Here is a 72,089-nt window from a genome sequence, read left to right as displayed (position 1 = left end):
TGCATAATAACATTGTAATAAGTACACATGTATTTACTATGGTAAGTAACTACTATGCAAATGCACAATAATTAGAGACACTATGTTAAGTATAACACTCTTTGGTACCAATTTGTGCAAACACCCTGCGGCTGGCCACTGCCTTGCTAAATTCACCAGCTTGTTTTCTGGTGGTCCTTGCTGATTCCATCCTCTTGTTTTCTGGTGGTCCTTGCTGATTCCATCCTCTTGTTTTCTGGTGGTCCTTGCTGATTCCATCCTCTTGTTTTCTGGTAGTCCTTGCTGATTCCATCCTCTTGTTTTCTGGTAGTCCTTGCTGATTCCATCCTCTTGTTTTCTGGTGGTCCTTGCTGATTCCATCCTCTTGTTTTCTGGTGGTCCTTGCTGATTCCATCCTCTTGTTTTCTGGTGGTCCTTGCTGATTCCATCCTCTTGTTTTCTGGTAGTCCTTGCTGATTCCATCCTCTTGTTTTCTGGTGGTCCGTGCTGATTCCATCCTCTTGTTGTTTGGCGGTCCTTGCTGATTCCATCCTCTTGTTGTTTGGCGGTCCTTGCTGATTCCATCCTCTTGTTTTCTGGTGGTCCTTGCTGATTCCATCCTCTTGTTTTCTGGTGGTCCTTGCTGATTCCATCCTCTTGTTGTTTGGCGGTCCTTGCTGATTCCATCCTCTTGTTTTCTGGTGGTCCGTGCTGATTCCATCCTCTTGTTTTCTGGTGGTCCGTGCTGATTCCATCCTCTTGTTTTCTGGTGGTCCTTGCTGATTCCATCCTCTTGTTTTCTGGTGGTCCTTGCTGATTCCATCCTCTTGTTTTCTGGTGGTCCTTGCTGATTCCATCCTCTTGTTTTCTGGTGGTCCTTGCTGATTCCATCCTCTTGTTGTTTGGCGGTCCTTGCTGATTCCATCCTCTTGTTTTCTGGTGGTCCTTGCTGATTCCATCCTCTTGTTTTCTGGTGGTCCTTGCTGATTCCATCCTCTTGTTTTCTGGTGGTCCTTGCTGATTCCATCCTCTTGTTTTCTGGTGGTCCTTGCTGATTCCATCCTCTTGTTTTCTGGTGGTCCTTGCTGATTCCATCCTCTTGTTGTTTGGCGGTCCTTGCTGATTCCATCCTCTTGTTTTCTGGTGGTCCTTGCTGATTCCATCCTCTTGTTTTCTGGTGGTCCGTGCTGATTCCATCCTCTTGTTTTCTGGTGGTCCTTGCTGATTCCATCCTCTTGTTTTCTGGTGGTCCTTGCTGATTCCATCCTCTTGTTTTCTGGTGGTCCTTGCTGATTCCATCCTCTTGTTTTCTGGTGGTCCTTGCTGATTCCATCCTCTTGTTGTTTGGCGGTCCTTGCTGATTCCATCCTCTTGTTTTCTGGTGGTCCGTGCTGATTCCATCCTCTTGTTTTCTGGTGGTCCTGCTGATTCCATCCTCTTGTTTTCTGGTGGTCCTTGCTGATTCCATCCTCTTGTTTTCTGGTCGTCCTTGCTGATTCCATCCTCTTGTTTTCTGGTGGTCCTTGCTGATTCCATCCTCTTGTTTTCTGGTGGTCCTTGCTGATTCCATCCTCTTGTTTTCTGGTGGTCCTTGCTGATTCCATCCTCTTGTTTTCTGGTGGTCCTTGCTGATTCCATCCTCTTGTTTTCTGGTGGTCCTTGCTGATTCCATCCTCTTGTTTTCTGGTGGTCCTTGCTGATTCCATCCTCTTGTTTTCTGGTGGTCCTTGCTGATTCCATCCTCTTGTTTTCTGGTGGTCCTTGCTGATTCCATCCTCTTGTTGTTTGGCGGTCCTTGGTTCTTCTAAGAGCGTTTGCCTATCAGTTGTTTCTTAGGATACAAAGTCATGTGACCTGGTGCTTACTCAGGGTCAAAGGGAAATGATAAATATCTTTTGTACTGAGAAAGTGAAAGGAAGTTACTGCAGAAGGCATAGTTCTTGAATACAGCAGACATGTTTGTTTGTTTACTCTGAGCTGTAAATATCTGGAAGACAACATTTATTTTGTAATGCACACAATTTTCCATTGAATGCCATCCAGGTCCTTTAGTCTACCATCACACAATCATTTCTAAGGCTTTGCATACTTGCTTCATCTACTCCAGCACGTTCACCAAGCTTATTTCCAGCTGGTTTTTCTTGTGTTATTTAAACAAATTTTTCCATGCTTTACTATACTACCATGCTATTACCATGACATGGTCAACATTTACGTGAGGGACCATCCAGCACCTTTTCAGCACACAAAAGAAATAAAAATAAAACAAGCACGTGGGTCAGTACTTAATTTTCCTCTAAAAGCTTCAAAATGTTAAGAAAGACAATTTGGTTTGAGACATTGTAACAAGATTATAAACAGGTGCAGGGATGCTATGAGCAAGGGAATTGCTAAACAGATTCCTCTGACTTTGAAAATGAAGTTCTGAATGACTGGTAGGTTCAATAATTCTTCACAAAGTCTCCAGGCTTATTAAAACCTGTTTTTGCAGGTCCAGGGGCTAAAAAACAAGATTTTCAATCTTGCACTCATATATTCTCACATAACAATGACCTGATGGCAAAGGCAGCAATACTGTACTGTACTGTACATCCTGATTTCAACAGAAGCTGACCGGATGCATCTGATATCTTTTCATAAAACCCTGTTTTCTGAGCTGTATCTATATTCACCCATGGCTGCGTCGACCATAGGAAACACACTCTGAATTCATAATGCAAATACGTGAAAATATGGTGACACAAATCCCCATTTCTGAAAACGCTGTCTGCCTGTCGCCTTTATTTCTCACTAATGATGACAGACAGCTATTAGTTCCATGTTTTATTTCTGTATTATTTTATGTCAGCTTTGCTGCAGTCTGGGTCGACTGCTTGCTTGAACAGTAGGGAAGGCAACAGATCCGACAAGGCTGATTAACTTTAATTTGGATTTGATTGAATGATGATGTCTGTTCTCTGTAAATAAGAACCAGGAGAGCCCGAGTGGCTTCTGAGACCTGGTCATGAATAAACCATCACAACTCCTGCAGTTCAACCAAGTGGTCACTAGACAAAATAACAAGTGGAAAAAGCAACACTGCTGTGCGATGTACTGCCACTGTGGATTCTGATGAGGGTAAAAGCTCTATAACCATGCATGCAAATGCCATTAAGATAAACTTGCGGTTTGAAATAAAATGTTATTTTGCAACCAACAGAACGGTTATAAAGCCACACCATATACAATACAGACGATGACACCTGGCAAATATAGTCCTGTTCCTGTAAAAACCATTCACTTGGACGACTGCATAAACAGTTTTGTGCTGAATCGCAGTTGCTTGTGTTTGGGAACTTTTCAGTGAAGTTTTACCACTTGTTTTCATACCAATAGGTTAATCTAGCACATACCATCTGGATCCGACTCAGCTTTGATCACTTTCAAAACCTGGCATCCCCACAGCTATGCAGGAAAGAAACTTCATTAGTCCCTTTGATTACCCTGCACCCTCTATGCTATGGCACTCTATCAGTCATCACAAGCAGCACTGATAAGGTTTGACATCAAGGTGAAGCATTCACCCACACACTGCAATTCTGACTAATCACAGGACAAACAAAGGACGGGAAGCACTGGCTGTACGATCGCTATCCTACAGTAAGGGAGGGGTTGTCCATATGGTGCATGGCAACACTTCTAACGATGCTGGATGTCTAACATTGCTGTCCTCAATTCACAAAACCCAGCGCTATAATCAGAACAACAGCTCGGTGGCAGGCTTCTGTTTTGGGGTTGAATTGGTTTTGTCACACGATTAGTAACAGTATTTAACACCTGCTCTTTATGAAGTTCTGACAGCTGGGGTCAACCTCATCCGCTAAACCAGTTGTAACCACAGGCAATAAAAGCACACCCTTGTAAAAGTTTGCCATAGTAAAAGCATAGCAAAGTGTAATACAGCATAGTGAAAGCATTGCAAAGTGTAATACAGCATAGTGAAAGCATTGCAAAGCGTAGGCAAGTATTGTAAAGCCCGGAGTAGTATGGTAAAGCATATTAAAAAACCAGGGTAAACACGCTTCAGTACAGCCTTAATAATGGTTAGCATGGGTCCCCGCAGCTCCCCTGGTAAAAGCCCGGCTGCGCGCTGTGCAGGGTGCAGTCATGCAGTCAGGAGAGCATAGCTTTGCGTCCCGGCTGTGCGAAGTCGCCGGTCTTCGCTGGGGATTCTGGAGGGAGCATCATATTGGCCTTGGTGCTCCAGCAGGTCAAGCTGTCAGCTTCTCCTCATCGTGATGCAGCGGACCCTATCGGCACAGATAGACATCTGCAGGGCTGACCTTTGTCCTGCAGAGGCCAGTAGCTTGCTGGCCTCCGCTCTTGAGTTCCTGGGTGTAGAAGAGGAAGCTGGCTCGTGGGATCTGAGGACGCTCATTGAACCTTCAGGGAATGAGAGGAAATAATAATTAGAAATTTTAAATTGGAAAGAAATTTGGGGGTAAAACAACTGGGCACTCTAAATTAAATAAATAAATACACAATAATAATGGTTAACCCTCCGCTCACCGTACCCTAAGATTCCCCACCATATGAATTATATACAGTATGGCACCAACCTCTGAAACGACACTTCCTGAGACCTTTCTGCAGTGGAATTTCTGATCATTGAGGTTGAGATCTGGAGGAATGAGAGCAGTGGCTTAGCATTTTTTTTCTTTTTTTTTTTTTTTTTTTTTAGTAATTTACGTTTTTGATGATTTATTTCTGTGTATGTTAATTTATTTGATCTCATTCTGTGACTGAAACCATTCATACACGAGTTAGAATACTGTCTTGTTTTATTGCAAATGATGAATTAGTGTTTACTCTAATGTCCTGAAGGTGGTATAGTAGCGCATCAATGATTGATGTAGCAGAATGTATTCCAGCTGTCTCTCGGGACGCTCCTGCAAATGAAATGTGACATCATGCCGTGTATAATTTAAAGTAAAACAATCAATAATTGTGCAAATTGGAAACAACGTAAATTGGATTTAAGCACAGCATTGCATTATCTATAACGTATAAAAACGCAGTCCCTGTGAGTGGTGTTGAATACCCTGGGGCTGGACTGATGCTCTTTGCTTTTAACTACTTCCTACCACATTCTCTATATTTCTCAATAAACAATATGATGACAAAGACATGCAATGAGTTCCAGTTAACTTACAGAGCATGTGCAGTAGTGGACTTAAATAAAATCATCTCCCATTGCACTGCCAGAACCTTCCAACATATTATCACCACTCTAAAAAAGTAGACCTGTCTTGCCCATTGTGACTGAAACTGACTTGACAGAGGCTGGGCGCGACCCAGCGACCCTGCGCACCACAAGCGAGCGTCTTAACCACTGTGCAAAAGAGCCGGGCTCATGTTCATTCGTGGTGTTAGAGCTGTAACAGGACAATGTGTAACACAATGTATCATGGCACACTGCCCGTTACAATGGCCACACTGTAAAACACTGTTTAACTTTACTCAGCTCTGGGTGTATGGTTTTAGCGTCCTGTGTATTTATTGTACGAATAAACACATGTGAATATGCCTGTAGTCCTCTGGGACACCCTTGAAAAACGAGATGTTCAAGGGTCTATCCTGGGCTGAACATTTTGAATAACTAAAGAAATACATTTTGGAAATGTATTTTGTTTTCAAGACTGAAGTTGTCATGATTGCACAAGAGGGTTAAACAAGGAAAGGAAAAATGGCAGACCTTGAATCGAATCCCGAGAACAGCTTCATCTTTCATTAGAAGAAGGATATTTGATTCCCCAGCCTGCTCTGACATACCTTTTAGGCTCTTATATATACTTGTGAGCAAACATGGGACAACAAGCTTCACTCTCTAAGGGTTTCTATACGTTTCACCTTGATGGGCACTTTAGAAAATTGCATGATGGAAAATGAAATTAAATTGTAGAACTGCTGCTTTCCTGACTGCACCTTTTCATACTATGCACCAGTAACACCAAGAAAAACTTAATTTATTTTCCAAAAAGACCTTGAAAGAGCTAACAGTATGCAGTATAGAGAGCACATGTGGCAGCACATATTATACTGTATTTAAAGAGATACTTTTCTTAGTATTACTATAAATAATACCTTACTTATATGTTAATAATCTATGGCAACACTCTACATTGGGTCTCTAATTAATGCTTAAGATTTTAAGCACCTGTCAGGCTACAAGTCCACCATGAAGATGACCCTTAAGTTGTCATTGGAAAGTATATATTTTTTAGTGCTCCATTAACATCATTTAGAATATACACAGTGCATGCTCCATTGCTGTACTGTTCATGAGAGCTAAACATGTTGTTGATTTCAGTAGGATTTTGCTGAGCTGAAAGTCAGTGTATAATAAGAGAATGCTATGTGTGGTACTGCTGGAACACAAGCTCAGTGTAAAGAGGATGCATTCTGTGTTCTTAGCCCGTGATTGCTTCTTCATTCCATTACTGGAGACGTCAGGGCTAGTGTTGGTGTTGTTGAAGAAGTCAGTACGAAAAGCAAAGGAAGTGAAAGGAAGTTAATCGGAAGTGAAAGTGTTAGAAATAACTACACAAAACCATGCCCCCCCCCCCCCCCCCATCAAGGGGACTGTCTGCAAATAAAGTAGAGGTGTATGGGGGGGGGGCTGGTTTAAATAATTTAGTGAGGAGGGATTGATAGGTGGGGTAAGCACCTCTCCCTCCAAGATCTTTACCTAGGCTTATAAATATTACACTGCTGAAGATGTTTGTAATACAGCTCATGGGACAAAACCTCCCTACACCAGCATTGAGTCAGTATATAAAATTCATCAGCCTAACAGTGCTGCTATCAATGCCTCCAGCAGCAGAATACCTCCACAGTGTTCCACAGCAATGTTCCAGCACTGCAGCACTGAGACCAAACTAACTAACTGCCCCCCACCCCCGCAGGTCCATCCTTGTCAGTCTTTCTCATTGAGGGCCCCTGGCTCAGTCTCAGCAATGAATTCCACGAAAAAAAACAATCCTGTAGCATCCAATGAGGTAAGCTCAGGTCTACCAGCCCCTCCGTCCAGTCATCTGGAGCACGATCTGAGATTCTTGGGAGAAAATCTGTAGGAGAGCAAATGAATTGAGGTTATATTTAGACAGCAGGCAGGTCATTATGTGCGGTCTGCAGTGAGCTGTTCTCCTAACCTCCCCACAGCGTTGCCACTCACTGTGCTTGTGAACCACGGTGTTCGGCTGAAATAAAGAGAATTTCATTCAACTCCTGGCCAGCCCCTAGTGTTTGTTTTGATACACTAGTGATTGGTGATTAGTGTTTATTAGATTCAGTGAAGCAGATTTTACAAAAGGAAAATGATGACTTAAGGCAGTTAAGTGAAGCTGAATTGCAGCTTGATTCTTTCTAGGTGTCCCATGGGTGCAACTGGCAATTAGCTGCCAGAACAATCCTCATTGCTGCAGGTTACATTTTCACTTCTTGCATTTTCAAATCGGTAAAGGATTCCAGGGTGAGATGGATGTGGCACAACTTCAACATGCACCAAGAAAAACATGTTTTGTTGCAAAGCGAGTGACTAAGAAGATTAAATTGAATAAATTCCCAATGTGTTTCAGTGAATATATAAAAAAACAACTTGTTTTTAGTGCTATTGAAGAATGCAAATGTAATGTTCTTTGCAAAACGTTTGCTTTTAAATCAAAGTGCAATGATAATTTAAAACAAGGACAGCCTCAAGAGAAGAAACAGCAGAGAAAAAAAGATAAATGAAAACGCTTTGGGGTGATGACTTCCATTTGGAATATATTTATATATTTATATATATATATATATATATATATATATATATATATATATATATATATATTACCTAATTTTGATCTGCATGGGTATTCTCAACAAACTATAGACCTGTTTCTTATAAAGATGTGCTCAGCTGCAGTTCAAAAAGGAACTTGCATGTGAAGGATCTTCTAATAACAAAGTTTGTATTGATATCTTCTCTTAAATAAGTGCTGCAGAGGACACTGCAATGTTTACAGAAAACACATTGGTTTACCTTTGCTGTATCCTGTTTGCAGTATTTTGCAGTAATAAACTGTTATCCATACTCAGGATCATTTTGATATATTTATTAATGCAGAAATGTGTCACCCAGGCAATCAATGACCCATAATTAGAGCCTTATTTTATTCTCACTGTAAAAATTGTCTTATTTTACATCATTTCACAGTGTAAAAATAGGTATTTAAGATATTCACACTTATCGAGAAGAAAATGCTGTTCCGTTGGATGTCAATGGCTGTCAATTCAAATAGTTGCACCACTGCACAAATTAAAACAGTGTTCCCTGGCAGAATACTCTAGGAGCTTTCATCATGTTCATCATGTTTCAAGATAAGGGATCTGGATCAGTGCCCCAGGCTGCATGGGCAGTAACCAGCAACACTGTCCTGGTACAGATGACTGCTCAAACACAGACCTAAAGCCCCACGCAATCCAGCCGCCTCGAGAGTGGAACAGAGTGGAGCTGTTATTTTATTCCACTTGTGCTGCTCTGCTCAGCGTGATTGCTGTTTAATTTTCAAGAAGCCACAAAACCAGGACGAAACTCTCTCCAGCCGAGAAAGGAATCGTTTTTAAAGTGACTGAGACAGTTAGTTGATTTCGGGATGCGGTTGTTTATTTTTGTCACAGCTTGCGAATGGCAGATCCTTATCTATTTTTAATGTGTCTGGACGTCCCGCCTGCCAGTTTTGTGGAAGATCTTCCAAACACCTGCTGGCTATCTGGTCTATTCCATACACTACACCCCCTTACCTACAGCCTGAGGGCAGCCCAGCATGCTTGTCACCAGCTCCTGCTCTAGCATAACAAAACAAATATTTCCAATTTGATTAAAAATGTTCTGCTTATCAATATAAAATGCCAAGGTTTTCATTAACCAGATGCCTGAAAGGTTTTTAAAAATACAATGAATAATTTATCAAATATAAGGAGAAAATGTGACATTCGCGACACAAGTCACAGAATGCGTTCATTTTGCACTGCTGTTTGGGAGGTTTGCATAGACTATGTCTTACCCAATTAGTTAGCTATTGCACAGTAATAGATGCTTACACTCTCTGTGTTTAAGATTTTGTTTACATATTAATTGGCAGGTAGTCTAATCAATTAATTTTTGTAAATTATCATAACATTGAGTGAGCTACTGTGCTGCATATAAACATTGTTAAGCATGACTGTCAAGTAAAGACAAAAGATCACATTTCTTTTGTGAAACCAATGTAGATAATAATAGCTGGTGAAGCAGATATAGTATGAAAGTGACGCCTCATAAAACGTCCAGGCGTGGAGACATGTTAATTAAGCTGATGGAATGTAGATTCTCGTTAGTGCTTTGGGTTGCCTTGCTTGCCTAAGACACAAGTTTCATCAACCAGATGTAGATTTTTTTTTTGCTTTACTATACAATATATTACTACAACCAAAAGGTAAAATAAGGGTGAAAACAAACAGCTCTTGGATCATGCAAAAAAATGAACGCATTATAAGTACATTGTAACTATGCATAATAACATTGTAACTATGCATAATAACATTGTAACTATGCATAATAACATTGTAATTATGCGTAAGTACACATGTATTTAATAAGCAATTTCTATGTAAATACACAGTAATTAGAGACGCTTAATGTAAATTGTTACCTTCAATTGTACTGCCAAAAATACATACAGTGCTATTTTGCAGTAGGGAACAGTAAAATATATTTACAACAGTAAAATATTGATATGGGGGCTTATGAGGCTTAACACCTGTATACAACAAGCAGAGGACATTGCATGTTTTCAGTTGGATATGAAACCCAAGGTGAGATACCTGATATCCCAAGTCACTCCTCAAATAATTGCTTAACTAAGATTTCCAGATTGCACTGAACTTCTTGTTTGGCAAAATTCTTCTTGAGCGCAATAATATTTACAAATCAAGATAAATGTTATGTAAAAGAAAAACAAAACAAAACACTGTTTTGCTAAATAGGAAAAATAAATTGGAAGCCGTTTACAAAGATAGAAAGAAAGGTAGAAAAACATCCCCTGAATGTACAGTCTCGCTGTGAAAGCATGTAGATGTTCTGAACTACTAATCACAGGAGGGTTCAGCAGTTCAAAGGGCTGCACATCACACACTCTGTGTCTAAACATACTGCACTTTGTATTCAGCTCAGGCTCAGTGAGTTCTGATCTGTTAGGGACACTGACATGTTGTTGGGACTACCTGCTTCTGATTTGGGACTTTTGGCTTTTGTTCCCGAATGCTACCCCTGCGCTTTATGTATCCTATCAAAAGGTTGCAGTCAGCACTGTGAGATAAAGGGAAGACTATGATAGAAGAGTGTCTTTTCAAAGTGGTGAGCATTCAACAGTATGTGCTTTTACTCAAGAGACATGATGAAACATTTTCATTGCCATCCCAAGGCATTAGGACGAATGCCTCTTGCCCACTAATACAAAACAACAGCCCTTTTATTTGTGTTTATGTACCGTTATACCGATCACAGAGATTGCTTTGGAAGTGGTTGTTTTTTGACGATCTCATCAAAGCTGAATGAGCCAAGTGAATCCTTCCATTCTTTAGTTTTTTGCACCTGACCCCATTCATACAGTATATAAATCATCCCATGCCTGAATCTGCAGCACCTTACATTGTACTGTGCTTTTACCAGGGTATACCTCACCTAACCCAGATTCACACCGCCCCACAAAATCTGGAAGGACTCAAGTGCTCGATTATGAATGCGTTTTCTCCCTAGCTAGCTCCTGTTCAAGTGACTCTCTATGCGCTCCATGCAGCACTGCCTCTGCAAGCTGAGTAATTTGGTGGTAGTTCTTGCTCTGGTGGTTACAAATCAAGCACCTGCTTCATCTCGTTCTATAGGTCTAGTAGCTAATCTCATCAGAGTCCCAACACAAAGCTTGCTCTGGTGCCTGCATTGTCTGTGCTTCTCAAAGTGAAATTTTTGTAAATGCATTGCCTGCTGTGCTACAGTTCAGTAGGTTTTAAAGCAGTGTAACAGTCTGTGCTGATAAAAACAAAGCAAATGCATGTAGCCACAAAACAATCTAATACAAGAATCCATTAAAATCCTAAGTCAGTAAACATGTCAAGATTCAATGAGTTTTGATTCTGTTTTGATCACACACCGTTTCTCCTCTTTCTCAGATCTGCACTCTTATTAGATCCTGGTGACAGGCTTTAGCCCAGTGAACCCTGCTATAAAACCAGGGCAGTGCATTTATATGGGCAGTGGTGAATGCATTACAAGTGTGTTAGCTAAAGAGAGCCTTGAGGTTCTTGTCATGGATCCCAATAAATGGGGCTGCTCTGTACAGATTTATTCCACACAGATAAACACACCAATCAGGGGGCATTGCAGAGCTTCCAGGAGCCAGACAGCCCAGTTGGAATAGAAAGAGCACAGGCTGTGTTTTTAATCAATAGCGTTTCCACCAGGGAGAACACAATTGGTGGAAAAGGCATGTGAGTGTGTACATGGGTGGGTGTACATAGGAATATAATTTAAAGAGGTTAGCAGTAATTGACATTTCGGTTATACAGTCTACTGTTGACTCTGGTTTCTGGCTGGTCCAATAGTTGACAAGGCAGTGTTTGATTTTATAATGACAACATTGAGCTACTGTATTACTATTGATTACTAGTGGCTCAAAATCTCAATCCTATGGGACCTGCGAGTGGCTGATCTGGTAAAAGCATGGCCGCAGGTTAGGGGGCCAAATCAGCAGGGACTGTATTTCCTCATTGCACTACAGCAGACCCTACTGGCCAGGTGCCTGGTAAACTCAGATGGACACCTGCAGGGCTGGCCTTTATCCTCCAGAGGCCAGTAGCTCACTGACACCTGCTCTCGGGTTTCTGGGTGTGAAAGAGGAAATTGGCTTGGCCGTGAGATTGGAGGACTCTCACTGAATCTTCATTTCTCCTGAGTTGTGTGGGGAATTGCTACAGTGATGGAACAGAATTCGACATTTGAAATTGGGGGGACAATTCTGGGTAAAAATTGGACAATCTAAATTAACAAAGAGCAACAGTCTTCATCGTTTTTTGAAATGAGCACCAAATCACTTCGTCTTGAAAAGGCAAGATTGTGTTGAAAGATTAAAAAGGCTGTAGATCCACTTGCAGTTGCACCAGTCCAATCCTCGCTATCAAATATTAAGCAGCTAGGACATTAATACAGTGAGCTAATAAGTCCTCTGACATATGCCTGGGATGCATTTCACAAAGTGGTTGTAACTGCAGTGGTTGTAACTGCAGTGTTGTGGGTTGGTGGGTTGAGGCTGGGACAGGGTTATTTGGTGCAAGCAGAACATATGGAAGCTGAGCTGAGGACAGCCCTTGCTGTAATGCTTTGGCAGCCTTTCCAATACACACGTTATTGGTTGATTGATGCTCAAGGGTTCTAAACGATTCATTGCAGACACAGCAGACCCCGATTCGCTGCAGTATTTTAGATGCTCACAGATTTGACAGGTAAAACAACCTGCATTAAAGACCAGAGAAGAAGAAGCACTGGTCTATAGCTATGCTCCCTAGAGCAGCAATTATAAAAAGATATTTGCCTGTGCTGAATGTAAGGATAACCTTTTGAAGAAAAACTATTTCTTGCAATATGCAGTGTTTCTGACATTCCCAGTTTATTGTGACTTTGGATGCATTCCAAAAAATGAAAGGTTTAATGTAGCTTCTGACACTTTTGGAAGGATTTATTTTTATGAATTGTTACATTCATAGTGGCAAAACTTCCCAATCTCTCTTGGGAAACTACGTGTCCAGCTGATTTATTTTCTCTCTGATCTTTTTGTTTAAACTATTAGTTACACAGCACACTGTGCTGTAGATTTAATCCAAATGGATTTGGACTTGCAAAAAATAAACACAAAATTTCTAATACTGACATATGCTAATGTATACATTATATAAGGCAACGAAAACATATTCATACTAGAAAGTCAAAGTTGCAAAAGTTGTGCGCTGACTCATAAAATGTTCATCAATGCCATTATAGCAGCGCTTTTACCACACTCACTTCTAAATGGATTTCTTTATAGGAGTTGTAATGGGCTCTTCCATTCTATTAGTTTGAATTGAATCTGCACCTTGTTTATCTCAGTCTCATTCACAGCTAATGTATTACTAATATGAACAGAGACATGGAGAAACCCAAGAATGATAAACTAAGTAGCTGTCTCTGCAAATATCTTTAAGAGAGTTGATGAGAAAAATTACAATAGTTTTTTGCTTTTGTTTACTGACGTTCCTGGAATACAAATAAGAGGGCAGATGTGCTGGAGATGTGTTTTGTTTTGCAGTAATGTAAACTACATAAGCCAGCGTTCCATTGCAAATACATTATTGATACGCATCAATGAACTTTACTAGCTAATGTGACTGAGTGGACATTTTCTTTTATAATGCAAGAGAGACAGACAGAGAGAAAAAGCAAGAGAGCAATGTATCATTTGTACCAGTCTTGCATGTTGCTGTCAGTTGATGGTTTCCCATGCATGGAACAGCCTTGCAGTACCTGACTCACTAGAAGTTTGAGAGTGCTTTGTCTGTAGTGCATTGTTGCACTGGTTAAGCTCACTTACTTTTGTGCATGGTTGTTTCACACCAGTTTAGAATGCTCAAATATGTTCCATCATGACAGCAACTCCCCACAGCAGCTCAGGAGAAGTAAAGGTCAGCATGTCATCAATCCCAGGCCTCCTCTGATTCCATTCAGTTCACTGGACTGAGATACGATTTCACTACAGTAGCACCCTATGGGAAGAATCCTGACTGCTGCGGTTAAAAGCATCTATGCAGGCTAGCGTGGCACGTGATTCAATTCAGTGTGTTGAGATTCCAATTCATTACATTTGTCGGTGAACAAAGACAAGTCTTGCAAGTGTGCTTATCGGGCGCCTGGCCAGAAGGGGCTATTATAGGGTAGGAAACTTCGACAACTTACACTCCCCTGACTGTATGACATGCCCTGTAAACCTGGCCAATTCCTATGGATTGCTGATCACAAGTTCTGCAGGATGCTGACTCTGTAAGGCCCAGACTTTCTGACCTGACATCAGCATTCTGTCTTAAAAAAAAATCATTAAAATCACATCTGAAGGTTGAACACCCCCACCAGAAACACAGAAGAGTTTGCATTACAAACACATAGCATTAAACGCATGTGTATTGAAATACACCTTGACCCATCCCGGGCCCAACAGGAACGACATGGATTTAATACAGTCAAGGATAATCAACTTGTCTTGACCTGTTCAGAAAGCTGAAGAATCCCTATTCAAATATAAGCGTTGCTGCACAGCACGCCATAGCACCACAATGCATGTTAAAATCAATAACTGAGTGTATTATTGTGTGAGCTAGATTCATTAAGGAATCAATGCACCTTTACTCTGTTAAACCATAAACAGCAAGCTCTCTGATCTGGACTGAGACTGTCACCACTGCTGTATCAAGTTGTTATCCAATCAAGCATCATTGCACACTCCAGTGAATTACAGAACACTCTAAATAACACATTAACCCATTTACCACTCAACGTGCATTATGTTGTAAAGACACATGTGAAGTGTGAACTTTAAGCCCTGCTTCGTGACTTGCTGTTTATCAGCCAGCCAGGCATGTTATTAAACATGGACAACAAAATGCCATTGTATTGGGGAGCAGCGACACCGCCACTGATATCGAACACATGTGGGTGAGATTGGGTTATAGGTCAAGTCAGGTAATAAACACACATTAAATCAGCTCACAAACAAACACATACATGAATGCATGGATACACAAACATTGCACTACCATATCGAGATATTCATAAAACAAATACATAATGATAGAACACGTATACCAAATAAAGAAACTAATGAATACATTGAAAAAAAAAAAAAAACCCTGTGCCTGATTTTCCACCTTGGACAAATTGCCCGTGTTATACATTTACCATGGAGAGGCCTGCGATAAGCTCCCGTCACCATGTGCAGAGCGCTGGAAATTTGGACAGCTCCCTGCAAGTGAAATGGGTTGTTATATTTACAAAAAAATAATATAATCATTCACGCCATCCATAAGTAAAATGTTGGGTTTAACGGATTGCTGGCCTGAAGTAAAAAAATTAAGTCATAGGGTCCATTAGGGCATAGGATTAATTCATTATATGCTAGAGAAACTCAGTTAAAAGCATTCATGTTTAAACAGAAGGGTCAGTATATATAAAACTGAATTGGCTGAAAACGGCAAAGAACAGCCGTTATCTGCACAAGCAGGTTTACATCAAATATTCTGTCCTCAATATTTTTTTCCCTTTTCTTAATCCTGTTTTATACTTAGAGGGGGGGGGGGGGGCATTACTGTGCAGACAGTACAGCAAAAATATATACACTGATTACGCTAAGCGGCTAAGAAGCAGCCTGCTGTGTGAGGCAGCTATCCGGTGAGTCTTCGAGTCTGTTAACATCTTCAGACAACAGTCAGGTTATGCTGGAGAAGCAGGGCGCTTAACAATGCCTCGGAGGTTGTCGTCGTAAAAAAAACCCAAAAAACCAGAAGACATAAAATCTCCAAGGTATGGTTTAACTATTACGTGTAAACATTTCTAGGGGGTGGGGGGGTGTGGGGGGGGGGGGGGGGGGGGGGGGGGTCCGGGTCAACACAAAACACGTCCTCTGAATTGGACAGAGTGCATGACGTAGAAAAAAGGTTTCACAGCTTCAGCGCTGATATACATCTGGAATGTTGCAGCGGGCTCCATCCGTGACAGCTCGGTTCAATTAAAGAAGCGTGGAGACATTAAGAATCCGCAACTAAAAATGTCCAAGAGTCTTAATTAAAAACATCTCGCTGATTTAAGAAGGTCTCTCGGAGAAAACAGGTGGAGAGAAGTTCATTCAATGTCTGTCACATACACTCACAAACACGCACGCACACACACACACACACACACACACACACACACACACACACACACACACACACTGGCATGATATCTCTGTCTATTCTACAATGAACAGAATGGATGTCTATTTCCTTTTGAGAGTGGCTGGATACATCGGAGGCTTCTGGTAGGTCTATTAAATATTTGTTCTGAGAATGCTCTTTTATGTTTTTAATGTCATAAACACTATCAGACGCTATGCATTTTATACAAATGTCAAAATAAAGAGGAGATGTACTTCCATCCAGCTGAAGAAATTCTTTCTTACGGTTATCATCTGTCTGTAAAATATCCTTTTTATAGAGTAAAACGTTTAATTGTGTTAAACATATTGTATTCGGTAATAATGCAAGACAATTGAATTTATTTCAAACTATAACAACTTGTTGCCAGCGGTTCCATATTATACTTTCCTTTATTCTATTCTGTCTCGTACTGTTTTGACACCTAATTAGATTATACATATTTATATAATAATAGTAAACAAAAAAAAACAAAAATCAATTTTGGTTGAAAGTTTAAATGCTGGGATAATTGCTTCAATTTGAAAGCAATCGAATTGAAATTAAAAAGGATCGGGAATACACATTTAACAATATTCTAAAATAATCTGTTTCAGCAGATAGAAAAGTAAAAGCTTGTAAACTTGCCAAACAAATCTGATCATTTAAATTGCATAACTTGATGCTTTCAACATAATTGTAATACCAGTCGTTCAGAGGGTAGAGTGTCCTTTCTGTGGTGTGTTTGCATTGGTTGCATAGCAGTTCAGTTCACATGGCGCGTTTAACAGGGGGCTCTCTGTCGTGTCCAGTCACCTTTATTTGAGAGATGACTAGTCGAAACAGTTGCAGTATAGGAATTGCTAACAGTATGATCTGGTTCCAGATTGCTAATTTATTATATAGTATGGACGTGTCTGTTCACATTTGCCTGTCAAATAATAATAATTATAATTAAAAAACAGAATGGTGAATGTTATGGAAAGCGACTTTCTGCATGTTCGCCTCTGTTTATCGCAGTGCTATAAAAGCACTAATTTGGGTTTGACACAAGGAGGGCAAGCTTGATAATAGCAAGAGCCCAGCTGGTAACTGCCCACATGGAAATATTCAAAGATGGGTTTCACATTGGTGGCAACTTTAAAGTGCTCAACTTTGGTTTTTAACAATGTCTGTTAAAGTAAAATGCTAACCAATGCACTGACTGTCAGTGACAGGGCTGGATTCTATTGTTCACATGAAGATATATTATAAGACGCATGATCTGTTGGATTAAGCTATTGTAACTGAAGAGTTGAAAAAAGAAATACCTGTGCCTCAAAATGGTACCTGGGCAAAAAAACAAAAACAAAAACAAAAAACAACAAAGATAAATGATATAAATACCTGACACATGTCCTAATGATAATTGATGTCTAGGCTTGAAAGAGGACTTTTGTTGTGTAGTGTGGTGTGAAATGGAATTCACCCTTATCACAGAACTGACAGGAATCCCATCCTTTGACTTCAGGCAGAAAACCAAGCAAAATCCATATACTCCTGAAAAAAAAAAGAATGTTTCCTAAATCGCACAGAATGATATTCATGGATTGCAGTTTAACAGAATTTTTCTTAGGTCAATTGAAAATGTAATTTACAGTGAAAATTATGAGGACATATATTATGCATTAATATCATTATTAAATGTGAGCTTTCTTGATATTCTCGCCACCTGGTTTAAAATATAATACCAGATATTAAAATACACTAGGACTCTCTGGAGAACCCCTTTTCAACTGTAATCTGTCTGGCCGTACACCCCTCTCTACATCACAATAACAATTTTGCATCTATCTGCAGAATGCTTATCCAATTATCATGAAACATGATATTAACATTTTTTTTTGGTTTAAGATATTGAAAATATCAGATTCTAGAGATACAGTATAGGGGATGTCTGCCTCTCTGAACATCCGTGCATCTGTATGTCACACATTTTGCGTACTGAATATATTATCAAATTGCAACTAAACATTTCATTGCTATTTCTGATTCTGTACAATTTGTTACATACTGTTGACTTATGTCATGATCATCCACTTCATCGTAGTGAGAGCTGGGAGTTTGAATTCTGGATGTGACTGACGTACTTGCGTATAGATTAGAACATGGCACAGAGAAGACATCTGCATTCATGCAAAGCCAATGTTGTTATGGTCTTCAGCTAGCTCATAGACCACATGCATTGGCTATTATACAGTAGCAGAGCCACAAACCACAACCCACACGACTTGAAGATGAATGTCTTTCTAAGCTTTATAGTGGAGAGGCAGGCTGATGTCAGTGTTATTAACTCATGAGCTGCTAGGAGGAGATTCATTACAGGTTCATTAAGGATACTAGCAATGCAAATTATAAACGATGGGAAGACCGGTTACTGGACATTATGTTTGTAAGGTAAGGAAAGGAACCATTCTACCATTTAACTGCTTTCCCTTCAATTATGGAAATGGGCCTCCAGCAGAGCGATATCTCATGTTAGATTTAGAAATGTCACATTCTTCAAATTTTGTCAGTTTTTCATTACTTATATAGAAAACTACAAAACGCTATGCTATTCAACATACTAACATAACATTATTCAGCAGGTTTCATTCAACTTCACGATGCAAAGTCAGTAATTCTATAGGGTGATGCAAAACATTTCCCCATAGCCGTACTCTAATTTTGTTAACCGCAAAAGATAAGCCTAAAAGTAATCCCCCAAATTACATACATTCAGCTTGTGTTCTGATTTTTTTTTTTTTTTTAAAGAAAATGAATTTGGTACTTCATGGGTTAATAGAAATGATGGTGTTTTAGTAGGTTGGCAGGTAGACAGGTAAAAGGTGTTCATTTTCCCATGTGCTGGGATGCACATACAGTAATCTCTCCAAGAATAGTTCCAAACTGTGGTCAGAATAAATATTGGATTTCCTAGATTGAAAAAGGGAGATGATTAAAAACTAAAACACAGCGATCTTTCAGAGAAAGCACTGTCAATATCAGTAGCCTCTGGGATAATTCAAAGAAAATGGGCTGGATTCTCAAAGCTCTTCGCTCCAAATTGTTATTTACGTGATTTTTATGTGAAAAGAATAATAAAAAAAAACAAAACAACAAAAAACAAAACACTGCTATGATTCTAAAACGAAAAAGAAACAACTTAGGACTAATTTTAAGTTCCCGAGTTAAAAAGCCTTAGTTGTTTATATCTGGTTTGGTAGCTTTATTGGGGGTGCTAATGATAATTTGGCGTAACTGGTTTTGAGAATCCAGCGCTGTGTGTTTTAATGCTCACGTGAAAGAGATTTTACAGGGGTAAAATGTTGCTGATTTTTTCTATGTGGAATTCAGTGCTAAGCGCACTAATTCCCCTAATCAGAAATTCACAAGCACAGTACGTTTCACTCACATGCAGAAGACGCTGCAGCGCGTATTTAATTGCCTGGGATTGTAACAGGGACCTGCTCGTCGCGTGGAGGATTACAAGAATATTTGCTAGCAGTAAGACTTACACTAGGATTGAGAAAGTTTCATTTGCTGTACAAGAAGTGGTTTTATTATCAGACATCCTTAGAGACAGCACCGCACTGTCACTGAGTTACATTGCATTCAGCTGCTAGTTATTTTTTATGCTAATGTGTTTCTGTGGAACTGAGGAAGAGGCTATATTTGCTTAGCTGTGTGCTACATTAAGCTGAAAATGAGATCTTTAAAAATACAAACTGTGATTCCTCACTGTGCTCCCCCTGGCAAAGTCTTCCTTGTAACACCCCTTGGCTTCATTTTGCCTTCATATAATCCACTAAGGGATATTTTCCATTAAAATTGTACTCCCCACCCCCCCAGTTTTGGTTCTTTGTTATTCTATTATGAAACCATTACATTGTGCCAACCATTGAGCTTCATTGCTGCAGAATAACAATTCCAGCTGGGTGATACATGTAGGGAAATCACAGCTGAATGCTTCTCTGGTCTTCACTATGCACCACTACACCTTGAAACATCTGCTGCTGTTCCATTCATGGGAATGCTATTAGCTACATGGAAGAGAATGGGTGAATCATCATTTAGATTTGGTTTAGTTGTACCTTTTGTTTATTTAAAGAGACAGCGTAGCTTTGTGGTTAAATCTAAAGACTTACAATTGAGGCATCTGACTTCTAGAAGTGAAGTTCTTTCCCATCGAAGTAGTGTAGAGGCAGTGATCATTAACCAGTCACTGCTATGACTAAAAGAGAGAGTTATTTTGCATATTTTTACACAAATAAATGTGCAAGCTTCACCTGTGATCTTCATTTGTTTAGAAAGTACAGAGTGAGCAGATTATTGTGATCAATGCCTGACACTGTGCCAGCTGGCTCTGGCTTTGAAAGTTATGTCCAGTTCTGTTTTTCCTTCTCCATTGTAAGGAGCTGTATGCTGCGTTGTGTGTAGATTATCTGAATAAAAGCATGCTAATGTCAGCTGTCTGTATTTCACAGGTCCAGTTGGCAAAAAGGTTGTTCAATTCTGATAAAACTTGCTAATGACCTTCTTAGCACAGATTATTGGATTGATTATCTGTGGGTGTCAGTCTGTCACCTCTACCTATACAGTATCAAGACTTTGTTAGGAATTCAGTCAAATGCCTCCAGGCATAGTGTGCATGTCACCCTCTAGAACTTTCAACTTCAAAGACAGACGATATATAGTTGCAACTAAATATCAGCCCCTGAAGCACACACTGTATCGGTGCCATTGAACAGAATTAGTAAAGGTAATGCAGTTCTTTGGTACACCATGCCTGCTTGAAAGTAAAACATATGCACTCAACCGTACTCAATAACCCAGTTTCTCCCGCTTCATCTTCACAGCTCCGGGCTCTTTGATAGCTATTAGTCCCTGTCGCATCAATTTGTTATATCCTGTCCCCCCCACCACCCCCCCACCCCCCTTGAGAAGCCACAATGGAGAGCCTAAGTGAGCTTCAGAACCCGCTCCTGGACAAAACCAGCAACCACGTCAAGGGCGATTACAGCTACCAGGGAGACTTCCCCAGCAGTCAGTACCAGGAAAACATTTTCAACTACTTTGTGAGCGGCTCTAACAAAGCCAAGGCACAGCAGCTACTGGACGCCACGTCCTTGCACCTCGCTGTGGAGGCCTTGTACCGGCCGAACTTCATTCTGTACAAGGAGGACGCCAACGGCAAAAACAAGGATTACAAGAGCGAATGTTGCGAGACCACCTTCACGGAAAAGAAGGATCAGGCTGCCGGAAGCGCAGAGAACCCTGAGGAGAAACTCGTGGACCTGGGTGAAAACGATGTTAAAATCCAAACGGTGTCTTACGAGGTGGAGGAAGAGGAGTATCGTGAGTATGAGGTAGGTTTAGGGCATGTCTTTCAATACCCTTTCTGCAGTCTTCTGGCATGCTTTCTTCTCTTAAGTAAACCATGCAGTGATTTCTATGTCCATGTTTTCAAAGTGTTTACTTCAATTATATTTTGAAATAAACCTCTATTGACTTCACAAAACAAACCTACAAGTCATGAAATTGAAGGTCTCTTAAGCACTCAAGTTAATTGTTGCTCAGTTTTGTACTTTAGTGATGAATTTTCATCTTTTTTGTAATTAAAGACTGGATTAAACTAGAAGATTAGATCTCTTCTACAGTAAACACCATCCTATACACTAAGAGGGGTATTCAATTGATGTTTACAGTGGAGGAATGTAATACCACTGCCATTCAGATCAATGAAAAAAAATAATTACAGAAATAGAATAAATAAGCTTGCTTGCACTAGGAGAGATGTTAGCTGCCATAAAAGAGTAGTTTTACATGATTTCAGTGGCAATCTGTCAAACTATTTACTTGCAGACCAATCATGGTTCACAATACTACGCTGGGGTTTTAGAAGGACCAGTGTGCAGCATTGGAAACAAATGATTAAACAGTCATCGGATAAAGACTGTTCAAGCAAAAGACAAGATCTGTTTGTTTTTTTATTCATGGAAAAACATTTTGCCCGCCAATGGCAAAATTCTTCCAACAAATCTCAGGTACCGTTCAGAAGTATTCTAGTGTTTGTATCCACCACACTTTCTTCTTCCTAGGTCAAAAAGACATGACACCCAGTTTCTGATTAGCGTCTTTAACCTATTGTACAGTACCTGTCAAATATGGATTCCCTGGAAGCTGAGCTGGTATTAAAAATTCAGGACTTTGTTACAAAGCTAGTCAAACAGCACTGCATTCATTTCAGTGTCCGAGTGCAATTCTAGACAGCTTGCTGTGCTCTGGGGAATCAGTTAGAAGAATGCCATGCAGTATTTACAGCTGTTTTTTACATCCATGGATAAATAAAAAAAATGCTATTGTTACCTGAATAAAATGATATGCTGCAATTGAGGGTTGGAACCATACAGTAACAATACACTGTCCATATATTTTTGGCATATTTGAAGTACAATTTTCAATACATAATTGATGTCACCGAGATATATTTCTATTTCAAATAGGACTGATCGCAATGCATTAGCTGTCTTATAGAGCTGGTTTTCAGATGTTGCTGTCCCTTCACATTTGTAAGAGGAATGCTATTCTGTATAGAGGCTGATCAGACACACACACAGAGTGACAGGGGATGACTCTCCTGAGTGAAATTGGAAGAGAGCGGAAACCTGCTCACGAGAGACAGCTGCAGCCAGACCGGCTAAACACATAAAGGATGAAAAGCACTCTAGAGGTTCGGATAGCATGATCCAACCCAGACAAAACAAATATTTTTCATTTGGAGATAGGGTTACCATATGACTCACATATACATGATGACAGGAGGACAGTTCAGGCTTTTCAACTCACACCCCAGTGCATTCTGGTAAGTGTAGTCCTACTGTGAAAGGAAAAGGCTGAACTATCCCAAACTGTTCTAGTGTACATGGAGTCATATGGTACTCCTATTTGGAGATAATTTCCTATAGAAAAGCGTCCCATAATAAAAGCATAGCAAAGTGTAATGAAGCACAGTGTGTAATCAGTTAACTGATGTATTTATTGTTTTTATTCAAAACTAATATCAGCTGTGGACCTATTATTTGACTCAATAGGCATTCCCTGGTAAAGTTTGAACTACAAAGATGGAAATAAGACTCCCATTGCATAGAGGCGTGATCCATTCCTGGTTTTACTGAGTTTAATAAGACACAGCTGAGCTTGTTACCTATGCACTGTGACTAATCAAGCTTGTATTAGAACTCAGAATGGGTGACACTGCTTTGCAATAGGAGTCTTATTGCCATCCCTGATCCACCTTGGAATGAAGTGGCCAATACCCTGCCTAGGATATATTGAACAATAATATGTGCCCAGGAAATGCATGTTAGCATGAGAGATGACAGCCTCAGACCAATGCTGTACCAGGAAAGGTGAGTTACTGACTCTTGACACCTGTTATCATGTCAATAGAACATGCTGCTTGATACTAATGCCGGTATCCACAGTGACATGATGTCCTGTAACAAGTGCTTTAGAGTTAGAGAACCAGCGACACTCTCTTTTTAATTTGGCATTCAAAGTCACCTTTGCTTTCCTGTCAGAGAGTGGCAAGATGAAAGGATGGGGAAATCTTTCACCTTCATCTGTGCACGCCATTGAAAAGAGCAGAGTGCATGCCACGCTCGTAGTATACAGAGATGTTGTGTTGGAAAAGAAGCCGTCTATAGATGTTATACCCCAGCCTCCGACATGCTGTTTAGTGTCCCTGCTGTGATAAACTTGGATTCAAGTGCTAGAGAACGCTCCCTGGACTTGCTGTTGCTGTGTACCACACACCGTTCTGATATTTGAATCAACTAGGAGATAGCTCTCCAAAGTCATTTCACTGCCCACCAGTACTATCCAATGAAGAGTCCTGAATGTACCAGGGCTGAGGCCGAGCGCAAACCAAACTCTGCATGCAAGCGTCTTAAACACTTACATGAGGATGAAATTGCAGAACACTGCTTTGTGAATACCTGTCTTCCCGACCGCTCTGCTGCTATCTCAGTCATTTCAGCAGGAGAAGGAAGAGGGATTTTTATTACAGCAAAGTAATATTCAAAGACTTTCTGGAGCCAACCCATACAGAATAATAAACCTAACAGCATGACCTCACTTTATATCTTTATCTGCGTCTGAATTTGAGCCTTTGCTAAGCTGTAAATGTGTCTTGACAGTAGCGTGCAGAACTGAATCCAGATAGAAGGCATCACCCTGTACCAGGCATCATGCTGTCTAGATAACTATCTCTCTGTGCTCTTTAATAGCAGCTCAGTAATAAGTGCACCCTGGTTCATAATCTAGAGTGAGCGCTCAGGGAGACAGTCGCCCCACTAAACTCTTACAGCGTATTTTGTTTATCCAGTTTGAGAGAGCACAATTATACATGAAGTTTCTCTTTTTGGGGTATAATATATGCTTTGAAGCTGGGATGAATTTATCATATTGCTAATTATAGTTAGAATTATAGCGGAAAATGGTCTCATTACCCTTGAAGCTGATCTTCCCAATTAATTCCCAGCTGACATTAAGAATTAGTCAGGGTACAGTAAGACTTAATTATTGCAATACAGACGCGGAGGTGGGTACAGTTAGAACGGGGGCTTTTAAGGGATGCAAATAGCTGGTAAAATTATTGTTTGCTAATGTCACAGAGCTGTGTGCAATTTAAAAGGGTCTTCGTTGAGATCGAGAGTGACCTAGCTTTCTTAAAGCATCAGAAGAAATTGCTTGAAATGCAGAGGAATTCTGGGAAATCTTATATTCAAAGGCAACTCATTAAACAAAACAGATGGGCAAGATTAGCCAATGCAGGTGTGCAGTGTTGTACACAGAAGCCAAACATAATGAAGTATAGCATTATAGAATGGAAATTAGGGGCAAGGCTGGTCTTTATTTATAATTCAACAAAAAGCAGGAGAACTTTACAAGAGAAGAATACAAAATAGTAAGGGGTTACAGAGAGCTGTACTGTGCAAGACACGATTAATAGTCATTGAAACGGCTCAAGCTTTCTCATTATTCTCTTAATAATGGGTGATAACAAGTCCCTCTGTTTTTTTAGCTGATCAGAAACCTGTGCAGTTTACAGTTGGAAATAATGAGATCTTTTGATGGATGTGGCAGATGAGGGATCGTGAAACAGAACAAAAGCATTATTGATAATGCATGGTTCTAGTACAGGAAAGAGTCGCTTCTGTACATAATAATGTGATGCATGTATTCTTGCTGGAATATATTAAAAAAATACATTTTATATGAGCTGCTTAAAATAGGAAAGCAGAAGCCATATATAATAAATATTACCCAGGATTTCCAATATACTAATGGTATAGAAATGGGAACCTCATAAACAGGCTGTTGCAGTTCAACGGTACGACTGCAAAGAGCACCTGATAGCCCTGACTGTGCATGGCTTTTATAATGGTCTGCTATCCTATAGAGCTGCAGCAGCTTTCAATGAAAATCTGTGCATGAATGGGCTTCTTCACACCTTGGTATACATTTTTAATTGGCTGGTGAGCTATTGCAGCTTTTGCAGCTTTTGCAGCTTTTGCAGCTTTTGCAGTTACTAACGCTGGGTCTGGCCAGAGAGAATGTTGGAGCCTGACTTTCCTGTTGGCCTCATTTCTTTCACACTGAGAACATCATTTTCCATTTATCTCCTTCCTAGTGCCTGGGCTTCACTGAGCCAATAGTACCAAATTGTGGTAGGTGATTTATTTATCCACACTAGACACTGGTGCAGCACAGTTCTTGTAGCTTTGTTCTTTGGTTATACTCAGGAATTGGTTTCTGTGGCCCCTGAGATACTTCTGCCGAGACTGCCTTTGAAAACTGCAGGTACATCCTATTTACACTAAGATCCTAATTATTTACCTGGAGCTAAAACAAACAGATGTATTTGATGCTGCGATGGCTCCCCGTTTTTTCCTGTCACCTCGCAAAGACAAATCAATCAATCAATCAATGGTGTCAGCGTTCTCCCGGGCGTCGATGGAATATTAACCCCCCCCATCCAGCAGGGGTACGGCTTCACGCTGGATGTGAAGACAGGGACATGTCAAGGGCAGATTGAGTGGCTTCACATCGTCATGTGCTCACCACGCTTGTTCATTGTCTGTGTCAGATAGTGCAGCTGGGAGAACACATCAAGCTGAGCATCAAGGTGGGGTCGTGTTCTGATCAAAAAACATTCATTTTCAAGTGCGACCCTGCAGCGTGTCTAGATGAGAGCGCAAGTCCAACAGGAAACAAAATAATACCACTCAAAGCATTCTATTACAGAACAGCTGTGTTCAAATAAAAGCATGACATAGGATTTCTTTTTTTTCCCAGCATGGTGTTTCTAAAGCAATAACATCGGCATGGGCAGCAGACATTTCTTGTCCTTCTTAAGATTGCAAAGTTTTCAGTTTCCACTTCACTAAGGCCTAGCTGTTTTATTTTGGATTCTAAAATAGAATTTGATTGTTTTTTGTTTTGTTAGAGGAAAAAGTTGTATTTTATTTGATTTATTATGCAAATGTGTTTGAACCCTTGGAACAGCCAAATGACCAGAATCCCAAGCGTGTGAATTACAGCCCATGGCAGTCCTTTCTACAGAGCACTCAGCACTCAGATTTGGAAATAGCTGAAGGTCAAGTGCCACTCAAAATAAAGCGATTCTTTATATGAACTGAGTAGAAATATAAAGCATGGTGCTGGCATCCAGGCTGGATTATTAACAAGCTTTATTAAAATATAACACTGCTCAATGCAATGCAATTTGGTGATCTATGTTATTACCAGTGTGGTCCAGTGACTAAAGTCCAGGGGTTGTAACCAGAAGGTCACCGGTTCACATCCCAGCCGTATTTAAACGAGTATGAGTAACGAGCATTCTGCACAGCCCTATTTAAACGAGTATGAGTAACGAGCATTCTGCACAGCCCTATTTAAACGAGTATGAGTAACGAGCATTCTGCACAGCCCTATTTAAATGAGTATGAGTAACGAGCATTCTGCACAGCCCTATTTAAACGAGTATGCGTAACGAGCATTCTGCACAGCCCTATTTAAACGAGTATGAGTAACAAGCATTCTGCACAGCCCTATTTAAACGAGTATGAGTAACGAACATTCTGCACAGCCCTATTTTGTGTTTCACTTTATTGTATTGTATGAATTCATATGGACTTCAAATAAAACGTTACCATAAATAACAGCAATAGTGCTGTATAATTGCCCTGTGTCTCACCCCCTTAGAGCGACTGTTCCAGTGACAGCGAAAGCGAAGACGACTTCATCATGATCGCCCCACGGGACCACTTAGGCCTGGCCATCTTCTCAATGCTCTGCTGCTTCTGGCCTCTTGGCATCGCAGCCTTCTACTTCTCCCAGGGGGTAAGGGCAGCCTTCTCAACTTGACTTTTATTGTACCCTGGCAGACCTTTCCTCATTGCACAGAGATTAAGAGCATGACAATAATAACTAAACATGTCTGGGTTGCTCTGAGGCTGTTACAGGCCACTCCAGTCCTGGAGGGTCATTCTGTACTGTGGGTTTAACAGCTATAATGAAGTTCACTGATTCAGGACATGGCTGGTGGTTTAAATGGTTCAGTTAAACAATTAACCCCTTAAGTACCAAACACAAGCTGTATTCATGTTATTTGATACATTCTAAATCAATAGAGAGAAAAACATTGAAATCCTTTGTTTTTGCGTCCTGTTTTGAGGACAGTCAAGTTAGACATGCCTGTAATCAGACCAATGAAATCTCATGCCGGCTATGAAGCTCAACACATAAAACTGAGCAGGAAAACACCAAGAAATGTATCATTAGTAGTTTCAGCTTCAGGTTTAAGATTTACACATTAAGTACATTGTAGCTATCCATAATAACACTGTAATTATGTATAAGTGCACATGTATTTACTAAGTAAGTACTATGTAAATACACAGTAATTAGAGACACTTAATGTAAAGTGTTACTGAATTTAGGATAATTCCAGAATGTGCAATGGAGAAATGAAATCACCTTAAACCCAAAGTTTCAGTTTAAAAAAGAAAAGACCAGCAAAATAACCTTTTTAAAAACAAGTAGTTCATGTTCATGGTTTTGACAGGTATAGCAAATGAGTGAAGTGTGCAGCTGCTGAAGCGATGGAGTGATCCGCTCTGTGTAACACACCTGCATGGGCACATGCGACACTGAAAAAGCCATCTACCCTAAAGTGTCATTAGGAAAGCTGTGCTGTTTTCATTGTTATCATGGATTTCCCTGTGAAATGTAACCATTGCCATGTAATATGTAGCTCCCAGTGAAAATTCCCATTTCTGAAAGAATAGTGTGTGTGTGTGTGTGTGTGTGTGTGTGTGTGTGTGTGTGTATATGTATATATTAGGTTTGAACAATACCAGCGTCGGAGCGACTAATCTGAGGAACGTTGTTGTTGTTAAGAATGCTATGTGTATTTAGAAAGTTCTTTTTGCAACAATAAAAAACAATTTTTGTTGTTTTTTTCTTTCATACGGTTCATCATTTGCAAACTGTTTAATTCTCTCCTGTCAGACAGAACAGCACAAACGAAGCCCTGCCTGCACTGCTCTGCACCTGCAGACGTGGGGCTCTTGAGACCCATCGTTCTGTCCTTCCAATGGCTCAGGAGTACCTGACCAATATAAATATATGTGACGCAGCTTGCTAAATAAAGCCCATGAATCATATTCCCCCATTAAGCTCAAAACTGGAGTGCATAACGCTGTTTTAATCCCCAGTCAGTCACCATGGTTACTAATGACTTCCTCTGGGTTATCTTTTCTTTTTGTTCTTCACCTTTGCTTTTTGACCTGCTTCTCATTTTATATAAAAAGGCTTCTTGCAATGAAAAGACCCAGTTGAGTTGTTTCTATAAATATAGAAACTTAGCTGCAAGGGCTCATCAAGTGGATATTTCACTTAATTTGGAGCAGCTGCACCATTCTGTGGGCCCTTCACTTCTTAGGAAGTGTAGCCAATATAAATCATAAACACAGATAAATCATTAACTCTAATGCCATTAAGTAAAATACGTTTCCCAGTTGCAAAAAGTACTATTGTGTGAAAAAAGATCACACACACAGAGCGAAAGCAAAGATATGAACACTTTTATCAGACATCTTTGCTGCAGCAAAAGCCTTTTCCATGGCTACACATCACGTTATATACAGCAGGTGGACTTGCAAAAGCAAATATCCCATAAGAAAAGTATAGCGCAGCCTGCCAGTTTTCATTTATGTGATATACTGCTGCTGTTATGTCAAAATCAGTCACACCGATGGATGGTCTGTTCAGCTCAATAGTGGCTTGCTAGTTTCATTAGTTTCAAAGCAGAACCTCACACAGATTGAAACTGAATTTCTGTGGAACTTCACACGATACCCTTGTACATTGAATATAGAATATTAACGTTTATTGCATGCATATCACTTCAATCATTTAATGCTATAACTGTCTCCCTCTTTCTTTTGCAGACCAGTAAAGCTATTTCCAAGGGAGACTTCCCCCTGGCAAGCTCAGCTTCAAGAAGAGCTCTTTTCTTGGCTGCGCTCTCCATCACCATCGGAACAGGCGTTTACGTGGGGGTCATCGTGGCTCTCATCGCTTACATGTCTAAATCAGGACATGTATAACACTAGGCCTGGGGCTGGAGTGCATCTTGAAACAGTGTATTATCATCATAAACTACAGCATGTCTTATCGGTTCCTTTACCCCACTGCCTGTCAGTATGGATTAGTGCAGTGTTCAAATTTCACCTTAACGAGTGGAGACATCACAAAGTACGTCGCAAGTCTTGTTAGAGCCAACCCATTCACGTCTTGGAACTTCCTTGTTGTTTTAACGGCTCGGGACTGCAAATTTAAAAAGGTCAAAATAAAAATTCAGAACGTGTTTTCTTGGGGACAGCTGATGTGAATATTGCACAAAGAAAACATGAAAAGCAAGCATTCTGAAGTGGGATTCATTGCATTGCTAGGCTTGGTAAGATTACGTTTTGTATACATGTAGACACTGCTAGTACTGTCATAAGTGAAACATTATATATCATTCAGTATGTGAAAGAATTCTCAACTGTCCTCTTAAAAGCGTTTTATTAAAACACACTTTACATTTTATTCTAAATGTTACAAATGTTTCAGTGTATTTCAGAGCTTAACTGCTGGGACTTTGGTGCCGAAAAGCTTTTCATTCCGCTCACAGCTGTTTCCATGAAGGACGATGTTCTTTCCTGTAAAAGTGATGCCAACCTTAATTCACTAGCCCCAGACGCGGCACTTACCAAAAGAGAAAGTTGTACGCCAAGGAACTAAAACAAATCTGCTTCATACCAAGCGTCAGCAAGGAGAGCAGAAATCTGTTTTTCAGCACATCATCTGGATGCAGTCAGCAGTGAAGCTGATGATTCATTCTTAGCATTAGGGAGTTAATAGTGCCAGAAAGTAAACCAAGGAAAGTTGTGTTTCAGTGTTTTCAGGGGAATTGAATTTGCATGCTGCAGAGAGACCCTGGTGCTTCACAATGGCTGCATGTGGACATCAGGGGAACCGAAATGCATCTGTGCAATTAGGAAGGGACCCAATTCACTAGAGACTGTACTGGAAATCAGCAGTAAAAACATAATGTTAAAAAACTAGAGATCATTATTCCACATTGTATAATGGATGAAGGAGCATCAAATACAAGGGCAGTTAAATCAAAGGGTTTTAATGCAATATAAACTACTAGACCAAAAGGTTTATAGACTTCTGCCGAACCCTCAGATTGAAATATTGCCTTTAATTTTGTACAGCCAATCATCACAGTCCTGTACTGTATCATATATACTCTCAATTTCTTTTGTAGATCATGCATTAGCCATAGTTGTTAACTTTGGTTTAGAATTTGGTTTCATTTGTTCTCGTTGAAGTTTCTCTAGTAAAAGCCCAAAGAAGCTGGTGCTATATGGGAATAGGGTAGAAATACAGGGATGACAGAGCCAGTATAATGTGACAGAGGCATTACCAGGATTCTAATACTACGTCAGGTATAGGACTTTATCATGGAAATTGCTTAGCAGAAGCTGACGCCCCAGTGGAGAAGAAGATATAATGAACGCTGATATAGTGTAGCATGCAGTGAGCCTGCACCCACAAGAGCAGCCCAATAAACCCCAACATTGACAGCACTCTTACAATACCGCTAGATCGCTACATTGTACAATTCAAACCCTTCCAAAAGTCTCAATGCTTTTCATTCTATAAGTGTTTGTAATGCTATAAATGCCATGAGTGGGTAGGTCTGTAATGTTTAATATGTGTACATATTAATATGTCAGATAATTCATTTCAAATAAAGAGTTGCTAAGAGGTATTTGTAAGATAATGATGAAAAAAAAGTTATGTGTGTGTCATAACATTCATAAGTGCCATGTTATTTTGCTACTTTGTATAGTGGATACATTCTGATTATCGCTGTAGAAAAGTGTATATAAAGCAGATAACGATGACTGAATTTCAAACTAAATCTTGCTTGTTCTTCAGAGAACGTTTCTCCACTAAGTTTTTGGTTTCTAATTACTAATTTAATCAAAACTGACTCAAAATGGTCAGAAAAAAACATTGATGTTACGCCTTCATAATTATTTGACTTTCAATTACAAAGTATGCGATCAGAGTCCAGAGGACCTGTTCACTGTTTTTTTTTTTTTCTACAGTCCTGGTCAAATGCACAGTTTCATTTGAATATAATATAGGTAACATTGGCAAATGCTTAAATCAGGTATATTTTATAAGAATGGCGATCAGTGCTAAATACTATAACCTGTATTGGTCTTGAAATAACCCATTGAAATGGTTTATTTTCTATTAAAATTGCTGTAAATGTACCAGAAACAAGACCAATGTTTCGTGGGCATTGCCTTCTGTTCTATTTGAGTATGCCTGCCTTGCCTGTTTCACTGGACAAATAAATGAACTGTGACAATATTTTTTTGGGGGGGAGTGATTTCAAATGTGTAGCCTGTGTACTGTAGCTTTTCTTTTTCCAGCAGTTAAGAGCACAAAAGAAAATAAATGGTTGTTATTTGTAAATAAATCAAATGTGAGCATTTCATTGTCTTTTGCATTGATTTCACAGTACAAGCTAAACATTGAGTTTGGGAGATGATAGATGTCCCATTAATTAAGGCTTTCTCTGTTTATATACCTAGCTATAACTCTGTTACTGCTTAGCTAGATATGTACATATGGGGTCAGTATTCTACTCAATAACCAACGTTAAGGATCAAGGTCTTGGGTTTGTGCACACCCTTACTATTTAATGACTTATACAATACATATCTTCCATATTAGGCTGAAAGAACTGAATCTTTTTAGCCTGGAACAAAGACGAATGAGCGGGTTTGACTCTTCTTGAAATGACTTGACATAGTTGACCCTAACCAATACTTTAAGCGTAGCATAGAAACCAGGACTGGACACAGCTAGAAACTAACTCAGAGCAGAGGGAGTGACACACTTCTTCACACAAAGAGTGGTGAGGTGGTGGAATGGGTTACCTAGTCATGTTGTTGAGGCAGAATCACTTGGCTCCTTTAAGATCAATTAGCTTCTAGGAACTGGATGTGCTTAGATGGGCCAAATGGACTCCTCTCATCAGTACATTTTCTGATGTTATTATATATTGCCTCAAGAAACTAACATGTTCCAAATATAGTGGTTTTACCAGACAGATATATCAATCAATGGGCAAGTAAGCTATCGTCATCCATTACCATCATTCTATTATATGATAAGTTCCAGGACTGCACGTTATATTTATGTTCATTTTCTGAAGGCTATCCGTTCCTTGTATTTGTCCCATACTCTTTATCATGTATTTGGCCAGAAGAAGACAACAGAAAGGCCCTTGTGAAGAAGGGAAGCTGAGACCTTTGTTTCCCACGCATCCTTAAGCCTGTGTGTTTATCTTCATGGTTCTGGTTGTTATTTCTGCTTGCTGTAGCACAGCAGTGTATTGAGTGACTTTAGTATTGTATTGAAGTACTTTAGCCTATAATCCAAGCAAATGTGTAAGCACTGGTATGTTTATGTTTGGTCTTAAGCCATTTCGTTGTGTGCTTTCCTTTGTTTGCTAATAAACTGGCTTTGATGCAGTACTATCATCTGTGTGGATCCAATGAGTGATTCAGGACAGGCACAGCAGTCTGGTAAATAAACTTAAATCAGAAAAAAAGCCAGCATCATTTCCAAGCTGTCTTCCTTGAATGAACAAATGTTTAACTAGCAATGTCCTTCAAGAGGACTTGAATCAGAAGTGTTAATTATTAAATATATATTTTTTTTAAATGCAGTTGCCACTAATGGTTTTTACCCCGATTTTCTCCCAAGTTCTGCACTGCCTCCTAGGAACCCCCAGCCCCGGTCGGCAATGCCTGGATTTGAACCTGTGTTCTCCAGGCTATAGGGTACATCCTGCACTCCACGCAGAGCCATCCACACAGCCGTCAATACAGCAATCAACCTTCAACACGGCCTTGTTTTATAGCTCTGGGTCCTGCTCTCTCACCCCCAGGTCCTGCTCTTGAAACCTGGCCTCATGACTCGACAGCACCGCCTCGATCCAGTCAGCCTTGCGTTGGAAGTGCTTCAGCCACCCCCTCCTGCAGACGCCTGTCCTGATTGGCCCACAGCTGGTCCAGCTCTGCCCACTGGCTGTTCAGCTTGCCCAGAGTCTGTCTCACCTCAGAGGCACTGCCAGGAGAGCAGCTGGATGTCCGTGGCAAGAGTTATCTGTGCCTGTGGCCGTGACTACGTCTAACACACACACGCATGTAATTGTAAAGAACTTCCGTTTTGTTTTTCCAGGGCCAAGATGTTGTTTTGTTTTAAGAGTCCATTACACTCGCCATGGTGCCGACCCCTGCTCTTTTTGTATCAGTAAAAGTAATGATAACACTTTAGTTTAGGGATCTGCTATAAGTGGTTATAAAGAATAGGTGATACAGACAGACAAAAAACAACAAAAAAAGGGTATTAATTGGTACCCTGGACCCAGATGCCCACCTGTGCAGAAATTAGTAGCCAGCCCAGCAAGAACGCCACCATATAACTGGCACTGACTTAACAGGAAATTACTAGAGGGTAATGCCAAAAAAATACATTGAAAATGCTTAAAATTATTTTAAATATACAACTTAGTCATTTGGTTCTAGTTTTGTAAAATGTAACTCATGTGTTCCATCTTTCAAAAAAATAGGAGTAAACGCTTTGAAAATGTGGCCCTGTAAGTTGGATAGTAATTGCAGTCATGTTAGCGGTGTCTGAGTTCACCACACTTTTCTTAAAATATTGCACAGTGGTATTTTAAAGTCATCTCTCTTAAAATATGCACTGTAAATGTTGGTTTCTAAAAGGCAAAAAAAAAACCACTGAAGGCTTAATACATGCCAAAAAGCTTTTTGATGTATTGTATAAGATTGCCTTTCCTGTTTCTGTGGGAGATTCATAAATACTTCATTCGTCAGCTTGGCTGGAGAAATGGTTTAGCATTCAATCTGGTTCAGTACATGCCTTCAGATACTGTGCCTTCAGGTGTGAAACTTGAAGTGATGGATGCTTGATTTTTTATATATGAATGAAGGAGAAAGGGGCCGTAAGGGTTCCGCCTCATACTCATTTTGATCACTATACTTAAATAATGTTCATAGAGGTCTGCTTCTAAAGGAAAAACAGTTACGACCCTGTTGATATTTCAGAAGCAGAAGCTTAACAAAGTCACTGAAAATCTCAATTATTTACATGAAGTTGGTGCTATGCTGAATTTGCACAGGAAATATCAAGCGCTCGTCACAAATCTAGGAAGGGGTCATACTGTAATACTATGCAGGGTACTGCTCTTTCAATTTGAACAAAACTGGAATGATAAGTAAATATGACATGTGAAAATGACAGAGAGAAAATGAATGGAGGGGCAGATACAAATAAAAAGGTGCATCACAGAGGATGGTCTAGTTTTGAATGAACTCTGAGCCTTTCGATGCATGAAGAAGCTCACTCAGGAATCAAGCTTCAATGCTAATTTGCTGCGATGAAGGGTTTTTATTTGTACACAGTGACAGGGCTCCCCCGGAAGAAACAACAAACTGCATTCAGGAGAAATCGAGGGGGCTTAACAACGCCAACAGGCTGTACCCCCGGGGAACACGTTCTGATTAGGTACACAGGAGTCAATTAAAAAGTGTCATTCAGCCATTACTGTGCAATAGCAGAGGCTGTGTTCCCAATACAATAAATAACACTACTCCACCCTACGCCTACCCAGATCTGGTTTGCAAGTCAAAATACACGAAGGAGCTGAAAGCTGCTTGCAAAGTAATGCTGTGTAGGCATTCTGGCACAGCGCTTCCTTAAAGGCCATTATCCGTTTTTGTTCATGTAGGGTTTCTTTTTGCCTTGAAGAAACAAAGACCGCTTTTTCAACATTTATCCTAAAGCATATTGTATTAATATTGTCACCTTCAATTTCCATTTACAATCTTCAGAAAAGGATAAAGAAAAAAAGAATTGTTGCTTGTGGCGTAAGGGCTTGCATCACTCTCACCATTGGTAAATTTGCATTTTGTAGTTTTCCCCAAGGATTTTTCCCATGGTTATGAATGCATTTACCTTAGATTACCTTGGTTTGTACAAGCATCTGTGCGCTTACTGGCATTTAACCAAAGTAAAGTGGGTCTAGGCAAGATGAAATATACTTTGCAACACTGTCAATGCAGCAAGAACTCTGCACACATAATAACACAATGCATTCATGTATTAGTGCACATGAAACGAGGGCTAAACTTTGAAATCTTTCCTCTCTCCTTCTATTCAATCTCTTTTGGTTCTTTGGTTATACTGTTTTTTATGCTTCATTTTAGAAAATGTTGATATTTCAAAGACAACTCTGTTGAAGTTCTAGTTGCTGCTGCGCAGTTTCTCTTTTAGAGTTTTATTGTATATTTATCTACAGTGTTAGTCTTACATACAGTAGATGCAATTGTTCACATAGATGCACGACCGTGCTAAATGGTCACAGCCAGTATGATTCACTATGGTCCCAGTGGCTTGGGCTATTTAGATCATTCTCAATTGAGCAATGGAGTCTAAATCAAATGTTATATAATGAGACCCATCCAGCAGTAACAGCTGTATTTCCAGTGGGCTTTGGACAGTTATCGCCAGGCTTTTTGGGCATATTGGTGACACAGGAGATCATCAGTCTGTGCCACTACGTTGATGAGAAATGTCCTACATGCCCTTTAAATTGTGTATTTTTGTCACTGCTTTATAATTCAGTATACACTGCGGCCCTGCAGTCAAGCTCCAGGATGGTTTCTATTCTGAGAACAGTCCCACGGAGATCCAGGCACTTAGCTCTGAGATCATGAAACACTTTGCAGCTCTCTTATCCACAGTCTCCTCTCTACTGTTCCAAATGTAAATACCGTACCCTTTGAATTTATGGAACATTTATCTCCCAAATAAAGCCAGGGGATTGCCAAGTTATCATTATAATTAATGGAACAGGAGCCATAAAAGGAGGGTGACTAGGCAGAACAAGCTAATAATAAAAGTTAAATTAAGTTAAAGCAGTTAAACTCCAGGAACAATTGGCACATAGAATTACTCACTAGGGGACTGAAGCAAACAGAACAAAAGTGAAGTCAATATTTAACAAAAATAGACCTAAATGATGTAAAGCACTTGTTTAAATGACTGGAATTGTACATGCTAACATTATGATCAAATGTCCATGGTTTTTATGTATTTATTAGAAACAGCCTGTGTTTTAATGTTAAGCCTTTTCATTGTATAACACTTTTAATTTGAACCTTTCTTTCAGCAAACATTTGTACATCCCAGCAGACGTTTGAGAACTTCCATCCATTATCATTAACTGCTTAATCTTTTCGCAGGGAGCCTAACCCAGCAGACACAGGGTGCAAGGTGGGACTACACCCTGGACAGGATGCCAGTCCATCACAGGGTGAACACGGGGAGAACATACAAACACACAGACAGGCCCCTAGGCTGGAATCAAACCCAGGACCCTGGCGCTGTGAGGCAGCAGTGCTAACCAGCACGCCAACGTGCCACCCACCCTATAAGAACTTGCGAGGGGATAATTATCTTTCCTCTCTCCTGGAGATTTAGATTTTTCAAAAAGCGTCTGCTATGCAGCTTAAGAATATTCCTCTTGCATAACTGTTTATTTAGCTTTGAGCTGTCAGCTATAAAAATATCACAAAAGTATTTACAGGTTCGTAACGAGATTCCAGATACAGGTGCTTTAGTTATATTAACCCCTAAGTTTGGACTTTTTATGGAAATAAGTTTACACGTGCAAATGAGGGAGTTACAGACAAAGACGGCTGTGTTGTTGTTTTTTATTTTATTTTATTTCATAAAGTATTACCACTGATGCATGTAACTCAATTGCATTGTAATTGTTAGTTCTATAATTTAATAAGGCAGTGAAGCAAATATGGCTTCACAAAGAATATCAAGGCTACGGGTAACTGTGGCAACACGTGAACTCAAAACAAAGCTTGTTGCTTGTTGAAATGGTTCAACATAATTGATATAACAACTCACGGTGACGAGATGTATTCTTCATTCTCTATGTAGCACATACCACTGTATCTGAGTTGAAATTGAACAGAAGCATATGACAAGTGTTTTATTACAAATATCATTTTTGTAGTAGACTGAAGTATTTTTGTAGTAGACTGAAGTATTTTTGTAGTAGACTGAAGCCATTGAAAGTTGTTAAGACCCACATTTGAAGCTTCCCATGTCTGTGATTATAATAGGCGTTAACTGGTTCAAGCTTTGACTGGGTACCATAATACTGCTCTGAAGGGGTTAATACTGGGATCGGGTCCATTGCCTAGGCAACAAGGAAGCAGGAAGTGGAGAGTGGTTGTTAATGGCTGCTGTCTATGAACTGCACTGCAAATGTTCATGTATTGAAAACGCAGTTAATAAACCGTTTCATTCAGTTTCATTCAACGTCCTGTTTTATTCCAAGTATAACAATACCTTGACACCTGCAGGTTCAACTCTAGACTTACTGTTTAGTTCTGCTAGTTACAATGTCTATGGTATTGCCAGTGAAGGGATTTCCTTACCACTAAGAAGCATGGCTACCCACCTCTAGTACACCAATGATAGGGTGCGTCGCCAGGGAGGTTATCCTTATGAAACTGATTTTAAATGTATTGGTACATTTGATAGGGCAGCGGCCTTTAATCAGATGCTGTAGGATCAGGTCTCCTGAGTCTCACTTCTCTGGGCATGGCAGCTACATGGCTGGCTGGTAAGACATTCAGTCTGAATACATGTCATTTTTTACATCGTTCAATCTAAAAACACTGGGTAGTTTGTTTTTGCTTCCTGTTAATGTCAGAAGCTAATGAGGATGTGAATATGATTACAATTTTTCAAGACAGTGCATAAAATGGCCTTTTGCACATTTTATTATGCGCATTTTTTAAATTACTAATCAGCACAATGCCATTAAGAATAATTTCATGGATATTACATATATATTCATTTATTCCTGAGTTTAGCTTTTTGATTATTTCTAGCTGACATTTACGATGGAATTTTGTAGTTGATTTATGTGGGATTTGTCTTCTAATTTGATGCATTGTTAATATACATGAATATTGCATGTGCATGTTTACCATTTCTTAATTAAGCAGTTGCTAAATTACTCTTGATTACTATTTGGCTGACAGTTTGGTAAATGCAATAACTTGCATTGCATTTCAGTTTATTGCAGCTGCACTTCTAGATTAGGTTCCTAGCCAAGAGCTCTTATCTGTCGAGGAAACAGGTTTCAACACACACCTCGACTGCTCATCACTTACTCAGTGCGATTAGGGTATAACATTTACCTGTCATCTATTCCACCTTTTACTTTACTTTACTGGCTTTTACCTTGCAGCTCCAACTCCACTGTACTGTGTCTTTCTTTTTCGCACAACGCCTATACGTGTCCACACAGCTGGTAGCAATCATTTACTCAACATGGGCCACCAGCACTGCAGGTTCAACATCATTTCAAAAGCAATGCAATATCTTATCACCAAGGGGTTGAACCGACAGCAATGCATCACAAACCCCCTCGCAGCACAAGAAGAGGCTGAGCAGCGTGTCTGGCCTTGTCTCGCTTCTTTGAGTTTCTACACCTCTCAGCAAGTGCTGAAAGGCAACAGCCATCAAGAAGCGCTACAACGGGCAATGTGAAAATACATTGAAAGCACCATATAGCAGCTGAAATACTTAAACTTGGATTTGAATTGGTGGCACACTGATGGAAAAATGCTGATCCCAAGAACTGCTGGAGTTCAAAGGCTGGAGATTCATTGGCCTGTGTCCTGGATCTACATCAGATTGACAGCTCTGCCTTCAAATCCAGAAAGTGCTGCTTTTAACCAGCATTCAAATACCACCCTCTGACAGCATGAGCCAATCGCATTCTCACTTTGATGCTTTATTGACTGTTTGCTGGGAGGAAGGGGGCTTTATGGGTGCAGCTCTCAGTGAAACATCAATCTTCCAAGTCTCCTGGGATTGCAGGGTTTTCTTTTCTTAGGGCAAAACATGTTGATTAAGGATAAAACCCAGTCCTCTTGTTTGCAAAGATAAGATTCTATATCCAGTCACTGTGGGTATAGAATTTATAATGCAGCTGGCGAATGAGCTCTGCAGGTAGAAGCCGCCAAACAGCTGACGTCATACGGTATCAAAATCTATACTATTGCCTTTTGGGTTTATTATTATTATTATTATTATTATTATTATTATTATTATTATTATTATTAGACATAATATATATATAAAATCAAAATTACTTCACTGGAAATGACCTTGGAGAAATCGATGAAACCAAAGATAATGAAAACAAATTTCCCCCGACCTGCTCGACAGGGTATTATCATTGTTAAACGCATCTGAATATTCAGTTACCGTGCATTCTGACAAAAACAATACACTTATAATACCCACCCCCCTTATAGAATTACAGCCTTGTTATCCACAGCTGGGTGTGTTAGTCTTAGAATTATCCCTGCAGAGCATGTCATTTCTCATTTGCAGTGGGGTCCTGGCATTATCTCATTGTTTCACACTGAAACATAAAGTACTAGAGAGACTGGAGTCTGAATTGTCGAGGGATTTAGGCTCAGAGATCCCCAGGCTTTTCAGAAAAGCTGTTACCAGCAGTTAATTACTATTCTGGTTGGTAAGACCCATTAACGAGAATCCATTAAAACGTTCATTATGCATTTCTGGTTTTGTTTTTTTGTACACACAGGACTTTTACACACTGCACCACATTGTATTGGGATTACTTTGAAAAACCCAGGAGAGGAGCAGTGCTGTCTCATTAGCGGATTCTCAATTCAATGTGAAATGCTTCATCTTCAATGTTAAAATAAGTCAGCTACAGCCACACAAGGGCCTTCTTTCCCTTGTTAGGTGGGTCACTAGGAGTTCACTACGCTTTTGTATGGCACATTTTTGGTCACTACGAATTTCAGCATCGGCCAGAGACCTTGTGTGGCATCTTCTATATGGTCAAGGGTCGAGTGTTGCCAAGCACTTCATGGGCACAGAAATATAGGAACATGGCACTCTTGCATAATTGGCTCCTGATGCAATACAAAAACACCCTTTCCTCTTAGGTACAAAATGTAAGCAGGTGAAAGAAAGTTGCTGTATTGCGGCTGTTAAAGTTCCATTTCCAGGTTTCGTGATGTAGATGGAAAATGAATTGTCACCCTAAATGACACTCGTCTTATACCATTAGAGCCAGGGTCATCTGTACATATTAAGGATGCACAGTATGTGAATGAAGGTTAAACTTAAGGCAAAGTACAAATGAACTGTAAGGGACTCAATGGACTCGCACACCCCGACTCACCCTTTTTCTGGGATCTCCTGTATAAGGGAAGTGCAGCTCAGGCAGTGCCTGAGAGGAGCCCCCAGAGTGGTAATCACAAGCGATCCATTCCTAATAAACTTTCTACATCCAGCTGCCTGGCTTTTATAAAGGATACTTAGGTTGGGAAGACAAATTGAATATTTGAGCAAGGCAGCAGTGTTCAAACTGGCATGCAATTAAGCAGGACAAAAGAAAGTGTGTGTGCGTTAGGCACTAGGGATTAACAAGAGGAATACTCACGAATCGTCTCTCAGCCTTGGATTTCTTCAGCATTGGACTGTCCATGCACCCCACACAGTTTTATAAGCATCGCTCCTCTGTTATAGGCAAGGTCAAGTTGATTTTATGATGCAATAACTGCTATATTCAATACAAACTTTATGAAGTGTTAAACTGTTCAGAGAGTAGAAAATGAGTATCGCTCTCATTTTAGAGTCCTGTTTTTTTGAAAAGGAGCAAAAAGGACAGCTCTTAAAAGCTTATTCATCTTATGCATGTACAAGTGCTCTTTGGGGGAATGCAATTGCTTTTTTGTAGTTGTACTTTAAAAGTAATTTAAGACTGGGACATTGGAGTGACCAAATCTGCCAATGGTTATCCTGCCAACAGGCAAAGTCTTTCTTTATTGAATTCTGTATTCCAGTTACAGCTGGTAAATGCAGATTAAAGATATAAGTATATGGGATCAAATATAGATTTTTCTTCTGGGTATTTTATTTAAAAAGGAAGACTTGTATACATTTAAAAATAGGCGAGCTGTGTAGAGCAACGTTAAGTCTTGAAATTACAATGAATTTTTCATTCATTTTGGGCACTGCATTAGATTTACTGAAATCTCCTGTATTCTAGGCATTCTTATTTTTGCATTGAAATGCAGCCTCTTTGTAATGCAGTTATAATAATTAAATTCCAGCATGATTATAATTCTCCAGAATGAAAAATAGCAAGCTATGATAATTAGGTATTGTACAAAAGCGACCTTAACTTCAAGCCTGTTTACTGTGAACGACCTGAGACTCGTCCATTCAGTTAAGATTGCTTCCATCCCTGATAAATGTGTATCACAGTAAAAGCATATCAAAGTGCAATAAAGCACAGTGAAAGCATGGTAAAGCATAGGGAAGCACTGTAAAGAATAGGGACATATGGTGAAGCATACTTATAAACATAGAAAACCAGGTTAAACTATTTTAAATGCATAGTATAACCACGGGAAAACTGAAACAAATACCATGTAAATATATGTGAGCAACTTGTATAAAGCGATGGGCTTAACAAAGCTTCATGACCTATATTGTGCCCTTCAAGCATTTCCACACCAGTGGCAATATTCAAGCCTAATGGAGATGAAACATAGCTACATTAATTATACTGGAGGACCAGTGTGCTATCATGGTCTCCTAGCCCTGTAATCTTATTTGACCAGCATGACAAGATAAGACAAGATTGTTGGAAACCCCCCCAACAATCCATTTACAGATATCCTACAAGGGAGAAAGCTAGATACTGTAAGCAGATAAGACAGCAATTTCCCAGTTTCAAATTATTTATTTTTTTTACAAACATGGATGGTGTTTGGTCAGATAATTCCAACAAGCAGAGGTAGCATCATAAGTAAACAGGACATACAATACTTAGCACATGAATCAAATCCCAGTGCATTTTTACTGAACAACGGCATATTCCATTTAAAGTGGAAGCTGGCAATATTATCGGAACAGCAAATGCAAGATGTTGTTTCATTTGTATTTTTCAATAATGAATGCCATAGCAACACTGTAAATAAATTGATCATCACTACTGCTTGTCTAATGCACTCAGTCTAATAAAAATATGGTCACAAAGTGTCTCTAATTACTGTGTAGTTACATAGTAGTTACTTAGCAAGTACATTTGTATACTTACACATCATTACAATGCTATTATGCAAAGTTACAATGTACTTAATATGTACGTTTTCTGACTGATATAACCCTATCCCTAACTCTGTTTCTAGTGCTGCAGGCCTGTTTAAAGAGAGCATGTAAATGATGAATGCATCTCTCCTTCTTTGGACTGTGTAATGACTTGATGGAATCAGTCCTATTAACATATGCCACACACACCCCCTCACGCACACGCACACACACACACACTCTGAAAAAGATTTTCAATGAAATCTGTATCTTGTTTGTAATTCATTGTGCAGAGACCCTCACAGTTTCTTTGCTTCTGGGGACAGAAATAGCTCCACTGGAACACACACAAATACAATAACATGTATCACTGCTGGCTGATGAGAAATATTGTTGCTTTTTTTCTGTTCTTTATACTTTTTTGTAGTGTTTTTTAACGTTGTTGTTCCCCCTATGCCTTACAAAGCTGGAATGGATCATTGCCTACACATTTCTAACCCTACTCAATGCTCTTGACCGTTTACCTATCTTTGTTAATATTGCTTAATTTTCTCAGCAACATTTAAGGTTTCAAACCACAGCAATAATATTTTTAGAGGTTTAAAGTCAAGTATCAAAGTAAAACATTTCCTGCTCTCCTTGTTGAAGACATCATGGATGTGTACCATCGAAAAAAGTCCACTGGCAACAGTGTCCATTGTAACAAATAAGGCCCAAACAGAGAAGATCCTATAAGCAGACCTATTGAAAACAAATGGAAGTAAGATATTATTACAATTGATTTAAAAGCCCATGTAATTGAGTTTTTTTCATAATTAGGTACACAAACTAGTTTTATGGGATCCTATTTTGCCTAAGAGATAAGTTTTGTAGGAGAAGGCAGAGGTGAAAGATCAAAAGAGAAAATGGCTAACTATACACTGGAATTAAATTTATCATGTCCCATATGCATTTTACAAACAATAAAATAAAACAATGGGGGGTGTATGAACTGTACACACTATCCTTGTGAAATCCTACCTTGTCAAAAGAAATGGCATTTTCAGGTGCCAGGGCATCAGTAGGCTATGGTTTATCACAGGAAAAGTAACTGGCTTTCCATAGCTTTCCTATTCAAAATGTGCCCTGAAGCCAAGGCATATTAAAAACACACGCAGCAGAAAATCTGATCTGAAAGCTTTTCATTTTTGGCACCCACGTTGTGTATTTTTATCAGCAGCGTGAGGGCGAGGAACTCATTTCTGCCGTGCCTGCCTCCTGAAAGGAGAAACTGCTTTGCTTCTTGTCAGCTGGGGTTGAAAACCTTTTCCGGGAGGTTTGTTGACTCCAGGCTGCCTGGAGTTTAAAATTAGGGACCTTAATGAGTTGGTATGTGCAGATTTCAAGTTTCTAAACAGAGAGCGCATTCTCCACCAGAGACCGGTTCAATGAAACAGGATCGTCTGACCTCAATGTCTCACATAACATCTCATCAGCCTCTTCGTCAAAGCTTATAATGATATGCCTTTCTCGTTTTTGAAAGTTTGCAACAATATGCTATAAATAGATTTTGGAGAAGTACAGACTAGAATCCAGAGTCCATTGTACTTTGACTAGCCGCTGTTCAATGGTGTACTCCAGTCGCTGTTCAGATTTATATTTTTTTACATAATGTAATGTGTAGCCTACCCAAAACACATCAGTGTTTTTTCAGCGCAATGATTTATACATTTAAAATACATTGAGCACTATAGATGTATGTGTGATTCTATTGTATTTTTTTAAACATAAAACCTCAGACAAACATATCTGGTTTAGCGAGGGGCTACTGTGTGATTATGAAAAGCTTTTTGTAGAAACACATTTTCCATTTGGGGGTGAAGGTGGGGCTCCCACTACAGAATCTGATGGGAATAAACTGACTTTAATTATTTATTTGAAGAAAAATGTAGCACCCCTCTTGCAATGCTAGAGACCTTGCGAAGATGACTCAAGAAATATTTGAATTAGCTCTCTGCTCTCTTCATTAACATATTTTCTCTTTGTACATACGACAAAATGCATGTTTCCCATCCTCTTTATAGGGCATACTATATACTGTGTGCATATATATATATATATATATACACACACTTTTATTGGCCAGATCTAGCCTTGGGTTTTCCTTGGGTCTGCACTCATGTTAATGTACTGTCTGGAATGAATAATAAAAGAAGGTTTATAATGATGTGCTATTTGAACTCCCACCTGCTGCTAATGATGCAGGGATTCAATTGCTAGAATAGCCAGAAGAAAAACAATTTTCTTTGCTTGCTGCTTTATTGCTCTCGAGGTGATTTCATAAAGCTGTTTGTTTCAGCTCAGTACCGGGTGCCTCTTCCCAACTAGCGGAGACTGCATTTGAGGTCTTTGTTGTCTATTGAAAGGTAATTGCCTTGAGTATGGTAATGATAATATATTCAACCCAAATGGTGAGACTCTTACACACTGAGCTCCTCTCGTTTTTTGCAATGCCTGTTTTTTTCCATTACATTGTACTTGCAATTATTCACAAATTCCGCACAATAAACTGACCCAGGTGGGACTCCTGCTGTCTCGTTATACCAAAGTGTGGCTGCAGGGGTCTCTCCTGGATGTGATTCCTGGAACAGAAAATGATATGCAAAGTCATTCTAAAGAAGAAAATCATGAGTTGAGATAACATGTACCTAAGGTAAGGCAGCATTGCTAGGATTTATTAGATTGTTTTAGTTTCAAAACATTATTTCATTATTATATAATAAAACATTTAAAAAATGTAATTGAAATAACACTGGAGCAAAAGTAGATTTGGTCCAGTACGGTCGGTCTTCAGCCATATAATCAGGCCAGCCATTCATTGTGTGCTTCCACGCTGCTGAGGGAATGGGGTCCTTTGAGGTCCTTCGGCTATGTCCTTCCAGGATACAGCTGGTTCATCCTGCCTTAAGACAAGCGCTCTAATCCATATGATGATGAATCACACACTGGAGGCGGTGGTCTCCAGTGTGGTGGTGTAGGCTTGGCTGTTGTTGGCATTAATTAGAAGACTCTGACTCACAGTGTCTCCTGGATAGTTTTTTAATTGCAGCAAGCTAGGTTAGCAAATACATTAAAGGTACAGGTTAGAACAAGTCAATCAATCTTGAATAATTACACAAAGCAATACTATGTGCTTATTCTATCACATGTAACTAATTAAATGACCTTTTAATTGCAGCATCTAGTTGAAGCAATTTAGAGAAATGCTGTATCTGCAAGTAATGTATTGTGCTGGAGTTATATAATCCACAACCCTAAACACCGAACAGCACTGAATTTAGAAATACCAAAACACAATGAAATAAGATATACATGGCACATGATTTCTAGATTCATAATGAATGTACAGCAATAAAACAATCTGATCTCAGGAATTTGGAGTGTCTGCATGGATTTCAATTCCAAGTAACCCTGCCATTGGTGTAGCCTGGATCCTGCAGGTTCCGTTGAGGACTCATAATAGACCAGGAGGAGAAACGGAAAAGTATTTATAGTCAAATACAATGAATTAGGCTGAAGTTACCCAGGGGCTGTGAGGTTTTTACCTTTTTTTTAGTTCCCTCAATATTGTGGTCTTCTCTTTCTTTCAGAGCAGTGGTTTTCAACACCGGTCCCCGGAGACGTCTGTGCCTGCTGGCTTTCCAACCGAGCTCTCAAATACTTAACCAAACCCTTAACTGAACTCATCATTTGCTTAATTAGGCCTTTTTAATTGTCTGCAGCTCTTAAACAGTTAGCGATTTCAACACAACTATAAAATGTTATAAATAACTCTGCAACTTTTTCGGAGCTGAGAACAATTAAAAAGGTCCAATTAAGCTAATTATTAGTCCCATTAAGGGCTTAGTTAAGTAAATGAGAGCTCAGTTGGAATGAAAACCAGAAGACACAGGAGTGTTTACTTAGATGGACAAGGGAAGCATGCACAGGCCCTCCCTTGTTAATCAGCACTACTGCTTCTGTCACTACACTGTGCAATCAAACACTGGCACTGTCATTTTTGCACTCGTCATTTTTGAGTAGATGAGGCCTACTGTTTGGAATCGCGCAACACCAAATGCCCCTGTCCCCAATAACCGAGAATTATTTTGTCCCTGAATGCTGTTGGTAAAATGACTTTGGTAGCGGTTGATTAAGAAATGTAAATAAGCACAGGAGCTGTGCCCCGACTGGGATTTGTGAAAAAGATACAAAAAGCGTCGTCGAGGGTGTTCTATAATAAGTAACAGATGGGTGGAGTGGAGCTCGTTCAGTTGAAGCCGGGTCCACACCTCACACCTCTTATAAAGTGTGATGTGTCTGCAGTTTCTTACAGTAGAGGCAAGCTCTGCTTTCAAGCGATCTGCTGTGCGATTTGTAGTAACTTTTTCTTACATCTATTTGAATGGAATATCACAAGTGGTGCACCTCTGTTTGATAACTATCCCTGGTTTTGGATGATCATTGCTTCACTTCTCAACACAGTTTGCACCTCTTTAAGAGAGTTTACCGCAATGCTGTTTCTCATATTGCAGGCAAATGCAAATTCAGCCTGGCTGTTTTACAGTTTATGTAGTTTAGAGAATAGTAAGATATAAACAAGCCTGTAAAATGGAGCCAGCATCTCATCTAATAACAGGAGGTTCATTGGGTCCCTCATGTTCATTTGCCATAAGCAGTGTTTGGCTCTTTGGGAACTTGGCCTCTTAATTGGTATGTGGATATCATTCGCTCAGCTTTCTTTATAAACAGGAATAAAGGTACCAATGTATCTGCTATCGACCCAGTCAAGGATGGAGTGATGCTTTATATGCCTCTTCTCTGTAATTTAAAATTGTAAAAATCATATTCCCATCTGGAGCAAGCTTCCTCCAGAACGAAAGCACATCTCCAATTTAAAAACCTTCAGATCAGTGTGAGAAACTCTCTTAGGGTTTTTTTTAGGCATGTAAATGCTAGTATATCTGTGGATTTGAAAGAACTGTTAGTACAGACACAGGGCTACAGCCGGGGTTTTGTCCATGCCTTTGATTGATGGATAACTGTTTGCTGTTTTTTTTTTTTACAGCAATACATTTAAAAACTTTTGCAATATGGATTTAATAAACAATAGCAAGGTCTACCTGTTGTAAATCTGGCCAAGCTGGGCAGAGTCCTGTATGTACTGTAGTTGCTTAATTCCCACTATTTTCAAACGACTTTGCAAACTGTTGTTAACATGGTAAAGGAGGCAACTTTTCTATTGACCCCATTATGTCTTGGCTTACAAGTGGGACAGTATAATGAAGTGAAAGAACTGCTTTGTTTAGTCTCTCGTCTATCCTCTTAATATGAGCTGCTCATCAGTAAATGATACAATATGCTTGAAGATTGCAGTAATATATTAAACTGAATAAATGAACTTGGACAAGATCTTGCGAGCGTGTTCATTTTTTTTTTCTTGAAAGCTATAAAGCCTGCCTTTTAAAACTTGCCAGCTAGAACACTCTGCAGTATGAGATAACCTGATTTAGCACTAACGATTTCTGTGTGACATCTCTAAGCAACACTGTTCTGGTAGTCAGCATGCTACAGCAATGGTGTTATCTTCCAGTGGATGAATGCGTGACAGGAAATTAGAAACTTATACTGCTGGTTGTATACACAGTCTTGCACAGACACAATGAATAAACTCACAATGGTGCGAGGCAGAAATCTCATAAGCAGTTTTTTCACTGAGCAACAAAATCCCTTTATCAATTATGCAATCCTTTAGACAAAAGGGTTTTCATTTCTCTTCCAAATCGCTAATAAAGGTCCAATCAATAATCAGCAAGCTCCAGCAGATAATTGATGTAGCCAAGACTCTCTAATGTCATGTTCCTGCTTATTTCTAATTTGCAAGACAGCTTTATCTCTGATCACCGTATCGACGTGTTGAAGATATTTAATACTTCCTGTTCTGCAGGTCAACCTCACCTCCAATCACTCCTGGGGCTCTGGCTAGTGATCTTGTTTGAGTTAGAAACCAACTGCAGTGATTCCTGTTGTGTGTTCAGTGACACTGCAGCGATATCAATAGGATTCCTGTTGTGTGTTCAGTGACACTGCAGCGATATCAATAGGATTCCTGTTGTGTGTTCAGTGACACTGCAGGGATATCAATAGGATTCCTGTTGTGTGTTCAGTGACACTGCAGGGATATCAATAGGATTCCTGTTGTGTGTTCAGTGACACTGCAGCGATATCAATAGGATTCCTGTTGTGTGTTCAGTGACACTGCAGCGATATCAATAGGATTCCTGTTGTGTGTTCAGTGACACTGCAGCGATATCAATAGGATTCCTGTTGTGTGTTCAGTGACACTGCAGTGGATATCAATAGGATTCCTGTTGTGTGTTCAGTGACACTGCAGGGATATCAATAGGATTCCTGTTGTGTGTTCAGTGACACTGCAGCGATATCAATAGGATTCCTGTTGTGTATTCAGTGACGCTGCAGTGATATCGATAGGATTCCTGTTGTGTGTTCAGTGACACTGTACTGATATCAATAGGATTCCTGTTGTGTGTTCAGTGACACTGCAGCGATATCAATAGGATTCCTGTTGTGTGTTCAGTGACACTGCAGTGATATCAATAGGATTCCTGTTGTGTATTCAGTGACGCTGCAGTGATATCGATAGGATTCCTGTTGTGTGTTCAGTGACACTGCAGTGATATCAATAGGATTCCTGTTGTGTGTTCAGTGACACTGCAGGGATATCAATAGGATTCCTGTTGTGTGTTCAGTGACACTGCAGCGATATCAATAGGATTCCTGTTGTTCAGTGACACTGTACTGATATCAATATGATTCCCGGTTGATTCCCGGTTGTGTGATTCCCGGTTGTGTGTTGTATACAACCTGCTTCATTCAGCTACTGAACTGCCCTCATGGGCTCACAACAAGAACTGTATATAACCTTGGTTACATACATGTGTAGCAAGCCACTCCCTCACCAACTAGCCACAACAAGCAATTAGTAAGACCATGCTAATCACACACTATACACATGCACAGCCAGCACAGCGATTCTGTCTTTGCGTCTAGCTAGGCTGCAATGCAGCAATTCCCAAGTGGAAAGTGTATATTCATTTCAAATAAATATATAAATAAAGCTAGCCTTGCCTGCCACAGATGATACATACAAACTCCTGGTTATAAAGAAAGAATCATAATAGCCTTGACAGTCTTGTGCATGACTTCCACACACCATATTATTGGAAATAACTGGCTTATCAACTGTTTCATCAGTGGTGAGGTACAATTGACTAGTCTGCTTTGGCAGTAAAGAGAATCGATTTTTTAAAATCACTGCTTCCCCGAGTTCTCCTGCAAGAAGAAAATATAACCATCAGTGAGTTCACAGGCCTCTTAATGCTGCTCAGCCCCAGCAACAAGGAATAAATTGATGCCATTAGATCTCCCATTGCTTTTATATGTGTTAACGGACCATTATGTCTGTAAAGAAGATTAAGGAGGCTGTAAGATTTCCAAATTACAACAGGGGTGGAAGACAAGAATATGGCTTATGGATTTGAATAAGCAAAAACCTGCTATCGGCAAAGAAATAATTACATTCAATTACAATGGCGGCTCGGGAACTGGGACCTCATTACTCACAGACAGCCCTCTGCTGATGATGGGAAACCAACAGCGGCAATAAATCATGATTTTTAAAAAAAGGCTGCAATGCCGAAAAGCCACAATTATGGGACCTTGCAGTCCTTGTCCCTCAAGTTATGGCATTGACTCATTAAGTGTTGCAGATCTTCAGTGGGAATGAGTTTAAAGTTTAAGTGCTGTTCATTATGAAGAGACCAAAGCACTCCTCTCCCTACGTGATCACTAGTGGAGGAGAAAACTGCAATGCTGAGATTGTTCAATTAAGAACATTAAAGGTAGTTTGTTTCATTCAAAGGTAGACTGTCCTAATCAATGTTCACATTATAGATACAAAAAGAGGAGAATGAGGTCAGTAGAGTTTGCAGATCAGCAAAACAGGCGTACAGGATTATAAATCCAGTGCCAAGAAAATGAGAGGGCAAATAGCTTCAAATGTCAGGTGCTGTTTGCAATCTGAGTTCTCTTATTCCAGTATATAAATGTTTGTGTCTCTCTCTCTGAGCGAGTTGCGTGATTGTTCCTGAAGACGTGACCTCTATCATGCCTCAAGCAGGAGGAGGGAGCAGAGCAACATGCACCTTATTCTTCAAAACTGAGAAAGGAAACACAGCTGACTAGCAATCAGTATACAGCAAACCCCAACGCGAACAACAGCCATATACTGACAAGTAAATGCATTCATGAAGTCTCAATGTTAGAGCAACTTGTAACGATTGGATCAGTTTAAAACCTGAATGGTTTAATAAAGGACACGGCTGTACTGTGCTTCTCTGTGATTGCTGTGAATCTCTCTTAAGCCTCTGGTCACCGTCCTGCTCAATTGGTATCTAAGAGCTTCCAGCCTTGCAGTCCATTTAAAGGAGCAGAATAAAGGCAAAGTTAGGTACTTGAAGCCCAGCAACCTCACAGAACAATATAGGAGTATGATTTTTATAATAACCTCAATAGCTGTGTGATGTGCTGGGAGTGAAACTTCTGTATGTTTGCAGATATCTGGTCCCTCTGTATTGATACATACCTCTTTATTCATCCTCAGTGGAATGCAGTGATCCTACAGTGGTAATGCAGGAGTCTGTGCTGTGGGCCAACAGTAGCAAAAAGGTGGCTGCAATGGTATTATCCAATGAGAGAATGGTACAAGTATGCTACCATAACATGACCACAGCACACCATTTCTATCCATTGTGTTGACAGTATCGATAATGCTGTGATTTGCTCATCGTTTCTGATTGGGGTAATACACTGGCATCACAAAAGTATGCACAGCTTTTCTGTACGGTATACATGAAATCGATTCAAATCTAAGTGGCTCACAACAGCCATTGTTTTGGGATTAAAGCTGGGCTCCATATTCATGCGGCAATCAATACCTGGGCATACATTCATTCACTAAAGGGTCAACCAGTTCCACGCAGGAGGACACTGCCCTACAAGCAGGCTGCTTCTGTCAATAAACCCAGGAGAATTTTCTCTGTGGACACAAACAGCATGCCAATGTGGAGCCGGGCAGCACTTTCATTAGTGGAACAAACACTTCCCTTCCAGATTGCCTTGTCTTTAATTATGTCTTCTTTCCATGGGCATTGTCTTCTTTGACCTTAATAGTATAGGCAACAGGGGAGATGTGGAAGTGAGTTTTAAAATCTGTGATCAATTAGGCTAATCATGGCTAACAATTACAACTTATGGTATATTTAATTAATATATATTTTTGTATAATTTGGCATTGGACCTGAAATGTAAGTGCACCTAAAATACTGAGCATCTACACGTTTTGGCAATTCCAAGGCAGCTCAGAGCTTACTGTTGTTTGCAGTAGATATATTATAAATAGTAACCATTATCAAGCTGGTAAGAGATAGCTCAGGGATTTTGAATAGAGATTTATGTAAAATGGTCAACTTTTGTCCCGCTAACATTTCATCGTGAAAATAAATACTCTCTTATATTGGACTGTATAGGAAGAAGAAGAAGAAGAAGAAGAAGAAGAAGAAGAAGAAGAAGAAGAAGAAGAAGAAGAATATAACTAGCTGTGCCTCACAAAAAAAAACACAAACCTGTACATTTTATAGTAGAAGTACCAACATTGCAGAATATGAAGCTCTCTGTGTCATCTAAACAGTATGAAAAAACCTTGCAGAGATTTACCATGCATGCCAGTTCCCCTGCAAGATGCCACCCAGCCCGACAAGCACATTCAAAGAAACCTTCCTTGTGGAGGTGGACAGGCACCCAGGTGTCCTTCACAGGATGGCATTATTACTCACTGGACTAGAACTCAGCATGACTGCAAATCATTAGAATGTTGAGCACAAAGAAACAGCAGTGACATATTAAAATAAATGAGATAGTAGAACAATGCAATCTGCTTACACATGAACATCAATCATCTGTCAAGCGCTCTGGAATCTCAGTCATACAGCTCACGAAGGTCTAGGCTTTTGGTTGCTTTGAATGGGGTTCCTCTTTTGTACTATTGAGAATGCAAATTGAATAGAGTGGTTTTGCTAAGAGCAAAGAGACGTTATCTTAGGACAGGCTACTTTAATTTATATATTTATGGGAGTACAGTCTGATTGGCTAATTTAATTAAATTGTATTCCTAATCTCAGCTTTATGTGCCACACCGTTACAGAAGAATCAGGCGTCATTTCAATTTTTAAATCCGGTTTCCAGTTGCAATGTGTTTTTTTTTTCCTTTGACAAAAATGGCATGCAGTTCCAGTGCTTTGTTTAACTTCAGCGTAGAGATCTCAGTATCAATCCAGCCCTACATGGTTACGATTCTAAGGATTGTAAAGAACAATGAAGAGACACAAGCATTTGTTATGTTCCAGCGAATAAGAGCGCTTAATAAACATGTAAGAATTGCAGCTCCCTTCATCAGGTTCTGTCATTTCCATTTCATGCTGCAGGCATTGTGAGACGGACAAGGGAAAGCTTGAAGAAAATAAGCATTTCAAGTCTTTTCCAACAAGCCCATTAAAACAGACATTTCACAAGAAACACAAGCATCAATATATTATTAATATTAATACTTGCTGCCCTTCACATCCAAATAACACATTTATTAATTTTACAAGACACAGCACCACTGGAACACAAAGGTCAGGGCTAGATTATTATGTTTGCAACTGACATTAGGTTTAACATGAACCAAAATGACAAACAAATCAATGTAAAGTTCTGAGGCAGATTTAATTACTTCTGGTTTTATTTTTTGGTTTTTCTTTTACAACGTGGAAATTTAACAGAACTTCAGCAGTAATTCCCCGGATACCTGACTGGTATTGAAAAAAAAAAAGATATAAAAATGGCAAACATCAAACTTTTTCTTCAATCACAGCAAGGTTATTAAGTTCATCGTGCTTGGCTCAGTAGGCCTAATCCACTACTAGTAAAACCAGGACAGGTGTACCCTGGGTAACAAGGCCGCTGGCTGGCATGTCTGTCAGCTGGGCTAGGAGGTTACAGTCCTGTAAAGAATAATGAATACATGCTGTAACTTAGAGAATATTGTGTAGTGCAGCGTGGTGCATGCTGTCTGTGAAGAATAATGAATACATGCTGTAACTTAGAGAATATTGTGTAGTGCAGCGTGGTGCATGCTGTCTGTGAAGAATAATGAATACATGCTGTAACTTAGAGAATATTGTGTAGTGCAGCGTGGTGCATGCTGTCTCTGTACAAGCCTGCAGTTTGCAGCTAATCAGAAAGAATGCTTTGTTATGGCAGCTGTGAAATCAACAAGGCATGTTTTACTCTTTTATAACACAGAGAACTGCTGTGCATAGCTATATGAACTTTACATCCTGTGTGTAGTGCGGTCGCCATGGAGATATGACATCTCAGGTGACTTGCCATGCAGTACCAAAGCCAGCTTAAGTACCGGGTAAGTGGGGGGGGGGGGGCAGTCTAATAATACAGCTTTATCTCTCAGTCTGCTGTGAATCGGAGGCTTTAGCTCTGGTTAAAGAGGACAGCCTTCAGTTTGAAGATAAAACCACAATAACACATCAATGGAGGCCCTTGTTATGGTTACTGTCTGTCTTTAACAACTTGGTCACTCAGCAACCTTTCCTACTGTGAGAATATGACAGCTCTTAGCAGGCCGTTTCCAAACAGCTGCTTAAGAAGGCCCGTGGATCTTAGTCTGCTTATTTAAAAATCTCTGTTCTTCACTTTTTTTTTTTCACTAACCTGATAGCAGAACAAGGTTTTATATCTTTGAGGGAGAAGTTAATGTCGCCTCTAAAGATTAGGTCCTGTTGAGTCATAAGTGATAAGGCATATAAAGGCTTTGAAGTTCTATTGCCTTTTTTTTTAATGGGTATGCTGCTTTATTTTCAAAAAAACTGTAACTGTGTAAAGGTTAAAGCGATACGTGGAGATACTGAGAACATCAATCAGGCAGGATTCAGAAAACAGCACACATAACTGAGTTCAAAGCAAATAACTGTCTGCACTATGAACACAAACACAGCTAATGAGCAGCTTCTCTGGTAGCAGACGCTGATTAGGTGCTACAGGGCAATGTTTGAAATATGGTTAAAAATGCTCCCCCCAAAAAAACAATCTCCCGATGAAGTCTACAAAGGCCAACATTTTCAAAGAAGTAGAATTCTGTATTGGTTTACCTTCCTCTTAAACAGTTGGCCGTTACAGTGCTGTAGCTGTGTTCAGTGTCTTCATACTGCAATCTGAGCTCAATTAAAACTCACGTGACTACACCATGGGTAGAACAACGAGGCATGGGAAAGCATATTAATAAACATAGCAAACCAGAGGAAGCAATGGTAGATCAAACATAGAAAAAATATGGAAAAACCTAAAAAATACATAGTGTGCAGAAGTACTGTGGTAAACCTTTCTAAGGGTGTCCCCAGGTTTCTGTTCGATACAAAAGCAATAACACTTGACAGGGTGTTCCAGTATGGTCCAGTCTCTGCACGCCCAAAGGTGTTTTTGGAAACGAGGCGAAGCCAAGTGCCATTAAACAGCCCAGGCCTGCAGATTGGAACGCCTTGGAGTGTCTTACTGCACTTAAAATATTACTTCCATCCCACCCTCCCTCGCCCCTCACAAAGCAAGCTGGTGCTCAAGAGAATCAGGCAATCGTTGCCAAAACTGTGCTGCCATGGTGACACCTCTGCACAGGTTGGAACGCTTGTTAGCCAATCATGCAACCCCTCTATCCCTGCTATTTTAGAATGCAGCCTGAGCTCAGTAATCTCCCCAGAGCACACATTGGGGCAGGTCTTTCCACAGGACTTCGAGGTGAAGGGAATGTGAAAGCTGTGTGCCGACGTGCTGTTTAAACATCTTGCATTGACACCGAAGGGCACTCACAAGAGCACTGTGACAATCATTAGCCAAGCCAAGGACAAAGGTCTGCTAGAGTGCTGAACAGTGAGAGCCCATAAAGGGAACCCCTTTCACCCAGGTCAATTAGAGTGAACTGTTCAGCTGACCGTCAGACCCCAGGCTTGTCTTTATACCAGCATGTCTAATTAGACAGTAAATGCCACACAGTGACCCTTTGACATGCTGTTTGCACACTATAATAACATTATATTATTAATTTTTATTTTCATGATGGTAAGATAATATATTAATAATATTACATGAGCTAAACTGTTACTGTAATTTAAGCATTTACAGTAAAACTCATACTCTTGTGTTCATTTTAATTCCACAGCATCCATGCACAGTACAATAATACCAGTTTCAAATGTTCTTTTAAGGTGTCTTCATAATTAAAGTTGCTGATAGTGACAAATCCCCAAATACTACCAATACAATTAGGTCTCTCGTCATATGATTTATATAAGAAGCATTGCTAGCACTTATGCACCACCTAGTGGATGGAGCCAGCATCAGAAAGATGAATAAGATCTGCAGTAAAGTGGGATTGCCTATGAGGGACGGGCAACCCTGGCTCTTCCAAACCAGGTATTTGTTCCAACTGTGTTCTTAATTGTTGAATTCAAAGCTGACCCTTCCACTCCTGGTCTTCGTTCCAGCCCTGTTCTAAATTATTTGATTGGACCAATTAAACCTGCACCCAGACCCAGAAGTCGTTCATTATCTTTTTGTTCCTGTTAAACCTGGAGCGGAATGGCCCTCCAGGGCTGTGATTGGACACTCCTGGTTTAATTGAATCAATGAACCCTCCAGCCTGCTCCTAAAGCAGTTCATTATCTCATTAGATCTATTAAACCAGGGGCAGAGCGTTCAGTAATGGATGTACCTGAATCTTTACTGGATTATTAAGATGATCTTAAAGTGGATGATTATAACGCCTGGTAACTTTATGATAATCAGAGTTCTATCATTTATGTACTTTTGTCCCCCCTTATGGAGATTTCATAACAGATTCTTTTTGCATTGCAGATTTTGCAAAGTCAAGACATTTGGGAGAACAATGTAAGCCACTGTGAAAGGCGCTATATAAAATAAAGATTGATTGATTGATTGCTGCTGCAAGTTGTGTGGAGGGCTGGGCTGGGCTCTGTCCCAGCTGCAGGGTGTCTGTGTAGCCAGCACTTTCCCAGTGCGTTTACTGTTCCCCCACCCTCAGTGTAGTTGTGTTCTGGGCTTGTGCTTCATCTGTTATGTGCCTGAGAAAGGTTCTGAACTGAGCAGGGGAGTAACATGCAGTCCAGGAGTTTCGAGCAACAGGAGGGATTGTGAACAGAATTTTTAATAAACGCATCCTGGGGCTTTCGATTGTCAGATGATGTATGAATGCGTCGAAAGGCATTTTATTTACCATATTTACTGGTAGCTGACATTCTATCTATAGGACCACCACACCTGCACCACGAATCATTCTGTTGCTATTGATATGGAAACTTTGGCAGATACCCTAGGTTGGACTCAGGTTTTATAAGGATTAATGGCATTTTCAGTCTTAGAATTGACTTTGAGTACAATAAGAGCTGTGGCGTTTCAATAAAGGTCTGAACTGATATTATGGGTGTGATTCCAGCTCTTACTGACTAATCTGTGCACATTGACTCCTAATGAAAGATTCTCTGTGCAGAAACAATGATTGCCACTGTATAATGCATGTCCTGCACACTGAGTACTTCCCACACGAAACAGGCCCTTCATGCAAAGAAAGATTTCTTGAATTTGATTTCCCATGGCTGGTTTTTATTATTATTATTATTGTAATCCCACTGAATATATTTAATTGAAAATGCACACCATTCCTGCTCTCAATAGCCCTGATAAATCAATATAAAGATTCAAATAAAAAAATGCAGTGTTTCTTCTATTTTCTTTTTTTATTATTAAATCCACTTTTTTCATCCATAGCTCTTCATATGCAGGTATGAATACTATAATGCATTTTCTTGTAATGCCTGTAAATACAGTAAGAGTTTAACTCAGACCATTGTCCTGCAATTCTGAAGAATCATCTTAAACAGAGCCACTGCTGGAATGCTGTCTCGGGCTGGGAGAATATAGTTAAAGAAAGCAGAAGAGCACCCTCTGGTGGCAAAGGTAAGCTATTTTTTTTTTTAACAGTTTTACCTTCAAACTGTAATAATAACATGTACTGTAGGCCTTTTTTTGTTGAATATCATCTTACTTTATTTAGCCAGCAGATCATGTCTGATCTCTATTCAGCAGCCTAAACGAAACAGCATGCCGATGCTATGTATGTTTTAGATAATTTGCAATAATCTGTATATGTATAGGAGTACAAGATATGTAAGGATTCAAGCAGTTTTGCCAGATTGTTTTGTAAGGGGAATGCTGATTTGTAGATTGGGAGTTCTGTTTAAATGGCTTTGGGTTCTCGAGAAGTACATTTTATTCACTTTCACTTTGGGTCCGATGAGCCAGCACAGGAACGTATCACTAGTGCAACACTAACCCAAAGAGGGAGCTGATTAGACCGGACCGGACCGGACCGTATAACAATAACATTATTGAAAAGCAAGTTCAAGGGGGTTTTTTTTCCCCCAGAGAGGATTTAAATAATTTTTAATACCATAAAACTGCCAACATACTAACAGCACAATTCTTTCAACTTGCATCACAACAGCTTCTCCCTGGTTTCATACCATTCCAACGATCGCATTCCTCTCCAAAATGTTTCCTTTCCATTCCCTTGCTTCAGGTCCTGAGTGAGCTGCAATTCCACCTTGGGGATATAATACAGTTTTACTGTGGTTCTGTATTGCTTCACAGAATCCGCTGGATAGAATTTGACCCTTACGTTACACTAGAAGACATTTCCAGTGTATTGATCATTGCCTGCCATATATAATGTTTAATGTATTGCAATGCACTTACAGTACAATACAATAGCATAATATGATCTCCTGAAAATCCTGCATACGACCCTTTTTAAAAGCTTTCTCTTCATAGACCTGTGTTTCATAGCAAGGCTACGTTAATGCAGCGGCATGGAGCTCCAGAACTGTCAGGTCTCGTTATTTTCATGCACTGTTGAGTTAAATCAGGGTGGTTTGTGTTTGGTAGCACTCAGATCACACTCCTAATCACACACTTCCATACAGCATGATATTGCTTCGACTTGAATTGGGTTATTGTTTTACCAGGAAGCGGAGCGAATGCAGATACCCTGCGTGTAATATTCCAGTCTCTTAGCTGGCACATTCCACAACATAAGCCACACATTTATCAAAATTGAAAGCAGGTATGGAAGCAAGACTCCTATTGCATAGCTGTTTTGGGCATTCCAGATTTTAGTACAAGCTTGATTAGCAACAGTGTTTGCTGCTGGTAATGTTAACAGTTAACTATCAGGGAGATGTTTGTGTGATTTGTAGCATGTTTCCTTTGTGGAACAGCGCATTGCTATGCTTTTTGCTTCAATAATAAATGATAGAGAGGGTTTCTTCTGAAACTGCAGTATAGCTTTTAAGAACATTTTACTCCCCCCCTGCCTCCTGCCCCCTGCCCCCCCCACCAAAAAAAATAACCATGACATGTTTCAAATGAACCCCTACCGGCTGTGGGTGGCTTTGAAATGACTTCTCCAAACATGCTATAGTCACTAAAATAGCATGCATCATATCAATGTAATGTAATCCTTACTGCAATGCTTTTATCTTAATGACATGCATTTAACAATATTATTTTGTAAAGCAATATTGTGAAGGACATGTCAGTTATTCTGTTTTTCATCAAATACATGCAACGAGCTTAGAGGCATGAGATAAGGAACAAAAAAACCCAAAACATTTCAAATTACCGAGGCATATTGGTTTCCAAGGTGACCAAAAACTTTGCCAAGAAAAGGTTTTCTATTGTGGACCTGCCACCTGAGAAGGAAAATAGAGCGGCTGAGATCCACATCTTGCCATCTTTAGCACCCACTTTAAATACATTTCATTCTGCTGTCAATTCTCATTCACACATCTTACTGGCTTCCACTTACAGAGTAAGACTTAGCCCTTCTAGTCACAGCAGTAAACTCGGAGGTAAAAAAGGAAACTCAGTCAAGCAAACACCTGAAAACAAAAGATCATCTGAAAAGTTTGTCTGCTGTTGAACAAAATCTATTGTATGACGGATCTCCCTGTGACTGCTGCCGTCTGCTGTGTTTAACATTAACGGCAAAGCAGCTGTGCTTAAAACCAACAGTGCTGCTAGTGTTATCCAGTGAAAGCAGTGCGGGTGCTGGTGGATTAGTACTGATCGGGGGCTGTTCTAGTGTTATCCAGTGAAAGCAGTGCGGGTGCTGGTGGATTAGTACTGATCGGGGTCTGTTCTAGTGTTATCCAGTGAAAGCAGTGCGGGTGGATTAGTACTGATCGGGGTCTGTTCTAGCGTTATCCAGTGAAAGCAGTGCTGGTGGATTAGTACTGATCGGGGGCTGTTCTAGTGTTATCCAGTGAAAGCAGTGCGCGTGCTGGTGGATTAGTACCGATCGGGGGCTGTTCTATGTTATCCAGTGAAAGCAGTGCTGTGGATTAGTACTATCGGGGTCTGTTCTAGTGTTATCCAGTGAAAGCAGTGCGGGTGCTGGTGGATTAGTACTGATCGGGGTCTGTTCTAGTGTTATCCAGTGAAAGCAGTGCGGGTGGATTAGTACTGATCGGGGTCTGTTCTAGTGTTATCCAGTGAAAGCAGTGCGGGTGCTGGTGGGTTAGTACCGATCGGGGTCTGTTCTAGTGTTATCCAGTGAAAGCAGTGCGGGTGCTAGTGGATTAGTACTGATCGGGGTCTGTTCTAGTGTTATCCAGTGAAAGCAGTGCTGGTGGATTAGTACTGATCGGGGTCTGTTCTAGTGTTATCCAGTGAAAGCAGTGCACGTGCTGGTGGGTTAGTACTGATCGGGGTCTGTTCTAGTGTTATCCAGTGAAAGCAGTGCACGTGCTGGTGGGTTAGTACCGATCGGGGTCTGTTCTAGTGTTATCCAGTGAAAGCAGTGCACGTGCTGGTGGATTAGTACTGATCGGGGTCTGTTCTAGTGTTATCCAGTGAAAGCAGTGCGGGTGGATTAGTACTGATCGGGGTCTGTTCTAGTGTTATCCAGTGAAAGCAGTGCTGGTGGATTAGTACTGATCGGGGTCTGTTCTAGTGTTATCCAGTGAAAGCAGTGCACGTGCTGGTGGGTTAGTACCGATCGGGGTCTGTTCTAGTGTTATCCAGTGAAAGCAGTGCACGTGCTGGTGGGTTAGTACTGATCGGGGTCTGTTCTAGTGTTATCCAGTGAAGCAGTGCAGTGCTGGTGGATTAGTACCGATCGGGGTCTGTTCTAGTGTTATCCAGTGAAAGCAGTGCGGGTGCTGGTGGATTAGTACTGATCGGGGTCTGTTCTAGTGTTATCCAGTGAAAGCAGTGCTGGTGGGTTAGTACTGATCGGGGTCTGTTCTAGTGTTATCCAGTGAAAGCAGTGCGGGTGGATTAGTACCGATCGGGGTCTGTTCTAGTGTTATCCAGTGAAAGCAGTGCGGGTGCTGGTGGATTAGTACTGATCGGGGTCTGTTCTAGTGTTATCCAGTGAAAGCAGTGCGGGTGCTAGTGGATTAGTACTGATCGGGGTCTGTTCTAGTGTTATCCAGTGAAAGCAGTGCGGGTGCTAGTGGATTAGTACTGATCGGGGTCTGTTCTAGTGTTATCCAGTGAAAGCAGTGCACGTGCTGGTGGGTTAGTACTGATCGGGGTCTGTTCTAGTGTTATCCAGTGAAAGCAGTGCACGTGCTGGTGGGTTAGTACCGATCGGGGTCTGTTCTAGTGTTATCCAGTGAAAGCAGTGCGGGTGGATTAGTACTGATCGGGGTCTGTTCTAGTGTTATCCAGTGAAAGCAGTGCGGGTGGATTAGTACTGATCGGGGTCTGTTCTAGTGTTATCCAGTGAAAGCAGTGCGGGTGGATTAGTACTGATCGGGGGCTGTTCTAGTGTTATCCAGTGAAAGCAGTGCGGGTGGATTAGTACTGATCGGGTCTGTTCTAGTGTTATCCAGTGAAAGCAGTGCGGGTGCTGGTGGATTAGTACTGATCGGGGTCTGTTCTAGTGTTATCCAGTGAAAGCAGTGCGGGTGGATTAGTACTGATCGGGTCTGTTCTAGTGTTATCCAGTGAAAGCAGTGCGGGTGCTGGTGGATTAGTACTGATCGGGGGCTGTTCTAGTGTTATAGTATCAACTACTGGGCCTTTCATGAATGAGTGGGTTAGTCTGAGAATACTTCTTTCTGCTAGCAGTCAGCTTGGATCACAGGCTGAGCCATGCAGAACACCCGCTCATACTTCACAGCTGATCACTTCCAGCAAAATTTTAACCAGTTACTTGCCATACAAATCAGTGCTGTAGATGCAGGAGGAGTTAGTCAGGTGACCACGCAAAAGATCTTCTAACATTATGACAGACGTGAGGTTTGCTTTTGATTTTTGTATCACTTTTGATCATATTTCACTTTGTTTGTTTTTGTTCTCTCCACAATTCCCTCATACCTCATATTGAGAAAATAAGCCCAGGAACACACTCAGGGCAGTAGAGGGTTAAATGCAGAATTTCAAAGTCACCTCACTGCTGCATTCCACTAGCCCACCAGGATGGTATCAAAGCTCCATCTCCATCTGGCACTACAGGAAAATGTAGCAAAAACAATATTTATTTTTTAAAATAAACAGGAGGTCTAACAAATACACCCTCCTTAAAGTAAAAAAAAGACATAGGGATAATCTGTAAATACTGCTGTGAACCACACAACACTACTTTACAAATACTGCCTAGCATTTACCGCGTTTGTTGAAGTTGGCTGATAAATTGGAGAGACTGTCCTATCGCAGTGACGTGCAGTACCGTCTCTGCATACACATATCTGGAAGCACAAAGACCCTGCAGTGCACAATCACGCTTTGGCTTACCTGAGGTAAACGTCTCTAATCAAGGCTGTCGGTGCCCAGAAGCAGCTTCATGCTGGTGGATTCTGCCATCGGCACAAAACCCACTTTCATTACAAAAGGCACAGTTCAGCGGTTTCAGCTCATATGAGGGAGCAAACAGCTATAGGGTAGCTTGGGGGCGAGAGATTAGCTGGAAACATATTCATTTTTTTTGATTAGAAGACTTTTAAAAAGTATTCTAAAAAGACACTACATTATAGGAATACAAAAACGATAAAATAATCAAATCAGCTTGCTATCTCACATGGAACAACTGGGGTGTCATGCTACTAATTGTAACTCTTTGGGCGCAAAGTAACTATGTAGAAAGAAAACGGTGGAATGACCCAAAAACAACGGAGACAAAACCGGCTTCATTTACTAAGATTTATTATATTGATGCTTTTCGGTCAGGAAATCAGACAGCCCCTCATATAAAAGATACAAAACCCAAAGACATTAATTGTCAGTTGAACACCTCACCAAAACAAATACACTGGCACATTAACCTGAGCCAGTTGTGTTAGACTGTGGTTATAAACACGTAGATTAGTGTGGGGCACAGCTGCAGTCAGTACTCAGTGTACACTGCCTCTGAACGGAACAAAGTGATCCTTTTTCTAAACATATTTTAGTGACCCCTCCTTCACTGGATTTCAAAATGGTTTGGAATGCATTTGATTACCCCCCCACCCCACCCAAACAGAAAACTCAAACACACCTTGTCACACCAGTGATGGTTTCTGTGCTGCTTAAATGAGGTATTCTACATTTTCACATAAATAGGTTGCATCTAGGGACAAAAATATATTTATATATGCCATCAAACCATGCATAACAAAATTAAGTAAAATCGTTTTTTTTGGGGGGGGGGGGGGGGGGGGGGGGAAGCAGAGTCCCCTATGACTCAAAAGTACCAAGGCACTAAAAAAAAAAAACATTACAAGATATTATATACTGTAAGGGTTTGCCAAAGAACTATTCAGAGGAAATTTAAATTGTTATACTGATCCAAACAGTTATACGCGACTCTGCAGCTGATGCTTAGTTCACACACCCTAGTCCCTGTAAGGGGCCTTGAATAAAAGCGCCTGCTAAATAAACAAATAATAATAATAATAATAAAACAAGCAAGTGGGGGTTGTGTGTTCAAATCCATGAGCTCAATGCAACAATCTGAATAAAACCAAGGAGGTGAGAAAGTGCCCCTGTGCCACTTCACCTCGAGCACCCCTGAGCAGAAAAGCTTGAAAACCCATTTGTAAGCAGACATGGAATAACTGGTTTAAAAGCTTGGAAAAAAACTAAATTTAGCAGAGTAAACCATTTACATGAAAAACAAAAGTACTGAAATAACTCTGATTTACAAGCTAAAGAAAACCTGGTTTTTAGCCCATTGCTGTTACTTTAGTTTGTTAATTCATCCATGTACTAACATAAGGCCGTGATGCAGAGCCCTTTTCCACATGTAATAGGTGGAGCGTGGAGTGAGGGGGAAATAGGACCTGAACTCCTTGAACGTGGGGAAGGATTTTTCTTCAAAGCGTTGCTGCAGGAAGAGCTTAGCTTTGGCCTTAAAGTTTGCAAGGGCTACAACATCCATGACAAAGACCTGGTCATCCACATTCTTATCAGAAACCGTATATGCCGAGATCGTTGCATTGTAGGGACTGAAGGGCCTCTTGTCCAAGCGTTCATTACTCTTCTCGAACGGTGGCACAAGCTCCCTCTCCAGCGTGGTTTGCCTGCTGAGAACCGGGCGGGTATAAACTGAAGATTTGGACCAGTCTGCATCCCAGCGAAAGGCTTTCTCCACTTTCTTAACCACAATGGTCTTCTTCCAAAACCAAAAGGAGGACGAAGAAATCATAGGGTACTTGACTTTGAAGTGGCAAAAGGCCAGGCCACACTTCTGAACCCACCTCTTGGCTTCTTCTCTGACCTTTTTCCGTCTCTCAAAAGAGGAGTAGAAACTCTCTTTATGTCGTTCGCCACGGGTCACCTTAGCAAAAGGCACAGGGGCTTCCATTTTCACTGGACACTGTGCATCTGCAAGAGGGCTTCTCTCTGCATCCAAGCTATCCTCACTGCTGCCAAAGGCGTCTTTAAAACCAGGGTTGGCCATTATGGCTTCTCTCCTCCAGTTGTAGTAGGTTGACCTAGAAATCCCAGGAAAACTCTTTTTAAAGTTCCTGTATGGAAGTAGGGCGTTCGTTGCAATACAGTTCTGCAAGCACTTTTTGGCTTCCTGCATGAAAGCAAAGTTCTGGGCTCGATCGCCAACCAGCTTCTCACTGTTGGGGCTGATCGGGACGTTGGGGGGTGGTACACTCCCGTAATAATTCTGGGGGTGTCTTTCTGGAGGGGACCAACCTTCCTGCTCCAAAACATCTCCAGCAGCTCCTACTTCCTGCTTCTTCGTGATCATGAAAGTATCACCACCTCCTGCCTGGAGCAGCTCATGCTTCCAAGCATAGTATGTTGACCTGGAGATTTCAGGAAAGAATTCCTTAAATTGATTAAGAGGCAACAGCTTGCCCTCTGCAAAGCACATCTGGAGGAAGTGCTTCGCCTCGTACCTTGCTGCAGCTTTCTTTCTGTGCTCCTGGGTCTGCCTCTTCCACCGATAGAAAGTACTCTTTGTGATGTTGTACCGGTCTTTGAGGCTTGAGTATGAGAGCTGGGGATCCCGGTTCAAAAGCTCCAAAGTCTTTAAAGGGAGGGCATGCTCTTCATCATCTGGGCTCCCCATCTGAGCATCCTTGGTTTGCATGACCGGCACAAAGTGCTGAGGTTTGAAGACAGACCCGGACTCCAGTTCACCTGACCACATGATATGAAGCGTCATCAGTTCAGAGCCCTGTGGCCAGGTCCTCGGGCGAATGAGTCGATTGAAGTATGGGCGGATCTTCAGGTTGCGCATGGGGTAAATGGAGTAGATGTTGCACTGAACGACAGATGCGAGGGCGTAGACATGCCACATATTGGCAAATGTTCCAGGGAAGCAAGTGGCTTTCACGTCAGCATCAAAGATAGCCTCTAACACCGCCATGGATAAGTTCATCTGTTGTGCTGACTCCTCTGTACACAAGGAAAACCTGGCTGCCTGCAGCATGACTTTAGAGTCTATCATACCGTGGAGATAGTAGCGCTTGCGAAGCAGCATCTCCACCACCGTCCTGACTTGAAGCTCCAAGCTCAGGCTAGTGTTCCCAACAAGGAGTATGCTGGTTGCATCGAACAGAAGATTTCCATCTCCTTTGCAAGCCAGCGGGACCATGTGGACAGGAGCATCTTGTGGGTAAAGGCATCTAGCCATTGAGTCAATGTCAGCACTTGCTGGGTGGCCCTCGTTACAGGTGACAGGGAGGAGAAAACTGGACAGGGCATGTTCCACCTCCAGGGCAGCACTGACCAGCCTTCCCAAACCAACGCATTCTGTAGCATCCTGCAGCTCCCTCAGCACAGACTGCACAACCTCACCACGCCTTTGAACCATCTCTGCAAACACAAAACAGTACAAATTTAACATCCTTAGAATGGAAGTGGGTGATATATGTCATTAAATTAGTTTATGCAAATCACTCAAATGGTTATCTAATTTGTCTGTGCATCTGATAGTAAAAAATCTCAATGACTGAAGCTAGCTGCTTGTGTAAAAGAAAGTGAATCGGATTTTAGGTTACCATTACAAAATGGTTTCACACAGCAAACACTTTTTGCATCAAAACGTTTGTTTTATAAGTTGAGGGGCCCAGCTACCTTGATAATACAAAGCCGCCTTTAGAAACGACCAACATAAATTAAATCTCTATATGTATTATCGTTAGCTGTTTGATCAACTGTAACAATATTTCCATACATTCAAAAGACTTTGTATCGAGTATATTAAACTTTTGCACTAAAACAGAAACGTGTTTAATGTGGATAAAAACGTGGATAATCGCATCAGGGGTGTACATAAAATAAATACATATATCAATCAATAAATAAATAAATAAATACACGCTTCTGCAATTGCACATCTAAACTGTGATGGTTGAACGATGCGAATATTCACCACAAATAGTACATGAGCCATGTTTTGAAGACACAGATCGGAACTTAAAAGGAACCTCAAATTCAATACCACAAGCTTGTATTTCTTTATTTTTTGATTCCTGTACAATCTTGTTTTTCTGCTCGTACATTGTAATATTAGTCGGTTTATTAGGGTTGCACTCAAATGCTTTGTACGGTTGTTTGAAAGGTAATAAATGTAACTCCGTAAACTACACGACACTGATCCACGTTGCCTGGGTTTCAGCTATATTTACAACTTGGCTTTTTGTTCTAGCTTTCTGTAAAACTAAAATAAGTTTTCAACATAATAAAATATACAAGTGAATTATTTTTAATGTTTATTATTATTCATAAAATTACAGCCTAGTATTACATGTTTAAAAAAATTCTGGAATTATATATATATATATATATATATTACACACACACACACGTGTGTGTGTGAGAGAGATTACCCTTTTCTGCATAAAATATTATAAATAGCTGGGAAAAAGTCGAAAAAGCTGTGTGTCCGGATTATTTATAAATTAAATAATTAATTACGACTAAACTATCACATCGTAGGAGTATGCTCAAACGAAGGGGGAGACCCCTCTGTCCAGTTTCAAATATAGATATATATATATATATATATAGATTATATATATAATATATATATATATATCACTTGTCTATATATATATATAGGCAGGGGTACTATCTCTAGAAGTTCGTCCTTTCCCAATTCTATATAGATATATATATGTGTGTATAACACACATACACACACACACACACACACACACACTTCCCCCAAAACACACTAAACGGAATATTCTCAATTTCTAATATCGTTTTAGTCAGCAGTGTCGCCAACGCGGTTTGCAAAACATATTTGCAGTTAAAACGTACCTGCACTGTGTAAAAGAACCCTTTCGTAGGCGTCCGCTTTCTTGTAATTCGTTTCGCAATGCACACTTCTAAATATTTGTACTGGGGAAGAAAACTCATTGCAGATCCATTCTGCACAAGCGGGTTTTGCAACCTGATGTGTGTACGAACGATACCACCTTGAAACGAAGTGGGTTGAATAACTAGAATTGGGGATTTGAAATGGTACCTCCCTCAAGGAAATTGTCAATCAACAGTTTATTTTTGTGCATCTGATAAAAAGGGGGGGTTGGGAATCCTTACTGAAGCCCCGGGTCAATTTCAATGTGATGTGATAATAGCCATTGTCTCGTGTACTTTGTAAACACGGCGAGGTCTCAAAGCCGCTTCTCACTTTGCGCGTTTTTCTACCCGGATTGGCTAATCTGCTGTGACCGGTCTGAAACGCGTCGCTTTGAAGGATTTGTTTTTAGTCAGCATTGAGCTGAGTTTACACAAAACCCGCTGATTTATCGATTCTGTTACACATTTTTATATTTGGTTTAGGAATTGTTAAATGAGCAGGTTAGCTACGCGCAGCTGTAGTGAATAAGACATAGTTAATTGTTTAATTACATAGAGCGACGTGGTAATAACTACAAACTACATGAATAAAACGATCCCCAAATCCTTAAATTAGGGAAAACGACTAAAATTATTATTATTATTATTATTATTATTATTATTATTATTATTATTATTTATTATTATTATTATTATTATTATTATTATTATTATTATTATCTGCCAATCAAAATAAACGCCAAAGAGACTACTGACACGTTAGGCTAACTAACGAGGCACAGCCAGCTAGTTTGTTTCGTTTAAACGCATGCCATTGCTGTCGTGTTTTTATTATACGTGTGTTTTTACAGGTACTGAACCACCTTTCCAGAGATTAGCAGAATGCCTGGGACGATCACTCCCCGGAACAGGCTGTGATTTACACTCGAATTCTGAAGGCTTATATACTCTGCACAGCCTGCAAGAGCAGCACTAGAGGGATGTACCGTAGTGAAAGCAAAGCGCATTGTAATAAAGCACCTTGAATTCATAGTGAAGCATCCATCGGTAGGCATTGTGTAAAATAGCGAGGTACTGTAAAGCATATTAATAAACATGGCAAACCGTGGTAACCTATGGTAAATGCATAGTTACTGTATAATTATGGGGAAACTGAAAATAGAAGTCAGTGGTAACCTTTTATAAAGGAAAACAAATAGTTAGTTTTTATTATCATTGTTATTTTAGAAGAGTAAACTATATTGTCTGTTAGGACAACTTTTATGATTGGAATAAAATAACCATATACCAGTGGATTCAAGAAGTGTCAGTTTCATTCTTTCGCTGAGTATTTTCTGTCGATATTTTTATACCCTTCACTAAAATTGCTAAAAAAACCTGGTCCTTTTATTGTAAAATGTTATTGAATTTACATATGAGTTAAACAGTCACGTTTACAATGGCATAGCAGCCTAATAATTCAATTACCTTAGCACACAGATACCATATCTTAACAAAATCCTATATTGCTTTGAATGGCCCATGGGAACAGCCCAGTAATTCTGTTAGAGCTGGAGAGAGCTTCAATAGAAATTTCCTGACTGGCCCAAGTTTGTTTGCCAGGGAGATCTTGAGTCCAGCAGGGTCTGAGAGCAGTACTGTGTTCTTTAAAGATATCAAACAGCTCTTTATCAGTTCATCAGGCTCTTTGTGAGGATCATGGCTGGACTCTAGCCGGAGGGCACACACAGATCACATCAAAGAGCAGAAAGCACCGGCAGTGCAACAGGTCTGATCCAGAGAGGAGCACCTGGGTGGAAGGGCTTTCTGGTGGAGTTACAGGAACTAATGGAGACAAGTACTGCAGTTCATAGCGGACAGCTTTAATCGCAGGCCATGGTCACAGATAACACACCAGCACTAAAAACAGGGTCACGCGAAGGGTTAGACCCTTTTATACCGCAGTTAAACTGACTGCACCTTGCAACTTCATCCAATACCTCCATTTAGATAAGAGTAGACTACAGATTTTAGCCTTACAGTTCATTTAGACTGGCGTGATTCTTTATTTGTTTTGAACTAAAACTCACAAACTTCTCCATGGGTTACTAATAACAGGCATCCAAACAAGTATGTTAGAGTTTTCTATCAATTATTTGTGTTTGTCCTCTTCGGGTGGACCTATGTCATTCAAGTTTTAGTGTGAAATGCAATAAAAGCATTAAGACTTCATGCTGGCAGTTAAGCAGATATCCACAAGGCTGGAAGGCATTCAGCTTACTCGCGCTTTGTTTTGCCTATAATTCTGCAGCAATCATCTTCATATTTAGCATATTTAGCTTCTGCTGCTGTGAAATTAAGAAGCAACAACAGTGGAAAAGCATAGCTTGTTTGTAAGCAGTGCAGGCGTGGATTTAGTGCCCAGACAAGCAGGGGATTGATACAGTGTGAGAAGCAGCATGTTGTATTATTAGGATTTATGTTACGTTCTCTTTAGCGGAGGAAGGTACAGGACGCCTGGCTCTGTTGTCTTGAAGGGTAACATTTTCAACACCTCTCTGTGTGTCTTTTGCTCAAACAGAGTTGATAATCAAAGCGTCCCTTCTGATCCTGTCCCAGCCCTCTCACCCCCTGCCTCCTTGACCCCTTTGCAGGGTCTCAGGTCCAGGCTGATGTTTTGTTCACAGCTGGACTCGAAGACAAGCTGGTGCCGAGCTGCCTTCCACATGATGTAAAGGAGGTCACAAAGCAGACGTCAATGTAATGCTAATGACCAGCACTACAGTGAATGCAGTGCAACGCTATTACAGGGCAAGTGCCATTTATAGCACTGTGCGCAAGTTTACGTAACAAAAAAACAAAACAAAACAAAGATTGCTGTTTTAGATATCCATGTAGATGAACTGACCTGGGATGGGACTGCCCTCATAAAAGCTTCCCTATACTTTATTATGATTTCACTTGGTTTCAATACACCTTGCTATGCTTTTAACTAGGGAGACTTTTATAAGCGTTAGTTTTACACAGCTTGCTGTTTAATAAGCTTTAACATACAGTATCCCCCTGTGCTTTACAATGCTTACCTGTGCTTTACAATGCTTACCTGTGCTTTACAATGCTTACCTGTGCTTTACCTTGCTTACCTGTGCTTTACAATGCTTACCTGTGCTTTACAATGCTTACCTGTGCTTTACAATGCTTACCTGTGCTTTACAATGCTTACCTGTGCTTTACAATGCTTACCTGTGCTTTACCTTGCTTACCTGTGCTTTACAATGCTTACCTGTGCTTTACCTTGCTTACCTGTGCTTTACATTGCTTACCTGTGCTTTACCTTGCTTTACCTGTGCTTTACAATGCTTACCTGTGCTTTACAATGCCTTCTCTGTGCTTTACAATGCTTACCTGTGCTTTACCTTGCTTACCTGTGCTTTACAATGCTTACCTGTGCTTTACAATGCTTACCTGTGCTTTACCTTGCTTACCTGTGCTTTACAATGCTTACCTGTGCTTTACAATGCTTACCTGTGCTTTACAATGCTTACCTGTGCTTTACCTTGCTTTCACTGTGCTTTATTACACTTTACTGTGATTTTACTAAGGGAAGCTTGTATAAGGGTTGATATGGACATTGCTTCAAACAATTTCCTGAGGGTCCCAGTGACTCACCCATCCGTGATTATTGGCCTGTGATCAGCTGGGCTGCTAATTAAACTTTGTCGGAAGTAGTTTCAGTTGCTGTGGATGTGGTTCATGAAGTTCACTCATGGTCAGGTTCAAGGGGAGAGGGAGGAAGCACTGGAGCCAGTTATAAAAGGTTAGGATTGTCACTCAGTGGAAGGTATGTTGTGGGTCTAAGTGACAGTACCAGTGTCTGTCATCCCAATGCAAACCATTTGGATCTTGTGTCCTGTGTCTACTTCTAGACATTTAGCAGGAAAAGCAATTTATGACCTTGCGATTCCACATCATCCTGCACCTGACAAGGACAGCAGGACCACACTGTTAAACTGTGGCGTGTGCTGTGCATCCTGGTTCATGTGATTGAACTGAGTGTCAGTCAATACAGCTTGCCACACTGGAGTCAAAGATCGGTTACAACTTGCTTTCATATAAATCGCTTCCCTCCGTGAATCGTG

General features: G+C 40.3%; 2 protein-coding genes across 4 annotated transcripts; one reads left to right on the top strand and one right to left on the bottom strand.

Annotated features, from left to right (window-relative positions):
- The first annotated feature begins 15,480 nt into the window (after positions 1-15,480).
- LOC121329649 (synapse differentiation-inducing gene protein 1-like) lies at positions 15,481-32,148 on the top strand. Of its 3 annotated transcripts, none has more exons than XM_041275352.1 (4): positions 15,481-15,634; positions 20,883-21,392; positions 27,295-27,432; positions 29,544-32,148. In XM_041275352.1, exons 2-4 carry the CDS (start codon positions 20,976-20,978, stop codon positions 29,700-29,702), a joined length of 714 nt encoding a protein of 237 aa, XP_041131286.1. In that variant the 5' UTR covers positions 15,481-15,634; positions 20,883-20,975; the 3' UTR covers positions 29,703-32,148. The 3 variants fall into 3 exon arrangements, with proteins under 3 accessions (XP_041131286.1, XP_041131285.1, XP_041131287.1); XM_041275351.1 differs by lacking the exon at positions 15,481-15,634 and adding an exon at positions 15,816-16,130; XM_041275353.1 differs by lacking the exon at positions 15,481-15,634 and adding an exon at positions 18,323-18,441.
- A 31,909-nt stretch (positions 32,149-64,057) lies between these two features.
- On the bottom strand, positions 64,058-66,475 carry LOC121329525 (vertnin-like). Its single transcript, XM_041275125.1, has one exon. It carries the CDS (start codon positions 66,473-66,475, stop codon positions 64,397-64,399), a length of 2,079 nt encoding a protein of 692 aa, XP_041131059.1. The 3' UTR covers positions 64,058-64,396.
- Positions 66,476-72,089: the final 5,614 nt, after the last annotated feature.

The sequence above is a fragment of the Polyodon spathula genome, chromosome 17 (genome assembly GCF_017654505.1).
Source record: "Polyodon spathula isolate WHYD16114869_AA chromosome 17, ASM1765450v1, whole genome shotgun sequence".
Taxonomy (NCBI): domain Eukaryota; kingdom Metazoa; phylum Chordata; class Actinopteri; order Acipenseriformes; family Polyodontidae; genus Polyodon; species Polyodon spathula.
Note: the sequence above shows the minus strand (reverse complement) of the source record. Positions and strands in the feature narration are given on the sequence as shown.

Bases quoted from the DNA above. Each gene is read 5' to 3' on its own strand.
- LOC121329649 (XM_041275352.1), top strand. From the start codon at position 20,976: ATGGAGAGCCTAAGTGAGCTTCAGAACCCGCTCCTGGACAAAACCAGC. The intron at 21,393-27,294 runs GTAGGTTTAGGG...TCACCCCCTTAG, and splicing joins AGGAGTATCGTGAGTATGAG to AGCGACTGTTCCAGTGACAG. The intron at 27,433-29,543 runs GTAAGGGCAGCC...TTTCTTTTGCAG, and splicing joins CCTTCTACTTCTCCCAGGGG to ACCAGTAAAGCTATTTCCAA.
- LOC121329525 (XM_041275125.1), bottom strand. From the start codon at position 66,475: ATGGTTCAAAGGCGTGGTGAGGTTGTGCAGTCTGTGCTGAGGGAGCTG.